The 72,089-nt window shown below is 42.0% G+C and overlaps 1 protein-coding gene and 1 long non-coding RNA gene across 3 annotated transcripts; both read left to right on the top strand.

The window, feature by feature from the left end:
• The first annotated feature begins 15,539 nt into the window (after nt 1-15,539).
• LOC138739761 (uncharacterized) lies at nt 15,540-28,917 on the top strand. 2 transcript variants are annotated; one of them, XR_011342398.1, is made up of 2 exons: nt 15,540-15,712; nt 19,025-19,302. XR_011342398.1 is itself a non-coding variant. In XM_069892341.1 (2 exons), exon 2 carries the CDS (start codon nt 28,215-28,217, stop codon nt 28,890-28,892), a length of 678 nt encoding a protein of 225 aa, XP_069748442.1. In that variant the 5' UTR covers nt 15,540-15,712; nt 27,840-28,214; the 3' UTR covers nt 28,893-28,917. The 2 variants fall into 2 exon arrangements, 1 of the variants encoding a protein (XP_069748442.1); XM_069892341.1 differs by lacking the exon at nt 19,025-19,302 and adding an exon at nt 27,840-28,917.
• Nucleotides 28,918-35,487: 6,570 nt separating this feature from the next.
• LOC138739760 (uncharacterized) lies at nt 35,488-59,124 on the top strand. Its single transcript, XR_011342397.1, has 4 exons — nt 35,488-35,793; nt 47,776-47,907; nt 58,106-58,335; nt 59,052-59,124. It is a non-coding gene; the product is annotated as an uncharacterized lncRNA (long non-coding RNA).
• Nucleotides 59,125-72,089: the final 12,965 nt, after the last annotated feature.

The raw sequence follows: 72,089 nt of genomic DNA, 5'->3' as shown, positions 1-72,089 counted from the left end.
GTGGATTCAATACCGTTAGCGATTTTTTTTTAAAAGGAAATGATGGCCTTTAAATTCAATTGTACCTCAAAGAACATTCATCAAGGTATCAAGAGTAAAAGCATGTCCAGTTACTGATGCATTCATGACATTATTTTAATTTATTTCACCGCAATAATAATAGTGATTCATAGTTTGATTCTGATTCTCTTTCCAGACTAAAGCAAAACCATTAAGAATTAAATTGCCTTTTACATTCATCAGAGAGGTTTGTTGAGCAGGTAGCTGAAAACTTCAAAACCCTAATTACGTCCTTGGCTTTATCCAAGAGCACCAAGTTAATGCATGGTACTAATTGATCAATGGCAAGACCGATTCCAGAAAAGTTTCAGGCTGTGATGTTGAAATCCAATGTTTAACCAATCCCTTTCCTTTAGTGTCACCTCAGAGACATCCCTGTGGGAACTCAGTCCAAAGAGAAAATTTCTCAGAACAATTAGTCAACATACACGGAGGTAGGTTTGCCAGTTGCCTCACCACCTGGGATTTATAGGAGACTTTAGTTCGTCAGGGTCACCTCAGGAATGACTGGCATCTGAAACATGGTGTTTTCAACGTGATGAGTTCAAGTGATATGAATTCCAGAAATTTTCAAGGGACACCAACTCCCTGGTCACACTATGTGTGCTGGATTTCTGGGGAGAAAAGTGAAAGAATTCTTTGCCAAGAATTTTATTTGAACAAGTAGCCAGACAGACCACTTCATTACATTGATATTAAGTGATATCAAATGAAACACTTTTCCATTCAATTTTTCCCCCAAAGTTTCCTCAAAGTTCATGAGGGAAGTTTTCTGGCTTGCTTAATTTAATAAATCATCCCTTGATTTATTCGTTTGCTAATTAGTTTCAACATATCTATTTTTTTAAACACAGTATCATATTTACCATCCATGGTAGGCAAAGAACTTTACATTGCGAAAGATGCAATAACTGGGAAAAATCTAGTTTTTTTCCAAAAAAAATACAAAAGACATTTAGTGCATATTGGATCAAGCTTTGGTGGTTATTTCCAAGCTGATTAGTGAACTGTAAGAGATTGACTTGGACACAATTCACCCTATCACAACCTATGCATCTCCAGGTTTGTCACATCATTCTCTGCAGATTTATGAGAGGCATCAAGAGGCTGGACAATCACGATCTTTTCTCCAGGGTAAAAATGTAATGTAGCAGAGAATTAGCACTGAAGCTGAGAGGAAGGAATGTGGGGCAAATCTATCTGTCTCTCTTTACCTATCTATTCATTTTTTAACACACACACACACACACACACACACACACACACACACACACACACACACACACACACACACACACACACACACACACACACACACACACACACACACACACACACACACACACACACACACACACACACACACACACACACACACACACACACACACACTGATCGGACTGGAACAGGTTGCCAAGAGTCTAGATGCAACAGTAGCATTCAAGGTGTTTCTAGTTAGACATATGAATATGAAGATGACGGAGGTAAGGCCACTGGAATCACAGTGGAGACCATGAAATAACCACACAAGGCAGATTTACTGTTCAGAACACGCGCAACGTTTTAAAAGCCCAGATCACACACCCGACACATGTTGATGTCATCACACACTGGCTGACGTCACACCGCCAGTTCGATGCCTTCTGGGAGTTGTAGTGCCGCCACAGCCCTGCTACAGAGGGATATTTATCAAGTGCACGCAGCAGAGTTTTTGTTTGGTTTGAACATCATATTTGGCATAGACATATGAGCCAAAAAGCATGTTCCTGCTCTATTTTCTAAGCATTTAGAAGCGTTCCGCAAAATCTTTGCAGGACTGACCTCAGCAATAACTTGATGATGGTGAATTCTGTAAACAGCTTCTGAAAGGTTAGTTTTAACGCGTTTAAACATTTTTCATTTCTTTTTAAAATATATTAAGTTGAACATATAAACATAAATACAAAATTGACAATTACATAGTTCATTTGTATACAAGTAGCACACACAAAAAAAAAAGCCAATGTTAAAAAAATAGATAAAAACTACATCAATAATTGCTTGTAATACCTCAATGTCATTGCAGACATTTCCAGTCTGTCCCTGGCCAAGGCTGTTGTTCCAACAAGCTTTAAAACTGCTACCACCGTGCCTGTGCCGAAGCGCTCTCTGGCCATGAGTCTAAATGACCACCGTCCAGTTGCACTTATTCCCATCATTACAAAGTGTTTTAAGAGGTTGGTTCTATCTCACTTGAAATCTTGTTTACCTGCCACTACGGGTCAACGTCAATTCACCTATCGTACTAACAGGCCGATAGAGGATGCCATTTCAACACTCCACTTTGACTCAGTTTGATAGCCTTAACTCTTATGTTAGAATGCTTTCGACGCTGTTGGGCCATCAAAGCTGATAACCAAACTTCGTCTGTACAGTTCCAGCCCATCCCTTTGTAACTGGATTCTGGATTTCCTTACTAACAGACCTCAATCTGTTAGGCTGGGCAATATTTTTTTCCTCCAGTGTCACCTTGAATGCCCCAGGGTTGCGTGCTGAGCTCCCTTTTGTATTCCATCTTTACTTCCAACTGTGTTCTTATTTATAGGAATGTAAACTTAATTATTACATTCGCAGATGACACCACGGTGGTCGACCTAATTACAGGGGACGATGAAACGGCCTATAAGAGGTTCAGCACCTAGCCTTGTGGTGTGCCAAGAACAACCTGTTACTCAATACCCAAAAGACCAAGGAGATCATTGCGGATTTTAGACCTGCGGGAAGCTACACTGACGTCCCGATTTACATCAATGGAGCGGTGGTGGAGCACTTACAGAGCTTTAAATTCCTGGGGGTCCATATCTCTGCTGATCTCACTTGATCCTTGAATTCATCAACTACGATCAAAAAGGCACAACAGCGTCTTTATTTTCTGAGATGTACAAGGAAGTTACACCTCATCTCCAGAGCGCTGTTGGATTTCTATAGATGTACTATTGAGAGCGTGCTGACCTGCAGTATTTCAGCGCGGTACGGGAATTGTACTGTACAAGACTGTAAGGCATTCCAGCGGGGAGTGAAAACTGCCCGACGGATTGTTAGAGTGCAATTGCTTACCATCGAATCTATCTATAGGGGACAATATTTGGACAGGGTGAGGAATATTATCAAAGATGCAACACACCCTGACCATTAACTATTTACTCTCCTATTTACTCTTCGCTCGTGCACCACTAGGCTTAAAAAGAGCTTTTGTTATGAAGCCGTGACAATATTAAACACCAATTCCTGGCGCTGAGAGGTGCTGCACTTGGATTTTATAATCAGTAATTTTTAACAATTCATTTTGGAATAGTGTGGTTTAACTGCATATGTTTTATTGTATGTTTTTATTGTAATGTGTAACTATTTTAACTTCCGTCGATGCTGATTGTATTTCATTGGGGTCGACCAACCAATAATAATAAACTGTACCATCATCAAAAACATATAATTGAATTGATCTATGAAACTATGTTAAATCCTTTTATTGAAATAGTGTATAAAATAAAGGAATAAAAACTAAAACTAACTCTAATCTAATCCCTCCTTCTAATCAACGGACCTTTTGAATTAATAAAAGAGAAATTAATAATGTGGAACCACTGGCGACTCCCTGAGAACAGGCGATGAACCACTGGAACATACAATAATTGTTAATTCTTCCAGTTATAAAAATATGCTAAGAATGGGCCATATGTTTTCATAAATTGTAATTTTCTATCTTTAATATTACATCTAATTTTCTCTAAATTTAAATTGGACATTACATCATATAACCACAGTGTATGAGTAGGGGATGAATCATCTTTCCATTTCAATAAAATTGCTCATCTGGCTATCAATGTGGTAAAAGCTAAATCTATTTCCTGAGATGCTGATATTAGATTATCTGAATCATGAGAAATTAATCATTTTTGACTAATTTTGCAAAGTTATTCATGAGCTACAGGTGGCCAGTAGTGTTTAGTTCAATAAGAAAGGATGAACTCCATTTAGAAAAAAAATGTAGACATGCAGCACGGTAGCAAGCCCTTTCGGCCCATGAGTGCATGCCACTCAATTACACCCAATCAACCTATGTTCCACGTATGCTTTGAAGGGTGGGAGGAAAGCAGGGCATCTGGGGAGAACCCCCACAGACACAGGGAGAAGGTACAAGCTTCTTCCAGACAGGGCAGGATTCGAACCCTGGTCCTGGTCGCTGGTGCTGTAACAGCATTGCGCTAGCCTCTACACTAACTGTGCCACCCCTAAACTTCTAGACATGGATACTCCAGTATTGGGGAGGAAACCCTCATCAAACCACAGATGCTTCTCCACACCATTTGCCATTCTCTAGTCTAATCAGGCAGATAGAAATGAAGGTCCCTGCCTGTAAATGCTTCCTGCCAGGCAACACCTCTTCCACTTTTACAGGTAATAAAACTCAGAGCAGGGGATACAAAGTCCCCCTTTCTAATCCTTTCTAAACTGGTGCTTCTGTTTTCAGTTTTAAAAAAATGCCTACCATTCTCCTCTCCTCTTTTCTCTTTCATTCCTTCCTTCGCCATTCCAGTGTGTCTTTCCCTTTCTATTTGTAATCTCCCTTTATCTCTTTCCTCCCCTCCCTTCTTTTTGCCTCCCATTTTTCCTTCTTTTCTCCCTTTTCCCTTCCCTCTACATCTCTCACACTCTTTTCCCCTCCATCCTCATTAGTGAAATGGCACCCATTTACAGGTGGACAAATATAACACCTCCCGGAGCTGCCTGCCCCTTCATTGCCTCATCCTATAGCTTCCCGTCATAAGTGCGAGACTAACACTTAAATCTGTTTACCCGTTCCCCCTCCCTCCTCGTGCGTTTGCACAGCTTCCTGGAAGAAAGCCATCAGCCATTCTTGAATGAGTTCTGACAAAGTGTCTTCAACTTGAAACACTGGAGTCAGGATCAGTGCAGAAACAGGCCATTCAGCCCATTAAATCCATCCCATGTTTTCCTCTCTCCCTATTAATGTGGCCGACCTACTGCATGTTTTGTTTTTCTTTCCAATATCTGCAGTTTTTTTTTCCCCCTGTTAAATAAGATGTTGCTGAAGTACTCAAACTGGGTTAATAACCATTCTCAATGACTTAACACAATATTTCTATGCATCATTCCTCTTTTCCCATTTGTCACATTTTCCATCCACCACTTTTAACCCAAACATAATCCCATAGCACTGCGTAAAATATCATTCACGCCAAACACACTTCACCTGTGCTTTTGGAAAGATTAAGTGAAGATGAGACAGCACAGGTGTGCAAGGCCATGAGTGGAACAAGAACACCTCCGTGCGCGAGGACGTCAAAATATTCGCAAACTCTTAATCCCTGAGTACCCAAGCGTTAAAAAAAATGCAGTTGCCTTGTGCATGCAGTAGGACATAAAGTAACAGCAGAAATTATTTTAAAAAAAATTAATGACAACAGCTATTATTTTGAAATGCATGCAATTCATCAAGCAGTGAGGTGCCAGGGATATTACACAGTTTATGTCAAAAGTAAGGTTTTCTTTGCTTTGCACTGAAGCAACCTGTAATTCAGGTGTGGCGATCCGAATCACGAGGCTACCTCAACAGTAGCTCTTCCACAGACTTTTGTTTTTTTTTTGTGAGCACTAAGTGTTTTAATGTATTAATTGATGTTTGGCTGCCAGCAAGGTAGTAGTCGTACAATAGAATTGTCTTCCCGGAGTCAGGGATGTGCCTTAAAGCTGCACTCCTCTCAGTAGATGAGGGCCTGAAGCCAACAACTTCATTATAGCATCTGCCTTAGAAGCTATAATGTAGGCTCAAAATGGGTGATGCAATTTGTAGTGGTTGTAACACCAAATCTGGCTTTGATGCAGGGAAATAAAGCCGTCTTTAATATGGACGTTATAATTCAACAAGAACATTTCAAAATGTATTAGTTATTAGGAACAATTCATATCAGAAGTATACAAATTTTATTTTGAATTTGTGTTCCTTTTCAATTTGCTTTCTGCTCCGTTTACAATGTGTCTAGTCCAGCTGGAGTCAGCACAGATTAGATGCATGTCTGCTCCTTCTCTCTGCTGTGGTAAGTGAAGAGGCTTGGGTTTCAGACAAGAAGCAGAAGCTTAACCCAGCTTGGCAACATTTATAGTAAGTGGCTTGGTCCGGTCCCTGGACTGTTTTTCTAGTTCAGTTTAGTGATTATGAGGGGACCCTGCATAGCGAATTATTGAACCCCTGATGGTGTCCCTGTGAAGAAGGCTCCAAATCTGTGCCACTTCCCTAAAAGGAAAGGGGGCTGGAAGGGAAGTGGGTGTGGGAAAGCACATGGCATTAGTACAGCTGCGTCAGCTCCTGAATGACTGATGTGATGTGCCAATTAAAACAAAGGAAATTCAACATCGCAAAATGGAAATATTTTGGATAAAACCTTTTGTTAGAATTCAACAGAAATACAACTGAGTAAACAACAGAGAAAAATTAAGATAAATAGCACCAAGGGGAAAGGAAATAATTATCTATGAATTTGAATGGGGAGAAAGATATAGAGGGAAACATAACACAGGAGAGTAATCAGGGACATGCATTGGGAGGTGGGGTTGAGCGATGGTTGTGAAAGCTGGGACATCATCCTCAAACACATTGATCATTGCATCAGACACATTTAAACCAATGTGCATGACATGTACATTTACCATGTCCCTCTAAAAGCAGTCAAATTCAAATTGCTGCACTCGTCCCTGAGAGGAATAGCACTTTTATACCCCCTGGGTCTTAATTCTGAAAAAGAGAAACCACGATAAATCAAACAGAAAAAAAAAGCTAGATCAGAAAAGTGCACTGACTGTTCTTTATTTCCCCACATTTAGTCTTTCAAGGTCATTTGCATAAATGTTCCTTTCAGTTTTCCCCAATTGACATAATCAACAAAATTAACTTAGTGCCCTTTTTAAAAAAAAAGGCCTTGCTATCCATGTTTTCAACCCATGAAGTATACTTCCTTTTAATGTTTCTACAACATTAACATTTTAAAAACTGGATTCTTTTGGAGTCCTGAATCTGAGGAGAAGCAGACTGATTTTAAGCACGTACAGAACATGGCTCAAAACCTAGAGTTTGAGCAGAATGCAGTGTTGTGTTGGGGAATAGAACCCACGTTTTTGCCGAGGCTGAAGTATTTATAAGTGAAAACCATTTGAAACTGTGGGGAGAGCAAGAGAGAACAGGGCGAGGTGAAATACTTTATTTGAGTGACTGTTAACTGCTCTGGTTTAACTCAAACACAAATGCAGAGGTCACAGTTTTGTTGTACGAATGGAAGAGGAAAAATTTGATTCCTGTTGTACAGTGTGGAAACATGTCCTTCAGCTTAAATAGACCATGCCCTCTAAGATGCCTACCCCCTCTAAACCAGTGGTTCTCAAAGTTTTTCTTTCCACTCACTTACCACTTTAAGTAATCTCTATGCCATCAGTGATTAGTAAGGGATTGCTGAAGGTGGGATGTGAGTGGGAAGGAAAGGTTGAGAATCATTGCTCTAGACTCAATTGTTATTGAAATATTTTGCTTGAAAAAGATTGTCATTGGACCATTTCCTTTAAAGTTATGAAACCATGCACATAACGAGTCAATGAAGTACGATTAAATCAGTAATTTTCAAACCTTTTTCTTTCCACTCACATACCACCTTCAGTAATGCCTTACTAATCACAGAGACCGATGGCATAGGGATTATTAAAGGTGGTATGTGAGTGGAAAGAAACATTTGAAAACCACTAATGTAGATGATGAATGAAAATGGGGCTAGCACCAACTCCTGTAGCACATTACTTGTCACGTCTCCTATCTAAAAATAAACTCTATTTGACTCCCATCATTAAGTCAAGTATCCCACATGGTTCTCATAGGATCTAACCTTCCAGATGACCATGCAGAACCTTGTAAAAGCCTCACTAAAGTTCTCATGGACAGTATCTACTGCCTTTTCCTGTCAATCTTCTCGGTCGCCTCTCCAAACAAAATTCAAGAGACATGTTTTCCTATGATCAAAGACATAATCCCCAATAATCCAATCCTTGTAGTGTTGCATTGAGATCAAAATTCCTCGATTAGAGTAAAAAATGAATATGTTCACAGTCATTCCTGCACAGCTACTGTAATAAGTTCTTGCAAGATCATGTGCACTTTTTCATTTTCCAAAGAAGAATTTTGCATTTGCTTGTATTTTTTTCATTTTGATAAAATATGAATTACCTTCGCTTAATTTTCAGTGCAAAATCAAATTGGTTTAAAAATTAGTGTGGTTGGTATGAGGCTCGAAGGAGAAATTTCTTCACTCAGCAATTGCAAATTTTTTGGAATTTTCGGTTTCCAAGGTGTTTGTGCAGCATGGATACAACACTATTACAACACCAGTGACCTGGATTTGAATCCATTACTGCCTGTATATTTAAAAAAATAAGCATGCCTTCTCTGTGACCTGCTTGAGTTTTCTCCGGGTTCTCCGGTTTCCTTCCATCTTCCAAAACATACTGGGTTGATGGGTTATTTGGGTATAATTGGGCTGCATGGTTTTCCTGGGCCAGAATGGCCTTCTACCATGCTGTATCATAAAATTTAATTAAAATCCCTGCTTTTCCAAATCCCGCTAGATCCAGTCTCTTTGAATCCCTTCCAATAGATTTACCACCACTCACGTTAGACTCACCTGTCTGTAGTTCCCTGGCTTGTCTTTGCAACCTTTCCTAAATAAAAGATAACAGGGATGCAAATATCTTTGCCAACCCCCTAAAAGTTCATCCCTCACTTCCTACAGCATTCCAGGATGCATTGGTCAGGTCGCTGGGATACACTTGACAACTCCCAGGACTTCCTCTTTTGTAATAAGGGAACATTTCAAATGAAATTGAAATTTGAATTGAAAAGAAAAAAAACACTCTTGAATCATTTATGTTAAAATGAGATTTAAGCGTTAAAGCTTAAATTGTGAGGACAGTGCATTGAATGTAGCAATCTCGCTGCACTTTTTCTCAGCTCTTGACAATGATTGACGAGCCAGTGACAAGAGTTCTGGCCAATTTGGAAATTCGGTTGTGAGTATGGTTTAATGCTAATGGCCCTCATTCATCTGACCAGGAATCAGCTTTGTTGAAAGCTGCCACTGTTAATAAAGAGATCAGATTTTATAAAGAGAAATAGCAAACTATCGATGTAGCAGAATAAAAACCCAGGCTACTGAGCAAAATTGAAAGAATAAAGGCAGCTGTGGAATTTTACATTCTTTTAAATGCACAGCCCTTCAGGTTACTACATTGCCTGTCTCAGTTACTCCACTACTTTCATTCCAAATTCATGAATTCAAGATCCACAAGTGAAGTCTGTTATAATTGTGACGGTGTCTTAATCGCACACTAAGTTTACCAGAGCTAAGGTTGGTGATAAGAATAGGCCAGGCATACAATAAGCAACATCACGGTTATATCAGAGGATGACAGACGTGTGTGTACTGACCTAATTTCACGCAGAAAACCTGCTAATTAACATTCACTTCAACTTCATTTTTCCAACATAACTGAGTATAGGATTGACCTTGGACCAAGAGCAATTTTTGCCACTCTCATTTCAGGTGCGCAGTAGCTCGGCTAACATGGCAGTTTATTTGATTAAAGACATTTCCCGATGTTAATGCAGTTATCCTTTGTTTGGCCACAGTCTTTGGCGGATTGATGAAAAATAGAAGGGAGGTGAGTGAAATCAAGTGGGTAAGGTGAAGTATTAAAGACATCCTGACCCAGATCGGTTATATCTAATTGGCAAAATGATCAGCAATGTCCATTGAAAAGGATTTAGTTTCCAACCTAGATTTTCTTCTTACTTCTATCAGATATAATTAAACCATTGACACCATTCAATTCATTTCATATGATTTTAAATTGCAATATTATTGCCTATTTATTCAGACTGTAAGAATTCTGCTAAAACAGCTGACTTTCTGAAATTGCTTATCATTTCTCTCAAATTCCTTGCTTTAATGATGGGATGAAATTGGCAGAATTAGTATTAAGATAACCGACTATTATGATTCTTTGATGAAGGGCTCAAACCCAAAATTTATCTTTACCTTTGCTACATAAAGGGACATGGTTTGACCTGCTGAGTTTCTCCAGCATTTGGGCGTTCTTACGGCAAATGAAAACTAGCGTGAGAAAGTTTCTTCATTCAGGTTGGTGAATTACTCCACAACCATTTCTCTCAATCAGCTGAGCTGAGAACAAAATGTATCACTATATGGCGCAGGTAGAATTGGACAGTTTCAGAATTCATTGATTATATTATATATACTCATACTGGAGACATACATCGACTAGAGTTGCACCATGAACCGATCCTGCACAGAATAATTACCAATCTGCAAACTGAACAGATTAAAGCAAATTGCAAATCATATCGGTACGGTAAATGCATTCTGAAGGGGTTAAACTAGTCCCATGAATAACATAACAAGTTATTTTTCATGCATACTCCTGCCTGTTTTATAACATTACTTTTACATTCTTAAGCCATTCCATCCCTTTCTGGAGAGGGAGAGAGAGAGAGAGAGAGAGAGAGAGAGAGAGAGAGAGAGAGAGAGAGAGAGAGAGGATCTCAAAGGTATCTCAGTTAATTCATCATTAAGTTGATAGTATGTTTAGTGTTTGATTCACTGGCAGAAAGGGGCTTGACTTGTCATACATTAATGTCCATGTTATTCATCATCTGTTTGGATTTAGATTGGGGCAATATAATTTGAGCCATCTGAAATCCGAGGAAGTTTGCCATCAGGTTTGAATGAGCTCTTTGCCTTAGAAGATATCCTTGGTGTAGACTTTATTCCATTCATCATGTCTGTTGAGGTTATCAAGGCAAGAGTAGTTTGATGTGACCATAGAGGTCAATGGTTCTCAACATTTTTCTTTCCACTTACATACCACTTTAAGTAATCCCTATGCCAGAGGTGCTCTGTGATTAGTAAGCGATTGCTTAAGGTGGTATGTGGATGGAAAAAAAAGGTTTGAAAACCACTATTTTAATTGTACCTCTTTGACTCGTTATGTGCACGATTTCATAACTCCAAAGGAAATTTTCTCAAGCAAAATATTTCAGGAACAATTGGGTCTAGAGCAGTGGTTCTCAACCTTCCCTTCCCACTCACATCCCACCTTAAGCAATCCCTGACTAATCGCAGAACACCGATGGCATAGGGATTACCTAAAGTGAGATGTGAGTGGAAAGAAAAAGGTTGAGAACCACTGACATAGGTGGTCTGGTTTCCTACCACATTGGAATCAGTATCAGAATCAGAATTTATTGTCACAAACGTATCACGACATCTGTTGTTTTCCGGCAGCATCACAGTGCAAGCCACCTGACAAAATTTTTTTAAAGTACAAGAGAAAGTCAAAGTGAGGCAGTGTCTGTGGTTCAATGATCATTCAGGAATCTGATGGGAGAGGGGAAGAAGCTGTCCTTGGACCTTTAAGTGCTCATTTTCAGGCTCTTCTACCTTTTTCCCCAGTGAAGAGGGCATGATCCAGGGGGGTGAGGGTCCTTGATGATAGAAGTTGCTTTCTTAAGACAATAATTCTTGTAGATGCCCTCGATGGACCGCAAATGGTGGCCATGATATTGCAGGCTGAGTTCACAACCCTCGAGTTTTTTCTTATCCCGAACTTTGGCACCTCTGGACCAGACAGTGACCCAACCAGCCAGAATACTCTTCACAGTACACCTGCAGAAGTTTTTAAGAGTCTTTGGTGACATACCAACTCTCAGAAAAGACATCTCCAAGACATGCTATTTAAAATTATTGGATGATTCTTTGCATGGACATTGAAATGAAAATGGCTGCACTGCCACTGGTGTGGACCTGCAGGGAATGAGGACTGGGGATACAGCGTTCCTGCGGAGTCCAACCACCCAGTCAATTGCTGTCATCTCCGTAAAGCTTTGAACAGCCCATTAAAGGAGCCGACGGGTAGTTTTAATTTAAATCCCACAACTGTGCGGGTCTGCGCTCAAGATGGTGGCAGTCACGAGGGGTTGAAGACTCAGGGGAGTGGAGAACTGGCGCAGGGCACCAGAAAATGGGGAGACCAACCCCCCGCCCCCCCCCCCCCCCCACCGCCTTAAAAGGAGAAGCAGAGGAGAAGACCCATGGGACAGTGACCATGGTGGCAGACCAGTGAGGGGGCTCTGTGGCTGAAAGACCCATGCATGTGGTGAGCCGCTGGTGACTCGAGGTGAGGAACCCACAGAGGCTGTGGACTGCTGGACACTGCTGTCAGGGTGGGGGAGAGGCTCATGCCGGGCTGCAGACTGCTGGAGACTGGCTCAAAACTGACTGAAGTGGCACCAGGTATTGGAACCGGGATACGAGTGGGCGCTGAAGGCCCTGACCATGTCAGAGGTTCCCATCTGGAGCTCGTGCTGCTGATGGTTTGGACTGGACTCTGTGTATGGCTGCAGGGGCTGCGGAAGCGCTGGAGGAAAATCCATGGACTTTTGGTGACTCTGGGGGAACTCTTTTTTCTTCACTTTCTCTGACGGCAAGAGGCGCTTCAGCCAAAATCTGCCGATGATGAATCTGTCTGCCTTACAGCAGGCAAAAGCAATTTTGTGTAATATGAAGCTGCTTTATTACAATGACAATAAATTGAATCTTGAGTCTTGAATGAAAAATTGAAGGCATGTAAATGGGAACCATTTAAGCGAGCAGTGAACAAAAGAAATCAAAACTAAGAAAGAACTGAGAGGAGAGGAGTGAATGAAGAGAGGGGAAAGTGGTGAAGAAATTCCTGCACTAAAATTGCCGAAGATCTCTTATGCAATACCCTGTTGCACAGTGACAAATTAGAGGTAAATTTCAAAGGACAGAGGGCTGCAGGAAATGTTTTCAATCTTAAAAGTAATCATGCAAAAATTCCAGAATATTAATCCGCTCTTGTAACTCTTACCAGATGCATTCCATAAATGGAATTGAGAGCACGGCAATAATCATATTTCAATGAATCCCTCCTCATTCCATACTAATCCTTATTTTTGTAAGTTATAATCTTTTTTTCAAACAATGATAATTGAAGGAGCTAATGTTTCCTGCCCAAATAAACAAGCATAATTCAGAGAAATGAGAGGCAAGTCGATGCTCAGTTCCTCCATCTCCTCAAATGGCGTATACGCAGATATAAACCCAGTCAAAAATGACTGCACCCTCATCAATATAGAGAGTCCCGCGCACCACGTATCTCCATTCCCAACAGATTTCTCCCACGAGGTCGCTCGTCCCAATACATATTCTCCTCAAAGCACCAGGAAGTTCAATTTATCCCCCCCACCTGGTCAAGTCCAAACCCTTCACGTCTGCATTAATGCAGGTGTCAACGTTGCCTTGTGGAGCCAACGGGAGCCACAAAGTAGCTGAAGTAGGCTGAGCGGTGAGCACTGGTGTGCACTCATCCCATTTTGCTCTATTTCCCCAACAATCTTGCTGCATTTGAAAACCCGTCAACCACCCACAGGACGCAAGCTAATTAACCCAGCCCACACCTCAGAGGTGAAGCACCAAGAGGAGAATATGCAAACTCCACAAAATCTGAAGGTGCCAAGTCTCGAGAAAAGCTGCATGAAGTAATAATGCCATGGTACACAACACATATTCCCGAGGTCAGGACTGAACCTGTATCACTGAGGCAGCATCTCCGGGAGCTGTGCAACCCTACTAATCAAAGCTGGATAAAATAGTATGTATGATTGCTTTCACAAGTTCAATGCATTTCATATCATAGCAGCCTTTAAAATAATTATGGCAATCTAGCTTCCATATAATTTCATCAGGGCATCCCGAATCTCTATAAAGCCAATGGATGGAGATGTGTAGTGGCTATAACCATGGTGGAGGATTAACTACCATGCCAACCAAAATAAACCAGAAATGCATCAACAAAATAGCCTTTGTGGGGGAAAAACACAAAGAGCTATTGCAGAAAAGTTCTGATAAATGTTTGAATAGATAATGTGATGGGAAACTTAACTACAAGTCAACAGCTGCACCATAGGAGCAGAATGTTTTAACAATCAATAAGAAACACATGTCATCATGAAGAAACTATTAGTTCTTTTCCGATTCCTTTGCCATAAAATATAGATGGGTTAAAAGCTGCTTTTATTACAGTAACAAATCAGCATCGTCCCTTCTACACGTACGCTTAGCAGGGACGTCTGACTGTGTGGAGGTGAAATTTATCCTGTTGCAAGCTACCACTTGTTCTCTATCACACTGAGGAACAATGCAGCTCTATGTCCCAGGTGTGTACCTCGCGCTGAAGACTGCAGAAGAAAGAAGCTCAGGATTAAACAATAAAGTCTGCAGGTGCATGTTTGTGCATTACATGGGACATAACATATGCCGCAAGTTCTGATAAACCCATGGGACCATCCCCCACCCAACCACTGACCAGCGAACTACACATATTTCCTTCTCCCATACCTGTATTGATGACTCAGCCCTCCACATCACAAAAGGACCATTTCCTTCCACTCTACCAGGCTGAACCAAGACTGTCTTTGTCAACAACCAAACTTTCAAATATGATTAAAAAAACTTTCTATATTGTTTTAAAAATTAAAGGAATTAATTAAAAAGTAAATATACATCTAAACCAACGTAATAGTTAAAAATTAAATGCATTGAATTCAATGTATTTAGAAAATGCCGATGACTTGAAACGACGTTGTATTGCAAACCTGCAACTCGGGGAGTGAGGTTACCCACGCTGCCTCCAGGTTCCATAAGGAATCCGGCTTGGGAGTGCAGAGGCAGTAGCCCTCAGTACATGCCCCTTTAATCTGCGTGGTCCTTGTTGATATTTCTGATAGTCTTCCTAGCCCTTGGCACTGACGTATTTGCACACTGAGCAAACAAAGAGGAGCTGGAGGGACTTGGTAGCATCTGTGAGGAGAAACGTTTCAGATTGGGAACCGACTTGGAGCTGCCAAACTGGCTGAGCCAATCCAGCTCCTCTTTGATCAAGATTCCAACATCTTCGGCTCTTGTGATTTTCCATTGCCCATGTGCTGTCGGCAAAAATTGTTACCAAATAAGGAAAACAACAGACATGGTTCTCCAGCTAACTTTAATTAGCTTCATTCCAGAAATTGCCTTGTTTTAATGATGTTTCTCTGAAACATGGGGCTTCTGTCATCCTGTCAGGTATCTTTTTACGAATGTATTCAAAAATGTAAATACTTTTTATGAGAGATTCTGTTGAAGATTGAACAGAGCTTGAGTAACACTTTGTAACTGCTAATTTAAATTATACATCCAACAAAATTATTTTAATATTATTCATGCAGCATTGACAATTATGAAGTATTTTCTGGCATCATAATGTTCATGAAAGTGCTGTTGTCACCAGAGTGGGAGCAATGCCAGCCTCACAGACCCTTCTGGGCATCACATCATTGCATCAAAATCATAGGGGTCAAGGCAATAATCTCAATGAAATTTAAACCATCTATCCACAAGTATAGCTTGCAAAACTACTTGTCTAACTTCAGCACATTAACCACGAGACACCATCATCCATCGGGAAAAAACAACTACAGGTACTGGTCTCAAATAATAACAGAAAATGCTGGAAATACTCAGCAGGTCAAGCCTCATCGGAGTGAATTAGGTTCAGGATCCCTCATCGGAATTGGGAAGAATTTGTTTTTAAAGAGAAGTTTATTAAGCTTCAGGGAAGGTGAAGGCAGATGATTTCTGATAGGTTCTTCTTCGAACAGGAAACCCCTGGTTGAAGCCAAATGTGGGCTCTCCTATTTGCTGAAGGGAAACATAAGTTCCTGCGTCAAGAAGGCTTTAAGGCCCAAAAGCCTTACTCCTACCCCCCTCCCCCCCACCGCATTTACAAAATCTGTAAAAACATTGTTGTTAACTATAAATTTCATTACATATAAATCTACGTTTCTAATCCGGTCAGATAATACTACATTATAAACTAGAATTCTTCTTCTTCTTTCTTCTTCTTTGGCTTGGCTTCGTGGATGAAGATTTATGGAGGGGTAATGCCCACGTCAGCCGCAGGCTCATTTGTGGCTGACAAATCCGATGCGGGACAGGCAGACACGGTTGCAGCGGTTGCAAGGGAAAATTGGTGGGTTGGGGTTGAGTGTTGGGTTTTTCCTCCTTTGTCTTTTGACAGTGAGGTGGGCTCTGCGGTCTTCTTCAAAGGAGGTTGCTGCCCACCGAACTGTGAGGCACCAAGATGCACGGTTTGAGGCGATATCAGCCAACTGGCGATGGTCAATGTGGCAGGCACAGTCAATATTCACCTGATTTCGGTTGGTATAAGCTGGGCTTGGGTAAGTGCTATGGCCTGGGTACATGCTGCGGCTTGGGTGTGCCAGGGAGAACGATTGGCATCTGTGGGCCATCCTGAGTTATGGAAGCTTTCAGTTCATCATCAGATAGTTTCTGTCATTCCTTCAATCCTACTCTGTGCTGCTAATTGGTGATGCGGTGGCTGAGTTACAGTAGACCAGACCAGAGAACCATCATAGATTTCATCTATTGAAGGATTTAGACCAATAGGTGGGCTTGCTTTTACAATCAAATAGATTTGCAACTTGCATCATTGAGGCTATTTTTTAAAATTCCAGATTATTTAAATTAATGTTTGCTTTAATGCGATTCGAGCACATAAGCCTGCAACACATACCCAAGCCCTGGCCTATACCCACCCAAAATCCACGCAGCTGCCAGTCATTACCAGCAGCTGGTGTCAGGCATAAAAATGGGGGCTGCAGTCATGATTAAAAACAAGGTGAAACATTATATATGATTAAAAATCTCATTGCATAAAAATCAAGGAGAGAGCATGCAAATTAAATTGGAGAGCATCTCTGACAGAGAAAATATGCTGCTTAAGTTGATGTGTCTTTATCAATACCCGATGGGGTTAACATTTAGGAGTTTGAAAGGTAGATGCTTAATTTGTTCAGAAATTAGAATCAGATTCAGAATTTATTGTCATGAACAAGCCATGAAGTTTGTGGAAGCGCCGTAGCGCAAACATTCATATTATAACCACCTTACGACGTTATTATTAAAAAGTAAAAATAATGGTGGACGAAAAGTAAGGCAGCATCTTACTTTTGTGAGATTAAGAGCACAAACGCAGTTTTGTAATAAATAGTTAAGAGGAGCAGTAATCCCTCTTTAAAAAAATCCCAATACTCACACAGTTTGGGAATTTCCAGCATTCCTATGGTTGAAGATGAATTAAAAAGGACAGTGGTTTTAGAAATATTCAGCCATACAAATTGATTACTTTTAATAAGATTCCTTCGGAGTGCAGCAGCCCAGCTCAGCTAACCCTAAGGGAAGGTTTATTCTGTTTGAGACTTAAGGCAACACAAGGAATATTAAAAATAGAGCAAATTCCAGCAGATGTTTCAGTGACAACGTCAAAGGAGAAGGACCGATATAATTCTGTGGAGTGATTTTTGCAGCTGGATAGTATAATTAAAAACAAGAAATGCTATTCACTGCTGGGTAAAACCTGGTTCAAATCGGACTTGCTATGTCGTTTTTAAAAAAGCCCAGTTTGAAATAAACTTGTATTTTGCTATTGGAAGAATAAAAAGGAAAACACTTTCCAGGAACAGCATCATTTTTAGCCACATTTTTTTAAAACTGGTTGATTGGGGTGCTTCAGTGAAATGGGTAGATGTAATGTAAGAAATAATTAGCTGCAATAGTCATGCCTTTCGTTTGTTTAAGAATTTGTAGTTACGGTTTTACAGTTTGGTATAAAACACCGGATCAGGTTTGGGACAAAGTAACAGTTAAAATGAGGTGTAAGTGAAAATGACTCAGACATTTAAAGGGAAGCCACGTGAGGAAATTGAGAAGTCAAGGGCCAAATGTCTCATAACCTTTGAAGAAGGGGAGAGAAGATCAGCACATCCCCTTAACTTTCTCTTACCAATGTCACAAGGGCTGAAGAAGAGAGGCTTACAACAGAGAACTAACGGTTTAGGATGGGGAGGCGAGGGTGAGGCATGACACATGGAGGGAGCAGGGGATGCCCAGGTCGCATCGGGGATCTGGCTCTGAGAACTCCAATTACTCCATGTCAGAAACGCCTGTCTTCTACAGTTAGTCGTTTTGAATAACGCTGCATACATCTGCTATAATTCTTTCATTTCATCAAATAATCACCCAAGCACAACCCATAATTAAACTAATAGAATGCATATTCTTTCCAGTCATAAATGAATATCTTTTCTTAAAATATTTTTATTGATTTTAATAAAGGACTTATACAAACAAAAAGGGCACAATTCAATAAGACAGTACGGACAGTTGCATGAACTAAATTAGATATTCTGTACATCACTAACATATATAAATTGTAAGTTATATCCATAATTCATATTCTAAATTGTATGTACCTTTATTTTGGAAAAAATTAATAATATGAGAAGAAAATAGTAGAGGAGAAAAACTCAAACCCTGTACCTAACCACTTTGCCAGATACTATATATTAAAAGAAAAATGAAGGTAAACAAAAATAATAATGTGAGGAATGTGGAAAAGATACAAGTCAAACAATTTAATTACACTGGAGTAAAATCATAAAGTAAAACCCTTCTCACACTTGCCAGTGAGCCAAGGAATCGAACGCCAATCGGCCTTTAAAGGGGCAAGTGTGAAAGCGTTCAGTGTCCCGGTTAGGAGTGGTCTAGTTTGAAAGGCCAAATGCCCATTCCCATCCCAAGACTCTGAACGGCCAGTTTACTGGGATGCAAGTGTGAAAGGGGCTGAAGACAGTGAGACATAAGTGACTCCCCCATAACTTCAGGAATCTTATATCTGAATTGAATAACAAATCTTTTCCCTGTTCAAACAGGTCATGATGTCACGCAACCTCTGATCATGAGTGGGGGGAGGGGGGTGCAGCATCCTTCCAGTTCAGTGAAATCGCAAGCCTCGCCAATAAAGAGACAAAAGAAATCGGGCGACTGAACCAGAAATGAAGAAGAATCATTCCCTCCTGTTGTACCAGAGAGGGCCACCAAAGGATTCGGGGTTAAACCTCTCTCCAGTATTTTTCTAGACTAGGACAAGTCCAGAACATATGAAGCTTCTCCGTTCTTACAATAAAACATGTTATATTATTAATAGTAACTTGAAAAGTTGGTTCTGCAATTTAAAAATCTATGGGAACATTTGCCCAAAATTGCATTTTCATAAGTCAGGTATTCATAACCTGAGGATCACCAATATTGAATCTCATGGAACAAATGTTTCATACTTTTACATTAACTCCATACTTCTGCTTTCCTTAGAGAGGCGGAGAGCTCAAACAATAGCAGCACAATCTGTTAAAGATCACACAGCACTTTCAACAATAATCTCTCTTTGAATGAGGGAAAAACGTTGCAAATATATAAGCTTAAGATAGTTTTATTCAAAAGCAGGTAGTTGTTTATTGAAAATAATCTGTGAAACATTAATTTACTATCTTTTGTATATTTTCCTTTATTCATATGTCATTTTAATGTTGCAAGGTTTCCCTTCAGGGCTTCCAAACAAAGCATTACTTTCTTGAACTAACTCTGCCTGCACTTGGAAGTCCAATGTATATATAAAAAAAGCAACAGTGATGGGAGAGGGGCTACAGTGGGTTAGCAAACCAGGCCTTCATCTTTGGGAGTTCTGGAACCAGCTCAGCTCGAAGGGATGTGTCTCCTCTCTAACAGATCTCAGGTTCATAAGTGAAATGAGTTTGGCAATACCTCTGACAGGTCCCAGAGTGGCGCAAACCCACAGCACAAAACTGTCCGTGGTCTGGCATCAATTGATTTGGTAATTCTCACACAGAAAGATCTGCAGAGATCGTCTGTTGTGGCAAGTGGGAAAATTGTTGGTGCATTAAGGGCATTCTTTGGTGGCTGGGGATGTTAAGGAAGACGGTTAGGAGCAAGGATGCTTAGTCTCATTCTAACCCTGACCTTGGGGTGTCTGATACCTCCACCTGCTTACAAAATGCAGAACCAATTTTAACTTCACATTAAGGTATGTTCGACCTTGGATAAAAGATATTAAAATACATTTGCAGAATCATCTTTTTCTTTTCTTCATAAAAGCCTGGACGATCAATGATTATTCATTGTTCAGATTTGTCCTCGTCAGTAAAGATGACACCATTATGTAGATGGATGTCCTTTTTTTGGCTTTGTTCCTTAACAACTGAATATATAAGCTCTGAGAGGCATACACTGCCCTGATAAAACTGAAATGAAGTAAGTTTCAATGTTATTTGCTTTGAGCATTGATGAAATGGTTCCCTTAAATTCTCAGCAAGTGTGCATATAAGCAGCTGAGGTGCACAGATGAGGAACATCCCTGGCTTAATAGCAGAGGCTTATGCTGGTGAGGAACTTTAATGGTGAGAAGGCAACGATTGTCCTCTGTGCTCTTGGGGAAGGCAGGGAAAACTGGCCAGGGGATTTTGGTAATGATAATTCCCTGCAAATCCTCTGGTGTCCATTGAATACCTAATAGAGAGCATAATGTGGTTTGTCCTAGATTCTAGGCGAGAGTCTCCGGTCAGGGTGTCGGGATCAGGGATGGGCTGGGGCTAAGGCAACAATCTGTAGTTGGGGCGTCGGGAGGCCGGAGAGCAGGTTGCCTGCATCACACTAACATTTCGCTAATTTTACTGCACACAATACAGCCACACTGACGTGCAGTAAATAACTCGAGAGGCTGAGACTGAGTCTCTGGCTTTTATTCACTGGACAGGGACTTCATCCTGCGCCGTGACCCGGGCTTTCTGGGAGAAGGGTCAAGGTGTTCAAGGCTTTATACAAGGTCAAAGGAGGGAGGGGCCACAGGTGCGGTCACAGGACGGGCGCGGAGCCAAGCAATCAGGAATACAGCAGTTCACAGCACACCTGCGCCGCAAATACGCGATCGCAAACCAAGCCCACTAAAACTATTATAGTGAGCACCGGCTCGTACGATTCCTGCCTCAGCCAACATACTTCCGCAAGCCGAACGTTGTACGTCAAAGAGCCGCACGTGGTCAAGAAGTGCAGTTTGGCCACCTCTGCCCGAGAAAAAAATATCGGTCTACATAACGCACGCTCATTGTAAAAGATCATATATGGTGAAAGGCCAGTTTAGCTGGGCACTGAAGAATATGTTGTACCTATGGAGCTGTATTCCATAAAAGTTTGCATAAAGAGGACAGGAAATGGGAAGAGGAAAATTAAGGTCTCGTAAAAAAAGTTCTCCACTTCAGGGAATGACTTGAACATTCTTAGTATATAAAACAAAATAACTAGGTCAAGGCTGTGAGCTTGCCTCTGTACTTAACATTTTGTGCCTTTGTACTTGAACAAATATATAATATAACAGATAATGTGAGTAAAATCATCAAACATTATGGAATGAGGAATAGTTAATCAGCTCTTTAAGAATACGGTCCTCAACAATCATAACTTGCATTTTAGCTTAAATGAACAGACGCTTTCAGATTTCCGATTTATTGTCAGAGTACGTGCATGACACCCTGAGATTCTTTTTTTCCTACAGGCGCGGCAGAATTACCACTAGTGCAAAAATTAATAAACCAATGGTTCCCAACCTTTTCATTTCCACTCATACACCACTTTAAATAATCCCTAGGCCATCGGTGCTCTGTGATAAGTAAAGGATTGCTTAAGATGGTACGTGAGTGGGAAGGGAAGGTTGAGAACCACTGCTCTAGATCCAATTGTTACTGAAATATTTTGCTGGAGAAAAATTGTCTTTGGCCCATTTCCTTTGGAGGTATGAAACTGTGCACATAATGAGTCAATGAGGTACGATTTTCAAACCTTTTCTTTCTACCCACAAACCACCTTAAGCAATCCCTTACTAATCACAGAGCACCTATGCCATAAGGAATACTTAAAATGGTATGTGAGTGGAAAGAAAAAAGTTGAGAACCCCTGATGTAAACAATCAAAAGAAATGTAAACAGATAACAAATGCAAACAAGCCAACTGAGCAATACAGAGGGAACAAAAGAAAATCAATAAAGTACACAAATAAGGAAGTGTGTCCCTGATTGAGCTTGTCATTGAGATGGTAGAGGGATAGGAGGTGTTCCTGAACCTGGTGGTGCAGATCTTGTGGTGCCTAGACCTCTTCCCTGATGGCAGCAGTGCGGGTGCTGGGTGGTGTGAATCCTTGATGATTGCCTCTGCTCTCTGACAGCAATGTTCCCTGTACTTGATAGTGGGGAAAGTTTTGCCTGTAATGTCCTGGGCTGTGGTCCACTACCTTTTGGAGGGCTTGTACCTCATATATACTCCATAGAGATATTATCAAATCCAACTGGCACTAAGCCACAGAGGACATATCGACAAGGTCATTCAAAGTTTTTAACATCAAAAGGAAAAGGAGAATAAGAAATGTGGGTGGGCAAAATACTCCTGATGGAGGGTGTAACTGATTTGGCGTATATCGAGAAAAATCACTGTAGCTACAAGTTCCTAATTATTGTTACAATGTTTTGGAATAGTGCAGAGTCCTTTAATGCTATCCTAATAAACAACTTACCCGGGCTGTATAGGAGAAGGCCACTCCGATATAAAACCTACGACCCAAGGACCTCGCTGCCACGTCCCAGCTTGCTTGGCCACGGCACACGAACCATGGGTGTAAAGGGTGGGGCCAGTACTGCGCGCACTGCACTCCACCTAAAAGCTCCTTTGCGCAGGCCCGAGGACAGGTCCACGTCCTCCCCCTCCACGTCCTCCCCCTCCACGTCCTCCCCCTCCACGTCCTCCCCCTCCACGTCCTCCCCTCCACGTCCTCCCCCTCCACGTCCTCCCCCTCCACGTCCTCCCCCTCCACGTCCTCCCCCTCCACGTCCTCCCCCTCCACGTCCTCCCCCTCCACGTCCTCCCCCTCCACGTCCTCCCCCTCCACGTCCTCCCCCTCCACGTCCTCCCCCTCCACGTCCTCCCCCTCCACGTCCTCCCCCTCCACGTCCTCCCCCTCCACGTCCTCCCCCTCCACGTCCTCCCCCTCCACGTCCTCCCCCTCCACGTCCTCCCCCTCCACGTCCTCCCCCTCCACGTCCTCCCCCTCCACGTCCTCCCCCTCCACGTCCTCCCCCTCCACGTCCTCCCCCTCCACGTCCTCCCCCTCCACGTCCTCCCCCTCCACGTCCTCCCCCTCCACGTCCTCCCCCTCCACGTCCTCCCCCTCCACGTCCTCCCCCTCCACGTCCTCCCCCTCCACGTCCTCCCCCTCCACGTCCTCCCCCTCCACGTCCTCCCCCTCCACGTCCTCCCCCTCCACGTCCTCCCCCTCCACGTCCTCCCCCTCCACGTCCTCCCCCTCCACGTCCTCCCCCTCCACGTCCTCCCCCTCCACGTCCTCCCCCTCCACGTCCTCCCCCTCCACGTCCTCCCCCTCCACGTCCTCCCCCTCCACGTCCTCCCCCTCCACGTCCTCCCCCTCCACGTCCTCCCCCTCCACGTCCTCCCCCTCCACGTCCTCCCCCTCCACGTCCTCCCCCTCCACGTCCTCCCCCTCCACGTCCTCCCCCTCCACGTCCTCCCCCTCCACGTCCTCCCCCTCCACGTCCTCCCCCTCCACGTCCTCCCCCTCCACGTCCTCCCCCTCCACGTCCTCCCCCTCCACGTCCTCCCCCTCCACGTCCTCCCCCTCCACGTCCTCCCCCTCCACGTCCTCCCCCTCAAAAGATGCTCACAAACTCAAGCTAGCATGCTGGAACATCAGAACCATGCTAGACAAGGCTGACAGCCACCGACCTGAACATCGGTCTGCCCTCATTGCACATGAACTCCTCAGATTTGACATCGACATAGCCGCTCTCAGTGAAGTCCGCCTGGCAGATGTAGGCAGCCTCCAAGAACGCGGCGCGGGCTACACACTCTACTGGTCTGGCAAGCCTTCGGATGAACGACGCCTATCTGGTGTAGGCTTCATGGTCAAGAGCTTCATTGCCTCCAAACTCGAAAACCTTCCGACAGGCCTCTCGGACCGAATCATGTCCATGCGACTCCCACTTCAAAACAAGCGTCACATCACCCTCATCAGTGTCTATGCTCCAACCCTCCAGGCGGAACCAGCAGAAAAGAACAACTTCTACACCGACCTGCGCAACCTCATCCAACGTACCCCTACAGCCGACAAGGTTGTCATCCTGGGCGACTTCAACGCTCGTGTCGGCAAAGACTCAGAAACCTGGCCAGGAATCCTGGGCAAGCATGGCGTCGGCAAGTGCAACGACAATGGGCGCCTCCTGTTGGAGCTCTGCGCAGAACAGCGACTTGTCATTACAAACACCCTTTTTCAGCAGAGGGACAGCCTTAAGACCACCTGGATGCATCCCCGATCCAAACACTGGCACCTCCTGGACTACATCCTGGTGCGAGAAAGTGACAAACAAGATGTGCTCCACACCAGGGTCATGCCTAGCGCGGAATGCCACACTGACCACCGGCTGGTTCGCTGCAAGCTCAACCTTCACTTCAAGCCAAAGCCCAGGAACAATAAAGCGCCCAGAAAGAGGTTCAATGTTGGAAACCTGCAGTCAGACGAAGCTAGAGGAAACTTCCAGGCAAACCTCAAAGCAAAGCTCGACGTTGCAACCCGCCTCACGGACCCGTCCCCTGAAACCCTCTGGGATCAGTTGAAGACTACCATACTGCAATCCACTGAAGAGGTACTGGGCTTCTCCTCCAGGAAAAACAAGGACTGGTTTGATGAAAACAGCCAGGAAATCCAGGAGCTGCTGGCAAAGAAGCGAGCTGCCCACCAGGCTCACCTTACAAAGCCGTCCTGTCCAGAGAAGAAACAAGCCTTCCGTCGCGCATGCAGCCATCTTCAGCGCAAACTCCGGGAGATCCAAAATGAGTGGTGGACTAGCCTCGCCAAACGAACACAGCTCAGCGCGGACATTGGCAACTTCAGGGGTTTCTACGAGGCTCTAAAGGCTGTGTATGGCCCCTCACCCCAAGTCCAAAGCCCGCTGCGCAGCTCAGACGGCAAAGTCCTCCTCAGCGACAAGATCTCCATCCTCAACCGATGGTCAGAACACTTCCAATCTCTTTTCAGTGCCAACTGCTCAGTCCAAGATTCCGCCCTGCTCCAGCTTGAGGTTCCCACCCTGGATGAGACATATAAGGCAATTGAACAACTGAAAAGTGGCAAAGCAGCAGGTATGGATGGAATCCCCCCAGAAGTCTGGAAGGCTGGCGGTAAAACTTTGCATGCCAAACTGCATGAGTTTTTCAAGCTTTGTTGGGACCAAGGTAAACTGCCTCAGGATCTTCGTGATGCCATCATCATCACCCTGTACAAAAACAAAGGCGAGAAATCAGACTGCTCAAACTACAGGGGAATCACGTTGCTCTCCATTGCAGGCAAAATCTTCGCTAGGATTCTACTAAATAGAATAATACCTAGTGTCGCCAAGAATATTCTCCCAGAATCACAGTGTGGCTTTCGCGCAAACAGAGGAACCACTGACATGGTCTTTGCCCTCAGACAGCTCCAAGAAAAGTGCAGAGAACAAAACAAAGGACTCTACATCACCTTTGTTGACCTCACCAAAGCCTTCGACACCGTGAGCAGGAAAGGGCTTTGGCAAATACTAGAGCGCCTCGGATGTCCCCCAAAGTTCCTCAACATGATTATCCAACTGCATGAAAACCAACAAGGTCGGGTCAGATACAGCAATGAGCTCTCTGAACCCTTCTCCATTAACAATGGCATGAAGCAAGGCTGTGTTCTCGCACCAACCCTCTTTTCAATCTTCTTCACCATGATGCTGAACCAAGCCATGAAAGACCCCAACAATGAAGACGCTGTTTACATCCGGTACCGCACGGATGGCAGTCTCTTTAATCTGAGGCGCCTGCAAGCTCACACCAAGACACAAGAGAAACTTGTCCGTGAACTACTCTTTGCAGATGATGCCGCTTTAGTTGCCCATTCAGAGCCAGCTCTTCAGCGCTTGACGTCCTGCTTTGCGGAAACTGCCAAAATGTTTGGCCTGGAAGTCAGCCTGAAGAAAACTGAGGTCCTCCATCAGCCAGCTCCCCACCATGACTACCAGCCCCCCGACATCTCCATCGGGCACACAAAACTCAAAACGGTCAACCAGTTTACCTATTTCGGCTGCACCATTTCATCAGATGCAAGGATCGACAATGAGATAGACAACAGACTCGCCAAGGCAAATAGCGCCTTTGGAAGACTACACAAAAGAGTCTGGAAAAACATCCAACTGAAAAACCTCACAAAGATAAGCGTATACAGAGCCGTTGTCATACCCACACTCCTGTTCGGCTCCGAATCATGGGTCCTCTACCGGCACCACCTACGGCTCCTAGAACGCTTCCACCAGCGTTGTCTCCGCTCCATCCTCAACATCCATTAGAGCGCTTACACCCCTAACGTCGAAGTACTCGAGATGGCAGAGGTCGACAGCATCGAGTCCACGCTGCTGAAGATCCAGCTGCGCTGGATGGGTCACGTCTCCAGAATGGAGGACCATCGCCTTCCCAAGATCGTGTTATATGGCGAGCTCTCCACTGGCCACCGTGACAGAGGTGCACCAAAGAAAAGGTACAAGGACTGCCTAAAGAAATCTCTTGGTGCCTGCCACATTGACCACCGCCAGTGGGCTGATAACGCCTCAAACCGTGCATCTTGGCGCCTCACAGTTTGGCGGGCAGCAACCTCCTTTGAAGAAGACCGCAGAGCCCACCTCACTGACAAAAGGCAAAGGAGGAAAAACCCAACACCCAACCCCAACCAACCAATTTTCCCTTGCAACCGCTGCAATCGTGTCTGCCTGTCCCGCATCGGACTTGTCAGCCACAAACGAGCCTGCAGCTGACGTGGACTTTTTACCCCCTCCATAAATCTTCGTCCGCGAAGCCAAGCCAAAAAAGAAGAATAAACAACTCCACATTTATTTAAGGAAGGTAAAGAAATGTGTAACACTGCACAGAAAAGGGAACTTATGTAATATTTGACCCTGTCACCAAGTTAACATGGTAAGGAGCTCTAAAAATTTGTTAAAGGACTTTTGCTCTTGAATTTCTAAGTGAGAAGTCACACTGAGATTTCAGTAGCATGGTATGGTTACCTTACTGATTAATAATCTACAGCAGCCACCAGGATCATTTTGCCTTCATGGAAAGAAATAGTCTGGATAATATTTTGTTCAAAGAAACAAGCCTTTAAATGTAACCGATAAACGTGCATTCTTCAGAATGTTAAGTACATTTGTTATGTAACTTGGGGATCCTGATTCCACTGTGAGTTCTGGGATTATTCTATCAAATTTCTTCCCCGTGCAGGTATCTTATCAGAATGGTAAACTCTGCAGTTCCCAGTAGGTTGAAGGGAAAAGTTGCATGAAACCGTGGAGAGAAGAGGAATCATGGATGATCCCATGTTCGTTGCGGAGGCTGGAAAGGTGGAGGTGGGGTGGGGGGGGGGGGGGAGGGGGAGGTAAGGGAAGTTAATCATCAAAAATATCTTTTTGTAAAGAATAAAGGAATCCAAAGATAGTCGTCATCAGAGAAAAAGCAACTGTAGCATGTTACAATCTAATTGAGGAAGGATTTTACCTTTCAACAGAAATAATACTATAATATTAATATTACGTATTCTCTCTTCAGCTTGATGCTCCAAGGGGCCACAGAAGTCCTTGATGATGAGGACGGTGTCTATATGGCAGCCTGTCCAAACTGAGGTCCCACACCGAGACAATGGAGCAACTCATTCGAAAGCTACTCTTTGCCGACAATGCTGACTTAAACAGAGGCGTATAGCATCCTGCTTTGCGAAGACTGCCAAGGTCTTTGGACTGGAATTCAGCTTGAAGAAGACAGAAGTTCTCCATCAGCTCGCGTCTTGGGAAGAGTTCCACCCTCCCCACATTAACATCGGCAAGACTGAGCTGAACCCAGTCTGCCAGTTCAGCTACCTGGGGTGCATCATCTCCATCAGAAGACAAGACCAATGAAGAAGTTAACAGTAGACAAAGGCAAACAATGCATTCGTCAAGCTGTACAAAAGAGCTGTACAATAAGCATCTGAAGAAAGGCACAAAGATCAGTGTGTACAGAGCTGTTGTACTGACCACTCCCCTCTACGGTTCCGAGTCGTGGGTCACCTACTATCAATACCTACAACTCCTTGAGCGCTTCCACCAGTGCTGCCTCCACACCATCCTCAACATCCACTGGAGTGATGTCATCACCAACATTGGAGTCTTCGAACAGGTGGAGGTTACCAGCATTGGGACCACGCTGTTGAAGACACAACTATGCTGGACAGGGCACATCTCTAGAATGGAGGATCGTTGCCTGCCCAAGATTGTGCTGAATGTAGAACTCTCCACTGGCCACCATGACAGAGGGGCTTTGAAAAAGAGGTACAAGAACTTTCTGAAGAAATCCCTTGGTGTCTATCACATTGGCCGTCACCAATGGTCTGCTCTAGCCTCCGATTGCGTGGCGCAGCGACACGCCATTCACCAGTCTGTCTCCACCTTCGAGAACGCACGCAGGGCTGATCTTGAGGTCAAAAGGAGATGGAGAAAGAACCATGATACAGCAGCACCAAACCAGGAGCAGAATTTCCCTTGCTGCAGCCAGGCATGTTTGTCCTGCACTGGCCTTGACAGCTATCAGCAAGCCTGCAGCAGATATGGACAGCCCCCTTCCTAAATCTTCATACACGACCCCAACCCATGCTGATGATGTACTAGATAATTTAAATTATAATCAAAGAGCTGACACTTGGTCTTTTTTAATTGTATTTGTTATTTACTTTCATTTGGGTCTTGAGTAAATATCTTTTATATCCCCCAGCCTAACGTGCTCCTGCCAGAAGCCACTTGACTGGTGATGCTGACATCATGAAATTTTCATTGTTTCCCTGAATTTCATTTTCAAAATCTTTGTTATTGGCAGATTCCACATTTGCGTGCTTTAATTATACTGGTTGTCACGCACTGTAAGATGGCATAGTCTTCCAGACGAAACGAAAGTTAACCCTTACGCCAGCTCAAGCCTCCACATTACAGAAAGGATGAGATTGCTCTCACCCGGTACTTCCTCTAGCCCATGCTTTAACAAAATATCAAACATACAAAACGTTCAATTGCCTTCATTTGAAATGAATCTGAAATATTTCTTATCTCAACATGTATTTTGTCAAATCTATATTTGCAAAGACTTCTGCTTGCTGGGTGTAAAACAAATCACAAATGTATTCGTCAACAATAGATTTATGTTTTCACTTCATCCAACACTTGCAAAAGAAAAACCTTCCTTCATAAAAGCCTAAAAATTACTGTGAATATTAAAGCCTACAGTGTCAAATATTCCCTTTCATTTTCTTCAGCCAAAGTACAAGCCATTTGTTATTTAAAAATGAGTTAAGGTTTCCATTAAAATAATGGAGAGATAAATTTGCTAAAGATGTAACAAGCAGTAACATTACTTATGAATTCCCAGGCTAATATTTTCCCGTATAGCTGATTTTAAATCATTTGAAATACATTTATGATCAAGAATGTACCTACAATAAAGGAACGGATTTAAAATTGCTAAAATATAAAAGTAATTTATTTAGTGGAATATATAAACATGAATTTTCCTACACATATCCATCCTGAGTTGAAGTATTTAACGCTGAAAACAACTTCATGAAATGGAAAATGTTTCAATTCCCAATATCCTGCAGTTGGATCAGAAGAAATGCTTTACTTATTTAAATGTCACTTAAGATAGTTCCTATTCATCCATGTTTCTCACATTTTCATTCCTTGTATATGGATATTGCTGTCAAGGCCAATTTTTATTGATGATTTCCTACAAGATGTCCTGTAGCAACTCCATGGCTGCCCAGTGGATCACCTATGAGATGTCCTGCAGCAACTCCCTGGCTGCCCAATGGATCACCTACGAGATGTCCTGCAGCAACTCCCTGCCTGCCCAAGATGTCCTGCAGCAACTCTATGACTGCACAGTGGATCACCTACAGGATGGGGGGGGGCGGAAACCTTTTACCATGCGTGGGCCAGGTGGTGAGTCAGTGATTCAATGGTGGACCAGGTGAGGGAGGCACGGGGTGGTGGGGGTGGGGGGGGGGGGGTGGCAGAGCTGTATGGATAAATTTAGATCTCAGGCCAGATCTGGAGGCCTGTGGGCTGGATAAGTTTGGATTGTGGGCCATAGGTTGCCCACCCCTGTTGTAGATGATCCACTGGGCAGCCATAGTGCAATGGTAGTAGAACAAGAGATAGTTTAAGGTGATGGATAAGAGTTAATAAGGCAGAGTGTTTTAGATATTGATTCTTATTAGAACTGCGCTCTTCCAAGTAAACCATAGGGCATTTCATCACATTCTTGACATGCCTTACAGATGGAAATAGGACTAAAAGGAGCCAGTGGGTGAATTATTCCTTGCTGACCATACTGACAATTATCTTAGCCACTATACTTAAGTGGCTGTACCATCTCAGTCAGTGGTGACCAACAGAATGCAGATGACAATTAATACTGTTGAGTGAAAAACGGAGACTTACACACACTTCTGTGAGATTGTCCTTGCCTGCTGTAACGTGGTATGGGTATTAGGTCTCCCTTTATAGCCCCTACGCTGCTGTTGAATTTGCCAGGAGAGGGTTATAAATGCACAATGCTCATGGCTAAACATCGCCGGTTATCTCAAACCAAACAACAACCAGTTCTCATAGGCATAGTCTTGACAACCAAGAACCACACATTATGACACACTATTTCTTGATACCTTTCTAAATTTGTGGCACAAGCCTAAAGCAAAAGATAAATCGCAAAAGTGTAGAGGCTTTTTTACAAAAACCCTTTGATGTACCAGGATATTGTTTCAATAGTCCTTATATTTTCTCAACCATCATCTTTTGTTTCCAAATTAATTTCAAATAATTAATCATGATGTTATGATTTATGTTTGATAATCATATAATTGAAAGAAATAAAAAGCAATCATAACCTTTCAATAATATAAAATATTGGGATACCCACAGCAGATCTGTCAGGAACAGAGCAAAGAAAGTTGTCTTCAGAGCATTGCCCCTGTTATTGGGCCTTTCATTTGTTTTAAAATAAGTACTATACATAAAACAATAATGAATCTTTCTTTATGGATATCATTCATTTGCCACATTTTGTTTCCAGATTCATAGCATGTTTGAAATAAAAAAGCCATTTTCTCCTGCGCTATCTGTAAAGAGTTCATACGTTCTCCCCATGTCTGCGTCAGTTTTCCCCGGGGGCTCTGGTTTCCTCCCACCATCCAAAAAACATAGCAGGGGTGTTGGTCAATTGGGTGTAATCGGGCGGCATGGGCTTGTGGCCCAAAAGAGCCTACTGTAGGCCTAAATTTTAAAATAAAACTGCATATATTAAAGCAGATCTTGATAAGTTCTTAATGAATAAGGGCATCAAAGATTATGGGGAGAAGACAGGAGAATGGAGTTGAATGGAAAAATACATCACCCATAATTTGAATGGTGGAGCAGACTCGATGGGCTGAATGGCCTAATTCTGCTTCTAAGTCTTATGGTCTTACACTAAGTGAATGAAAAAAGTAGGTTGTCCACAAGCTTCTATGTTATGGTGAAAAGGAGCAAAATATTATCTTCCTCTTTGGTTAACTTCATTATTATAAACCATGCAACCCTCATTCTATATTATAACCCCAGAAATAATCATTTTAACAGCAGTTGTCTTCGTAAGATTTTGTATTACTTGGTAAGCTTATTTAAAACTGCTTTACACAAAATTAAAGTATTATTAATTTTAACAAATGGAATGCAGAAAGATGTTTCCTCTCAGCAAGGATTAGTGTATATTTTGTCATTTCAATTGTCAAATTGGTAGTTTAATGATAGATTTTAATTGGGGCTCGGATGATATTTGAATCATATTTTAACAACAAAACTGTTAACAATATCCATGTCCTATATTTTAACTCCTCGTGAATTCCGAGGCATGATTTTGGAGCAGATATGTGCACGAACAGTATGAACATTTTCAGAGATAAATCTATACTTCTGAATGAAGGATTTGCTATATTTTAAAATAAAATTAATGTCTAAATGTTAAGAGAAAGCTGAATATATCTGAGCTCCAATAAGCTGCAGAAAATACTATGGGGGAAAAAAAATTGAATAATGGGGAGGCTAATTTTGTTTGGGAATGTGGTAAATGTTTGCCATGGTTTCACATTTAAAGTACATCTGAAAGGGATAAATGCTAAATCAGAATCAGAAACCTATGGCTTTCACATTTCTACAGCTTCACTGTCGAATGTGTGTGTGTGTGGTGAGTGGGCTACATCCAACAGTAATTGTATTCTGGTTGCCCAGTCTTGTTTAATGACTAAAGCGTCCTTGTTGTCCATGAATTTGTCCATAACAATGTGGTAGTGAAGGAAAAATTATGCAAGTGGAAAAGAAGCATCTTCTTTTTGAGGTTGTGAAATATCCCATTTAAGATCAAGCCCAATGAACAGTGTTTTCTCATCTATTTTATTTCCAAGTCAAAGTTCACATTTATTGTCAGAGAACATGCTTGACATCACATACAACCCTGAGATTCTTTTTCCTGAGAGCCAGGGAGAATTTCTAACTACCGGTAACTGCAAATTGTACTCAAGAAGTTAGAAATGTAAACAAAAGAAATAAACAGGTGGCACAGTTAGTGCCACACTGTTACGTCTAAATTTTATTTTAAAAGTTTTTTAAAAGTTCAAATTGAAATGCAAACAAACTTGCGCAAAAAAAAAGCAGAACTATAAATATTTGGTAATAAATGATCAAAGTACGTATCCTCAGATGCGTCTTTGAATGAATCAACATTCATTGAATCACCAAAAGGAAGCTTCGAGAGAGAACTCACACTTCTGACAGTTGTAAATAAATATTCTAACTAATTCTAATCATTAAGCCATAAATATGGAAATTAAAATTAACGGTCTGATGTAAACTAACTGTTATTAACAAACTGGCCGCACTGTGATGGCTACAATGGAAAGTGGAAGAAGTTGAAAGTTTGTTTCTGCGAACTTTATTTTTAACCTAATGGGAGATAATAGAGAAGGAATTAATTGGAGAATATCCAACCGAATTAATGGAGCCAATGCAAACATTGCAGGAGGAATCACGTTTTATGTGTTTGGTTATATTCTGCAATCTGTTATTTGAACTATGTGTAATAAGCTGGAAGCCGTGGCCAAGCAAGCTGGGACGTGGCAGCGAGGTCCTTGGGTCGTAGGTTTTATATCGGAGTGGCCTTCTCCTATGCAGGTTTCTTACCCGGGCTGGGTAAGCTGCGCTGGATGGGTCACGTCTCCAGAATGGAGGACCATCGCCTTCCCAAGATCGTGTTATATGGCGAGCTCTCCACTGGCCACCGTGACAGAGGTGCACCAAAGAAAAGGTACAAGGACTGCCTAAAGAAATCTCTTGGTGCCTGCCACATTGACCACCGCCAGTGGGCTGATAACGCCTCAAACCGTGCATCTTGGCGCCTCACAGTTTGGCGGGCAGCAACCTCCTTTGAAGAAGACCGCAGAGCCCACCTCACTGACAAAAGGCAAAGGAGGAAAAACCCAACACCCAACCCCAACCAACCAATTTTCCCTTGCAACCGCTGCAATCGTGTCTGCCTGTCCCGCATTGGACTTGTCAGCCACAAACGAGCCTGCAGCTGACGTGGACTGTTTACCCCCTCCATAAATCTTCGTCCGCGAAGCCAAGCCAAAGAAGAGAAAGAAAGAATAAGCTGGAAGCACTTGAAGAGAGCTTAGATTGGAGAGCACTTAGTAAGCATGCCCAGACCTCCTTAAACTGTGCAGAGAACCATGACTAATTTGCTCATATGAACAGTAGTACAATCAAAACTATGAAGCAGGGAGAAGAATGGGTTTATATAACTCAGGAAGCACTGCAGACGATCTTACCTTACACTCATTCCTCACAGTAGCAGTTTGGACCTGTTTGTCGATGAATGCAAATTTCAAGGAGACTCTTAAAAGTGCTTTAAAAAACTTTATTTAAAAAAAAATATAATAAATGCCTGCCTTTTGCACATATTGAATTCTGCAGTGTGCCATAAGTGAGGTGGGGGGGGGGGGGGGGGGGGGTGGTGGGGGGAGGTTAATGACGACAGATTCTGGTCCATGCAGGAACAAGTGAAAAGAGCTGCCTCAAACCCTGACTATTATCAAAGTGCGGATGCATTTAAAAAAAAAGGACGGTTGAATATATCAAAAATATCCTTCAGAAAGAGATCGAGAGAAAACCTAATTTGTTTTCTGCCCATCGACACTCGTAAATTAAGTTGTTGTCTGGTAAAGGTTGCAAAATATTTGTTTGATATGAAGGTCATTGAATAATTTATGCATTACTTAATAATGTAGTAAATAAACCATGGAGGTTTCAGTGAAGACAAGCACACTACATTCTCATTTGATTCATATTTCCAAATAAACATAATATCTAATGCGAATTAAATAGGTAAGAAATGATCAACTGAAGACTTTCACAAATTTAAGTCCTTTCTCCTTTTTATTTGCAGTGAAGGGAGGGATCAGACAAGATAAGGAATAAGGCCAAAGTCTGATAGAGCAGTCTTTCCTGACAGGTCACCATTCAAATATTTATGGAGTTATGAGCAGATGCGATTTTCCGTCTGTGATCTACAATGGTTTTTTCTCTTCACTGGTTCATGTGGCATGACATCAATATTCCCGCAGTCTCAAGTTAGCTGGGCGGAACGCTGCTTGAGAGTCTGGTTGCAGCCACTTTGACTTGGGTTCAGGGGAGAGGAGAGGAGGGGGGTGGGGGGTGGTGGCAGCATTGCATTCGGCGTGTAACTAATTTGACAGGACAGGTCCTGCTTATTATAGAACCACTGCTGATAATAAAATCTGAATCAAACTATGGACTGAAAGCCACTTGAGATCTTTGCCTCTTTAATTTTTAAAGTTATGGAAGCACTTGACACGAAGGTGGATCCTATATCACTGGTTTGCGTGCAAGTACTTACTTAAGCAAAACAGCAGCCAAATCTGGGCAGTACTGTGGACATTTCAGGTGAGTGCCTGTGTAAAAGCAACTAATTATGATGTTCCATTACTCTCCTCTTACTGTCACAATTGGTCCTAAGTGGTCATGAGTGATTTATTCAATTAGTTTTCACAAGACTAAGTTATGACAAATTTATGTTTTGGCTGCAGTAAACTGGCACCAATCACGAAACCACCAAAACATCAAAACAGAAGGGAGTTGCTCCTGTTAAACAATGCAGTCAGTTCAAATCCCAGCTCTGAGAATAGGTCTCATGAACACGCAACGGCTGCTGTGCAAGGCTGAGGCCAGGCAGAGCGGTGCCTGCAGGCCATTTCTGCTCACACTGGCTCCCTGACTTATGATCGCAGGTCTGGTGCCGCTGCGATCCAGTCCGACTCGACCAACAGGACTTAATCAGCCCCCATTATTCCACCGTTTTTATTCAAATCTGTGTCCCCACCGAAGGGGGGAGAAGTTCCGAGATTATAACGGCCTCGTTAAATCAGGTGAATAGGTTGGATGAATAATCCTTTCCAAATTAACTATTATTCACCAATGTTGTTCATTTTAGGTTCAGATGTTGATTTAATGAAATGCCCCCACACAAGCATTAATCAGTGGGAAGTCTTTCAGTGTTTTTCTTCTCCCTTAGAATAGGCTGCCAATACTGTAAATTTAAATTTAGACATACAGCAAGGTAACAGGTCTTTCCACCTCACGAACCCGTGCCGCCCAATTAACTTACATCCTCAGTACATTTTTAATGGTGGGAGGAAACCAGAGTACCTGGAGGAAACCAACGCAGACACAGGGAGATCTTACAAACTCCTTCCAGACAGCGCCAGATTCCAACCCCAGTTACTGGCACTAACCACTAGGCTAACTGTGCAGTAAGTTACAAGTCATGTCCCAACTAAACGTGTATGAATCAAATTGAAATTTAGTGCAAAGTTCTAAAAAATGAGATTTCACAGTTTGGGAATAAAGACATCTAATTGCCATTGTTTCGTTCACCCTTTATGACACCATTTTTTCCCCAGTCTCCCTCCCTTCTTTAAGCACCCAGTAAATTAAAGGGTCACCAGACTGAGAAGTACTGGCCAGTGCTCTACCTTTAGGGTGAGGAAGATGTGACCAGAGAAAGGCATAATGCAAAGGAGCATACATAGCAACTGATAAAGTATGAGATTTACTGGTGGTGCAGGGACAACTATAGAACATTGCTGGCCCACAACATGGCATCTGTATGTACCAGCCTGACATCAGAGATGCATTTGGTCATACTATCTGAAGGTAGACCTGGATTACTGAACCAAAGACAAGAATATAATTGCCACCACATCAATTACTCAGTTAATGTAATGTGCTGACCATAATACAGTAAAACTACTAGTTTCCAGCACCTATGGGGATTGGTAGGTGCCGGATAAGTGAATTTTTACGGTTGCTTGAGAATACATGTGTGATTGGCGAACTAACAGAGAGGTGACCAATTTTAAACCTGTATTTTTTACCTATTTATTTTCCGCAATTTTTTTTGATAGTTCCTTGAGGTGGCCGGTTTCTTGAATTCTGAATAAAGGTTGTTTTACTATATGCCTGTTTTATAATATAAAATATAACTGATTGATGACCCATGGAGTCTATGTTTAACTATTGTTTTACTGAGGTTCAATGTCCTGCACCTGGATCATACTCTACATAACTCTCCGAATTTTTTTTAAATGACAAAATCGGCCCCACATTCAGCTGGCAGCTCAGTCCACACTCTCACAGCTCTCTGTGTGGAGAAGTCCTCCCCAATGTTCCCTTTGAACATTTCCCTCTTTCACCTTTAATTCGTGCCCTCTAGTTCTTGGCTCAACTAACCTTAGTGAAAAAAAGACTGCTTGGATTTACACTATCTATACCACTCAAAAATTTCCATATCAATGAATGGTTCTAATGTAAGGTTAATAGGAACTCAACATCTTCAATTGTTTTATTAAATTTAGACATACAGCAGGGCAACTGGCTCTTTCAGCCCACAAGTCCATGCCACTCAATTAGATCCAATTGACCTACAAACCCTGGTATGATTTGGAGGAAACCAGAGCACCTGGAGGAAATCCACGCAGCCACAGGGAGAATGTACAAACTCCTTACAGTTAGCGCTGGATTCGAACCCTGGTTCCAATTGCTGGCGCTGCAAAAGTGTTAAGTCAACCACTACCCAAACTGTGCCACCCAGCTTTTCTTTCTCCATGGACACTGGGCATTCCCAGAATTCCCCTTTTGGTCTGATGTTTCAGCAACATCTTTGACCTACATTTAGCTATTTCCTTTGTTTAGTTTTTTCTACCTCTAACTGTTCATGATGAAGCGTCTAGGAGCTGAAATATTACTCTGTTCCTTTTCCAATAGATGCTCTGGGTTCTCATATTTTCTGTTTTATTGAAGATTTCTGGTATCTGCCATTGTTTGATTTTCAATCTGTTCTTCCTACCTGGGTGAATCATCTAGATGTTAGACAAAATTGAGTTAGAACCCTAGATCCATAGAATATTACAACAGAGAAACAGTCCCTTTGGCCCATCGAGTCTGTACCAAACTATTAGGGTGCCAAGTCACACTATGCCCCCAGTCCATAGCCCTCCATTCCCCTCCCATCCATGTACCTGCCCATATATTTCTTAAAGGTTAAAATTGAGCCCACATTCACCATTTCAGCTGGCAGTTTGTTCAACACTCCCACCACTCTCTGTGTGAAGACATTCCCCATAACGTTTCCCTTAAACCTTTCCCCTTTCACCCTTAACCCACATCCTCTGTGTTATCTCTCACCTACCCTCTGTGGAAAAAGCCTACTTGCATTTACTCCATCTGTGCCCTTATAATTTTGTACACCTCTTTCAAATCTCCCCTCATGCTTTGACATTTCAGGGTATAAAGTCCAGCCTGTTTAACCCAGTTCCTTAAGTCTCAGCAACATCCTAGCAAATCTTGTCTGCACTATTTCAATCTTTCCTGTGGTTAGGTGGCCATAATTGCACACAATACTCCAAATTTGGCCTCACTAATGTCTTATACAACTTTAACACAACATCCCAACTTCTATACTCAATACTTTGATTTATGAATGCCATTGTACCAAGAGCTCTTTACAACCCTATCCACCTGTGATGCCACTTTCAAGGAATTATGTATCTGTATTCCCAGATCCCTCTGTTCTACCACACTCCTCAGTGCCCTAGCATTTATTATGTATGTCCTTTCTTGGTTTGTCCTTCCAAAATACACCTCACACTTGTTTGACTTAAATTTTATCTGCCATTTTGCAGCCCATTTTTCCAGCTGCACTAGATCCCTCTGCAATGTCTTAAAGCCTTCCTCGCTCTCTACTACACCTCCAATCTTTGTGTCATCTGAGAAGAAGCATACCTAGGTATAAGAGCAGTTTGGAAATTGGGTGGAATTGACCATGTTTTTTTAAATTTCAAAACCGATATGGAATTATTTATCATTCTCAGCAAGGCTATGGTTCCACGTCTCATGGAGAAGATTTGGAGAAATTAGGTCATAGCTATCACAAATCATCATTACCAGGCTGGCACAGAAGTGAGGCAAATACCAATAACATGAGGATCTGTTTAAAGGGTTATTACAGCAAGTAACTTGACCCAAGATGATCTTGACCCACCTGGAAAATGACGCCTCATACGCTAGGCTGCTGTTCATTGACTTCAGCCCAGTGTTTAATACGATCATTTCCCCAGAGGCTGGTGGAGAAGCTGTCCTCACTGGGACTCAACACCCCTCTCTGGCACTCAATTCTAGACTTTGTGACAGAAAGACCATGGTCTGTCCAGGTCAGTAGCAGAACATTGATCACCATCACACTAAGCACTAGGCACAACTCAGGGCGATGTGTTCATCCCGCTCATATTCATACAATGAACCACGACTCCATCACCAGATCCAGCTTCAACAGTGTCATCAAGGGTGCAAATGACACGTCAGTAGTCGGCCTCATCAGCAACAACAATGAGTCACATGACAGAGAAGAGATGAAAAATCTCATGATTATGGTGTGAGAATAACAGCCTGAGTCTCAACATGGAGAAGTCGAAGGAGATGATCGTGGACTTCAGGAGAATGTCCACTCTCCACGACACATCACTAACTCTGTTCTGAAGACAATAGAGAGCACCAAGTTCCTTAGAGTCCATTTAACTAATGACCTATCAGGCACACACAACATCTCCTCACTTGTCAGGAAGGCGCAACTGCGACCGCACTTCTTGAGAAGACTGAAGCAGACACTGCTTCCAGCCACTATCGTGTCAACCTTCTACAAGAACTCTACTGAGTGTGTCCTGGCCAGCTGCATCACAGTGTGATATGGTTGTTGCAGAGAAATGGATCTGAGATTAATCCACACGACCATAAGTTTGACACAGAGAATCGCTGAGTCTCCCTCCCAACCCCCCCCCCCCCCCCACCACGAAATGATCTACCAGGATCATTGTCTGAGCAAATCCATTGTGGATCGTTTCTACCCTGAATACAGCATCTTTCAACTGCTCCCATCGAGAAAGATACAGGAGTATCAAAGCCGGCACCACCAGGCTAAGGAACAGCTTTTTTCCACGGGCAGCGAGAACGCAGAACCACCAAAGGAACTGCTCACATGAACCATCCAAGACTCTCATATTCACGAGACAATCTTTACTTATTTATCTTCATGTATGAATACTTGTCCTGCACATGTATTTTCTGTCTTTATGTGTGTTATGTCTGGTTGTATGTCTGCATGTTTTGCACCGAGGACCAGAGAACTTGGTGCAAAATATGCAGACATACAACAGCCTTGTTGAGTTGTACTTGTGTTATCAGATAATAATAAACTTGACTTGAACTTGGATGCTACTTGGCCCAAACAAAGCACATTAGTCATATAAAAAAAACTAGCCCTTCGTGTATTTCATGTTTTCCAGACATCCCAAAGGACTCAAACCTAAGGAGGCACTTTTGAAATACAGTTCACATTATAATGTTGGAAGCACAATTACTAAATAACATATTTCCATAAATAAGAGTTTGATAGCATTCCATCTATCTGTTGTTCACACATATTAAGCACATGATACTTGCTATGATTTTAGGCAAGGTTGTTGTGATTTATCCTGCAAGGAGCTGATGACAACTGGACAGGGGAGAGCATTTTCACTGGGATGTCAGAATACATTGAAACCTCTCAGCATAAGGCTTTCATATAAACATAAGGGCTATTTTAGCAACTCATGATATTCCTGAAGAGAAAATATCATTGCCTCTGATATAGGAACGATGGCTTTTCAACACGAGAAGAGGCATACATGGCTGCCTCTTTGCAGAAGAAAGACGTCCTTGTTTTTAAATGAGAAAATCTACAAAGGCTGGGTTCAAATGAACTACATAAATGTCCTGGAGAATCTCAGCGGGTCTCAGGCCCGAGATATTGGCTGCCTTTCACTTCCTCTGGATGCTTCGTGACCTGCTGAGTTTCTCCAGCACATCTGTGCATTTCAAAGTGACATCCTTATTGTACCCGTTGATTTGGCCAATTAATGCCAAGCAGCAAAAGGCTGCCTCGGTCCATCTGAGCAAGGTTCATTACCATCCTCTTAACCTTAAAAAAAAGTGTGTAATTTAGCATTGTCACAATGTTTGTATGTGTGCAAAACTGCAGAGGCTATAATGTAGGGATCTCAGTGATGGTGGAGATCCAAATATGATGGCTAATAGATTTCACAAGAAATATATTAAGAAACAAAAATCTCTTCTTATGTATTTTCTAATATTAACACATTTGGAACCAGGGAGAAAGGGTTGGATGATCATGTTACTTCTGTGAACTAGTTCCCGTCAGTGCTAGCCACGGTACTTCTACTGGAAAAGTGATTTGGAGGTCCCAGTAGTACTACTTTCTGCAATGATATTTGCCTTCAGGTCTAAAATATCAGATGCATCAGATCTATCAATGCCGGGCATTTGTTTCCAATGAGCAATTATCAATTATCATCGTGTTTTCCTGTCATCAATTACAACTTCTCCTTTCGTGAAATAACAGCTCTTCCAAAGCCAGCGCTTTGATATGTTTTGTGCTCTCCAGTGAAGTGTTTTAGGCCAGTTACTCTGCCACAAATTCATTTGAAGTTAAGCAAGAATACTTGCAGTTGCAAATTGGAGGAACAACACCTTACATTCCACTGTGGCCGTCACCAACCAGGGGGCATCAATTTTGATTTCTTCAGTTTCGGTTCACTTCCTGCCCAGATCTGAATCTGAAATCTGAGCTCTCTCTCTCTTTCCCTACCACTCTGTCTCCTTTCCTTCAGCTCCCCACCCCTTCCCTTCATTCTCGTGTGAGAGAGTGTGCTACCAATCAACCACGTTAATAGGCTTTCATCAGCTTTAGATGACAGCACATCTTACATGTTGCTGGCCCGGTTCCAAACAAGGTACTGAGGGAGGGGTTTGGGTGTTACAGCCTTTATGGGACTATCCAGGAGGGAGGAGTCACAGGTTCAGGGGTGGGCCAGCCCATAAGCACATACATACAATAGACATAGTAGTAGCACCACAGAGAGTTACCCTTCTTCGCCCTCTGCCCTTATCACCTCTCAGCTTCTCTCTTCTATCCTCCCACCTTTTACCTGTTAGAGTGTGCTCCTCCCCCTTCCCCTTCCTCCCTTCTCTCCTCTTCTCCCACCATTTTATCCAGTCCATATTCTTGAAGGGTCCAGGCCCAAAATGTTCACTGCTTTTTACTTACTACATGTGACCTACAGAGTTTCTCCAGCACTTTAGTCTATTTCTCAGTTCATTTATATCAGCTGCATAGAATCAAGGTTTTACATTGCCCTCCCTTTAGAAAAAAGGTGCCTTTCACTCTAACTAATACATCCTAATATGCAACTGCAATCATTGCTTAACAGATTCAATTTATCTTTACCATATGAGATTCAGTTTGATGTAGCTTACCATTTGCTTCTTTAGCAAAACGTCCAATTTTTCATTATAATTTTAGATGAAGAATGCAAGGTAAACAAATTCAATCATTATAAACCATTCCATGTCTAGAATCTGGTTTAAATTCAACCGAATGAAGGTTATTGGAATTTCACTCGGAAAGTTGAGGCCTATCATTAAGGCTGCTCACCTTCGACATAGTCTTTATTTCTTTTCAATGCCCAGCTATCAATTTGAATAACTTCCATTTTAGCTTTGGTGCAATGCACAGTTTGCAATATTTTTGACAAAGTAAATGTGATGAAATGCGGTGGAGCTTTTTATTGATGGCTGGGATGAAACTAACTTTAAAAAAAATCAATGAAATGATAAGCTTCCAAAAAGTCTGCATCCCAGCCCAGAATTTGGCACACATGGTTGCAATTCTACTTCCCTTGGTGGTATACTTGGTAGTTTGTTGGCAAGTATTGAAGTTTAGAGGGGATTTGAGCAAGAATTATTATTCACCTAGAGAGTAGTTGGACTCCAGAATGCATTAAGAAGGTGGTAGAAGCAGGTACGTACAACATTTAAGATTGAGACAAGCATTAGAATCACCAGCTCGTAGAAAGCTTTGGACCAAGTGCTGGCAATTGGGATGACGATGGATGGGTCTAAGCCAAGGAACTCAGTAGTTCGAGTAGTATTAGAGGGAGCAAAAGAATGAAGGAACCCTTCATCAAGACTTATTACTGCATAAAAACTGGGCAAATAAAGCAACACTACAATCTCAAATTCCACTTGGAATTATTGAATGGATTCTTTATTTTTTCATTTTTTAAGATAATGCTAGACTGGAGATGGGACAGCCATTATAAATATTCTCCAGTCTGGAGTATCATACCTCAATGCAGTGGAAAGCCATTTTTATTGATCCAAAGTCCTACCCCAATTGCCTTGGAAAATTAACCCCTCCTAAAATATTTATTGCACTCCCCTATTTCCCACATCATATTTTCTAGAAACTATCTGAATCAGGGTGTGAATTTAATACTACTGTGGAGTACCGATGACAGCTTTATGCTATGGCTCCAAGCCCAGTCAAAACTGAATCTGCACAAATTTACTTCATATTGAACCAAGAAACATCAGCAGCTGAATCAGACACCAGATGGGAAAGGGCGATGTTTAACCATGAACATCGTGGAATCCTTCAAATGAATATTGAAAATCAACATGAAGAAGATCTTTACTTAAAATTGATTCTAACCTGGATTGTTAGCAATATTGATTTAAAAGAAATATCGCTACTTCATTGTCTGTAATTAAGTGATTCTCACAGATAAAACTGAACATTACAGCTTCCAACTATTTGAAAGCATAGATTCAATGAAGTCATTAGGCAGAGCACCGATGGTGGATTCTAGGACATTGTATCAATTTTACCACAGTAATTATCACTGCTTTGGTGGAGGCTGGATTTCAGCTGAACAGAGCAAAACCCGCCTGCTTCATGCTAGGATTTTTAGATTGAATTTATATTCACAAAGGGTACTTTTAAAAAAAAATCACAACGAAATATTATTGAGATTTTTTTTAAAGTATTAAATATTTATTTTACACAGGGTTTCAAGGCTGATAAGGTGGATCTTTGGACATTTGTTTCAGCTTTGTAATTTAGCAGGCTGGATCTTAAAAGAATAAATTAGAAAGGAGCAACAAGGAGTTGTTGGATTCTGAATAATTACTGTTCACAAAATCTATGGCTCTGGTCATGATATGTGGAATGTTTGATTATGCATAATCCATTTATTAGTTATTTGTAACAAAATGTACGCTGATTAATTTGATTAGTACACTGCCTTTTTCAATAACTGTGCCTGGTGCACAATCAAACTAGAGGCAATCAAAGAAGTCTCTTCTTATTTATGTTACACAATCTGGATTTAAGACTCTGTAATGCAAAATCTACTCATCTGAGCTGCAACTGTAATTGAACACAAATCCAAATGATAATCTTCGCCATATGAGCCCATCATGAAATTATTATTAGACCTGTGGTTAGACGTTGCAATGAAAAAGAAACCTTTACATAAGCCAGTGTGTATTGGTTTCAACATGATACGTTGCTAATCATTACAGTCTATCTTGATTAGACCGGCTTTGATGCACCAATGAACATAAATGCCATCTAATGTTGTACAAAGGCAAGTAAATCTGTTGGTAAGGGGTTCTTGAATATAATTTTGAGTCTGTGCAGAGTCAATGTAACTGAAAGAAGCATTGCTAATCTCAGTAACTGATCCCAGCCAAACTGGCTCCCATTGAAGGTGTCCGAAGATGCAGCTTTCAAGAATAATGCAAACTCATGGATATCACCAAGTCCAAGGCAAAACACATGAAAACATATTAGAAGTAATTAGGCCTATTGCACATTAGTCATTTAATTAAATGCTCAATCATATTTCCTTGTTTGAGAGTGTTTTAATGAGTGTTTTAACTTCTCTGTCTATTTTTAGTTATAACTTCACTGTCATTTGCATCCATATTTACTGTTTAGTACGGGAGACCACTACTGCATAAATAAAGAGCTTAATCAGCTTCAATGTATTCTTACTGCACACTAACTCCAATATATCCCAATACTTCTGAAACCCAGTAGTTTTTGTACAATGTGTATCCATATATTGTGATCATATGCAAAGAATTTGACTGTACTCTTGTACAAGTACAACTCTTATTCGACTGTAACTGCACCTACAGTGCAGTAACTGTATTCTTACTGTAGTTGATATATTGGGGGGTTTTGCTCTGTTCAGCTGAAATCCAGCCTCCACCAAAGCAGCGATAATTACTGCGGTAAAATTGATACAATGTCCTAGAATCTACCATTCAATATTCATTTGAAGGAGTCCATGATGTTCATGGTTAAACATCGCCCTTGCCCATCTGGTGTCTGATTCAGCTGCTGTTGTTTCCTGGTTATAAATGTACTGCACTTTTGCAATGTTGGCCAAGGGCTCTCTGGAAGTGGCTTTTAACTGTGCAAGAATGTGAACCTTTTAAGCTGAGAGTTCTGGTCTATGGTGCTTCGTGTGTGACTAACCAATAATCCATTAAATTGGCTGTTGGTTAATTGAGAATCTACTGAAAATATAGTGGTTCATTACTTCTTCATTAACATCAATACTTCCTATGTCGTGCAAGTTATTCTCATGACAGATACTGTATGCTTCTTTGTAGCATGTTTGCTTCTGAAGGAAACTTTAATACTATTTTGGTGGCATCTGTTCTTATTTGTACTTTCTTTTGTCTAAAGTATTGGAGAAATAATAGTACATCAAAGGAGTGAGAAGAATTGGATTAGATGCCTACTGGGTTAAAAGCGAATGGTTGAAATAGCAGAGTGAGTTCAGAAATGTAGGCCTTCCTACAAAGGCTTTTATCAGATCTACCATCATCAGCCTCACAGCTCCTGGGACCTGGGTTCAGTTCTGGTCCTGCCTGTGGGGAATTGGCACATTCTCTTGAGGACATCAAACAGTATAACCCAAGAGCAGGCCTTCTGGCCTACAATTTCCATGCCAACCATGATGCCAATCTCATCGGCCTGCACCTGGTTCCATATGTGTACATACCCTACCTGTATTTTCCACTTCGTAAATGTTGCTGCAGTATCTGCTTCCACCATCTCCCCCGGCGGTATATTCCAGCCACCCATCACACTCTCTGTAAAATAAACCTTGCCTTGTAAATCTCCTCAAAGTTTTTCCCTCATTGAAGTGATTGATAGAAATTGCAAACTGCTGGACTCAATCAACACATAATCTGTTTTCTGTCCATTAATCAATCCTTCATCTACATCATTATGCTTTCCCCTAACAGCACCCCCCCCCCCCTTCCCCTTTTATGGCACCTTATCACTTATCTTTCTGAACACTTGCCCTCCCCCACCTTCTATTCATTACAATTACAAAAACCTACAAGATTTTGACGATGTCCAAACCTATTTCTTTAATTATAGATTCTAGCATTTTCACCAGTAAAATCACAAGAACAGGTATGAGGTTTCCCTATTTTCTCTCTTCGTCCCCTCTCTCTGGGCTGTCGCTTCATTACTATTTTCCAGCCCATGGGAACTGATCGAGACTCTCTGGAATTTTGGAAGATTTGGAAGTCACCTCCGAGCTGAAACAGTAACTGTTTCCCTTTCCTCTGAAGCTACCTGACTCGTTGAGTTTCTAGCAGTATCTGTTTAATTACATGCGACCTCATTTTCTATTGGCATTTTACCCAACTGTAGTCACACGTCAGTATTCTAGCTCCTGATTAAATTCTTTAGTTCTGAAGGTGGAGCAATTTGTTTTCTGGTTCAGTGCATTTTACAAAAAAATAAACTTGAATCTGAGATAAATTTAGAAGCCATATGGGAAGATCTTGAGGACTTCACAAGTACATTTAGAAAACAGATGCCAAGCCAAGAAAGTACTGATTGCAGGTACTTGAACAGCATAGATCATGTTAATTTTGTACATCAATTATGAACTTCATTTGCCTCCTCCAAATGTCAAAACAACACTAAAGTTTCTCCTGTAAAATCCTCAATACAAAATCAGGATTTGAAGCCTTGTTAATTTTTCTGGGATTAAAATGAGAACTGGAACCAATTTTTCTGCCATAGCACTGCCGAGACATTGTTTCTGGTAGCTTGACAATATCCCCAAAACAAAGTGAATTAAAAATAATTTTCGGCACTCATTCACAGCCTTCAAAGAGGAACTTGCACAGGATATTTCAGGAAGAGATTCAAGTGAACCATTTTGAATCCCTCAGATGCTTCTGTAAGATCTTTCTCAGAAAGTTATAGCTATACAATCTCTCCGATACTCCAGGGTATCAACAGACAATAGGTGCCGAAGTAGGTCATTCAACCCATCAAGCCAGCACTGCCATTCACTTAGATCATGGCTGATCTTCCACTATCAGTACCCTGTCCCTGCCTTCTCCCCATAACCCTTAATTTCCCTGTCCACAAAACCTTATCTAACTCCCTTTTGAACTTATTCGGAGAACCCGCCTCTACCGCCCTCTGCGCTGGTATTATCTCCAATGTGCCTCGTCAGATGAGTTGAAAGAGGAAAGGAAAGAGGTGTAGGTGCCACAAGACTCAGGCCACCAGGTTCAGCCACAGTTCCACCAACAGAGTCAAACAACAAACTCAATTAGGCTCTTACATTTGCACTTTACTGATTTTTTTCTCTGTATTGAACAGTCAATTTGTTTACATTTCTTTATTTGTTGACATGTGTACATTGTGTACAGTTCTTTTTTTGCACGAAGTAATTCTGCCTTGCCCACAGAAAAAAGAATCAGAGTTGTATGTAATGTCATGTAGGTATTCTGACCATAATTCTGAAATTGTTTCTCAATAACTGAAATTGGAATCTCCTCCTTTTGTAGCATCGATTGTGATGGTTCCTTTGAGCCAAATGCTTTTCTTCCATCTTCCTTTCCAGATTCACCCGAGTCAGATTCCAGCACACCCTGAGTTTTCCGTACTGTACATCTGGAGGAACGCATCCTGTCGTGTTGATCTGTAGCTCAGGAGAAAATCTCTGCCTCATGACTTGCTTAGTGCCTCTTTCACTGTACGTATCGATCTCCTAACTTTACTGTTTGAGGTTGGATGATTAAGGAGATGTGGAAGGTACGCTCGATCCCATTTCACATCGCAAACTCTTTCAACTGGAATGACTGAGCTTATCAAATGCAACTGGCTCAGGGAGACTCTATGTCTCCAAAGTGGGCCTGATTTCTGGTGGTGCATGGTCCCATGTGCTTGATCTCAATTCATTGTTGCCCACCATCACCAGCAAGTTGCCCACATCTTTTTAATTGTAAGTATTATGACCACATTTGAATGGATGAGGGCCACTTCCATCTGGAGCGCTCACCAAGTGTGATCTGCACATTTCGGGTTAGTACCCCAGATTCTTCAGTGCATCAGACTCATGTTTATGTTAACAATACACAAATGCTCCAACTGATTCTGTTTTATTGTTACTGTTATAGACCCATTTGACCTAGCCTCGATTTGAAGGCTACTTTGTAGAACTTTTGAGGGAAAGGGCTTTATGTTCTTATCCAAGCGTGAGCTCAAATCAAACTAGCCGTATACGTTTGTACACCCAATATATTCTCCCAAGCCTCCGATATATTGCTTCAAATATATCGCTTTGGTTCCATGGGCAATATGGAACCCTAACGTCTTGTCCATGGTGGTCTGAAATAGTTCAGATGCTAAATTTTCATCATAAGGTCACTTTGTATGGAGAAAGCCCATGCAGATGTTGATTGTTAGGCATGTCTTCTTTATCCATTTTAATTGGGCACATATATGCTGGATAAATCCAACACATTAATGATCTTTATTCCTGGCAACTCCGCATGCGGATCCTGTTAAATTAGATGAATTTTTTTCTTTTTTGCCAATCTTTGTTGAGGGTTACCTTATTGTCTCTGCAATCCTGGGAAATGGTGCTGGCTTGGGACACCATATCAATGGGTAACGTAATGCTCAAAGCAGCTTTGGCCAATGCATCGTCCCATTTGAGTTTGTTCCTTTACCTGAGTTTTCAGTGCAGTTGGTAGTTATAAAAAAAACTAGCAGATAGAAACCAATAAGAAGTGAAGATGGTGTATACCATGTTGGTCCACATTGCAAAAGGTTGGAGGCATTGTTGTAATTGTGCAGAATGTGGTTGAGGCCTCGCCTGCAACAATGTGTAGAGACTTGGTCCCCTTATCTAAAAAAATGTCTAGTGACATTGTATCATGATGATCCACCAGACAATTTCCTAGGATGAGATGGTTGTCGAAGAGTGAGGGGTGACCTTATTCCAACATCCTAAGGAGGGTGACGCTGAGATGCTTTTATTACTGGGAGAATCACAAACAAGGGTCCATAACTACAAGATTATTTAAATATGGAACATTTGTCTTGCCGAGGGGTGGTGAGTCTCTGAATTCCCGTCCCTGGTGGGTGCTGGAGGCGTGATCATTGGAGGTATTGAAAGTGGAGGTGGTAAATATTTGGTAGCTCAAAGAATGGAGAAGTGGCACAGAAGAGAAGCTGCAGCCGGCATAGATCAGCCATAATTATATTACATCGTGAGGCAGGCCGGAAGGCCCACTCCTGCTCCTGTGAGGTAAAATGCTTGGCATTTGACTTAATGGTTCAATGAGGTTTGTTAAACAATAAAGTCTGCTCATGCTGGGGTCGAGTATAAATCACCAATGTTCTGAAGAAACTGGGGTTTGTGCTTCTTCATGTTCTAAATGAATCTTAGAAGACATCACCTTATTATTCAACATATGGTGGAAGACACTCAAGCTTTCTGCATTCATCTCACCCAGTTTTAATTCTCTGACCTAATCTTTTCCTTACACAATTGGTCTGTTTGAGTCGTCAGCATGTGGATTGTGACCATCAGGAGAATCAGCACCTCACATCTGTCCCACTGATGAAGACTTCACATCCAATGTGCTTTATCGCTAATGATGCTTTGCTGAATCTCTTAATTGCCTTTCCCCAAAACTGAACAGTCCGTAACTGTCTGCATCGGGGTTTATTCTGATATTACTGATCGTTAAGAGGAGGAAAGATTAAAACAAGAGGACATGAGTTAAGAATTAAGGGGCAGAGGTTTAGCTCCCCACCATGACTACCAGCCCCCCCACATCTCCATCGGGCACACAAAACTCAAAACGGTCAACCAGTTTACCTATCTCGGCTGCACCATTTCATCAGATGCAAGGATCGACAATGAGATAGACAACAGACTCGCCAAGGCAAATAGCGCCTTTGGAAGACTACACAAAAGAGTCTGGAAAAACAACCAACTGAAAAACCTCACAAAGATAAGCGTATACAGAGCCGTTGTCATACCCACACTCCTGTTCGGCTCCGAATCATGGGTCCTCTACCGGCACCACCTACGGCTCCTAGAACGCTTCCACCAGCGTTGTCTCCGCTCCATCCTCAACATCCATTGGAGCGCTCACACCCCTAACGTCGAGGTACTCGAGATGGCAGAGGTCGACAGCATCGAGTCCACGCTGCTGAAGATCCAGCTGCGCTGGATGGGTCACGTCTCCAGAATGGAGGACCATCGCCTTCCCAAGATCGTATTATACGGCGAGCTCTCCACTGGCCACCGTGACAGAGGTGCACCAAAGAAAAGGTACAAGGACTGCCTAAAGAAATCTCTTGGTGCCTGCCACATTGACCACCGCCAGTGGGCTGATAACGCCTCAAACCGTGCATCTTGGCGCCTCACAGTTTGGCGGGCAGCAGCCTCCTTTGAAGAAGACCGCAGAGCCTACCTCACTGACAAAAGGCAAAGGAGGAAAAACCCAACACCCAACCCCAACCAACCAATTTTCCCTTGCAACCGCTGCAATCGTGTCTGCCTGTCCCGCATCGGACTGGTCAGCCACAAACGAGCCTGCAGCTGACGTGGACTTTTTACCCCCTCCATAAATCTTCGTCCGCGAAGCCAAGCCAAAGAAAGAGAAGAGAGGGGGAACTTCTTTACTCAGAGAGTGGTAGCCGTGTGGAATGAGCTTCCGGGAGAAATAGTGGCGGCGGAGTCAATTGTATTATTTAAGAAAAGGTTGGACAGGTCTATGGATGAGAAGAAGATGGAGGGTTATGGGCATTGTGCAGGGAGGTGGGACTAGAAAGGGGTGTATGGTTCGGTGCGGACTAGAGGGGCCTAATGGCCTGTTTCCGTGCTGTAATTGTTATGTTATATATGTTATATCATTAACTTTGCTGCATGCTCCAATGTTGACAGTATTGGCATTTGTACTAATTAAGCACTATTCTTTATGGAGCTCATCAGCTTCCATATTCTACAAGCCTGTCTATTCTACACAATAGTTTGCACTGTATCACAAGAATGACAATTGGTGAGCATGTTTCTGGCCTGCCTTCTTACAATATTTACCAGGCTTATACATTTCATTTAAGTTTCTTATGTTAGTGCATAAGGACGACACCTATACCCATTTAATTATGCAGGGGTGTCGCAATTGCAGCGCACGCTGCAGGCACCGATGAGTGACATGATGAAGGTATGCTGGTGAACCGCAGAAACTTGAGAGCGAACTTTAATGACAACATATACTGATATTCTAAGATTGCTTTGCCAGAAGCTATGATGATAAATGTATGATGTCTCTGTTTGTTTGCTATAATGGTCATGGCCTGTGGAGAAACATGGTGATTGTTGAGTGATTTGGACCATTGTTGTGCAGAGTTGCAGATGGGGCAGAGTCCACTTGGGTTGGCAATATTTTCTGGGTGTAAAGAAATGTCAAGCAGTAGGAAAGATCAGACTTGACTGGAACTCTGCCAGATGAGCTTTGCAGTGCATTACCTTGTTCTCTCGGTCACTGTGTGGTCCAGGAAGCACAAAAGACATGTGGGCAAAATAACATAAATCACATAAATTGATCTGATGGTCCCAATCCTTGAAATTACATCTCACTGCTTCATGTCATAGCAAATCTAAGCAGAAGAAGTGCAGAGGTTAATGGTCATTTAAACTGAAGTTACCACACCTAGTTAAAAAATGAAAGCCATTCACAGTCTTAGTGATAAAGTTACATCTCTCTCCCAGAACTGGCACTGAATGGAGTTCAAGATAATAGCATTTGACATTTGTTAACATTCACTCCCTTTGAATTCCTGTCACTATTGTAGTCAACATTCAGAGGTTTGGTAATTTTAGAGAAATATATACATGTTCTTGATAATAACTTGATATACAGAAAATTGGAACAATGTGCTTTTGATCAGCACTTAATCTTTTCCAATAGCCAAGTGCCCCAGAGTAAACTTTTAACCTTTTACTTACTGGCTCCTTTTGCATTTTCATTTTCTGACATAATGCTTTACTTTAAGCAGATTCCTATTGCCTGTGTGGTGAGATATTTGAATATGAACATTTTGATTGCTGAGGTAATATACAACCCAATCTGAAAATTGTATCTGTGGTTACCCAAGTTATACATGAGATGCACCTTGCACAAGGAGTCCTGAGCCAAGGTACCTGAATGTGCATGGGTTGGGAGGGGGGGCGGGGAATACCCTGCCCAGGAGCAAGAGCATCTCCTTGCAAGAGGTGGTTTATCAATATACCACAACGAGAATTTTATCTCTTTCAATCTTTTTATTGAGTTTTATAGAACAAGAACACATTGTATAGAGAACACAAGATTATAAGTACATTTCCAAAAATAAAACAACAGCTAAATACCCTTTCCCACTACAATGTTGTCAGAATGACAGAAAATTTAAAAAAAACCAAGAACTCTAATCCCCTACCAATAAAAATCTGGATGTTTTGACATAAAATTGGCAGTTAGGTAGTTCTGCTGAATCTATAAAACATGACTAACTAAAGGAAAAACCATGTACATAAATAAACACATTCAATGATCAAAACAAACAGATATAATGAGAATGAAAATAGTCCATAAAAGGAGTCCAAATTTTATGAAAATTAGTGTTAGGATAGAACGTGGGACACCTGATCTTTTATATATTAAGGCAAGACAAGACATGACATAGCCACTGAGTACTAGTGGATGGAACAGGATCTTTCCATCTAAGTAGGATTGCTCTTTGTGCCATAAGAGTTGTAAATAGTATGACTTTATCGCCTTCCCAAGATCATGTTATATGGCGAGCTCTCCACTGGCCACCGTAACAGAGGTGCACCAAAGAAAAGGTACAAGGACTGCCTAAAGAAATCTCTTGGTGCCTGCCACATTGATCACCGCCAGTGGGCTGATATCGCCTCTCACCGTGCATCTTGGCGCCTCACAGTTTGGCGGGCAGCAACCTCCTTTGAAGAAGACCGCAGAGCCCACCTCACTGACAAAAGGCAAAGGAGGAAAAACCCAACACCCAACCCCAACCAACCAATTTTCCCCTGCAGCCGCTGCAACCGTGTCTGCCTGTCCCGCATCAGACTTGTCAGCCACAAACGAGCCTGCAGCTGACGTGGACTTTTACCCCCTCCATAAATCTTCGTCCGTGAAGCCAAGCCAAAGAGAAGAGTATGACTTTATGACCAGGTGAAGAAAATAACTTATTAATATCATCTAAAACTCCAAACAAAGCCATTAAAGGATTGGGTTCAAGATTAAAACATATTATATGGTCAAAACATGAAAAATATCCCTTCAATAAGGTTCAAGAACTCGACAAGACCAGAACATATGTATCAAGGTTACTTTCTGTTGTTACAGCTGTCACTTTGGGAATTTGGATCAGGAAATATATGGGATAATTTGTCTTTAAACACAAATGTCTGATGTACAATCTTGAACTGAATAAGAGAATGTCGAGCACATAATGAGGAAGTGTTAACTAATTTAAGAATTAAATCCCATATTATGTCTGAGATAGAAAACTGTAGATCATGCTCCCATGCTCTTTTAAACTTATTGAGGGAAACCTGATGTGATTTTGAAAGCATGTGATATATAAATGTTATTAAACCCTTCTGGGAGGGTTGCAATTTGAAAATGACATCCAGAATGTTAGATTCACATGCCACATGAAAATTTGATAATTGAAACTGTAAAAAAAAAATTCTATTCTGCAAGTATCTAAAAAAAAATGAATTTGGTAAATTAAACTTCGCTAATAACGGTTCAAAAGACATGACTGTCAACAAACAAGTCTCGAAAACACATCATACCAATTGACAAATGTCAAAATATATAAAGGGGGAGGAAATATATAATTAGATGATTTAAAACTTGATAAGGAATAACCTTTTAAATAAAAAAACAGATACACAAGGAATGTTTTACTACAGGGCTGTAGATCATTCTGTTAACTTTAGCTAAAGAGAATAGAAGTGCTACTCTAAAAAGGATAAAATGGAAAACCTCTCAGCCCACCTCAATTCCAAAGAGACCCAAACTGGGAGGTCCAATCTATTAAAATATTGAATCCAAAACAAGATAAAACGTACATTGATTGTCCAGTAATAGTATCTAAAATTTGGCAATGCCAAGCCTTCATTCCTTTCAGATCTCTGCAAATGAAGCTTATCCAGCCTAAGTCACTTGTTTTGCCAAATATAGGAAGATATAATAGAGTCAAGGGAATCAAAACAAAAGACTTGAGGATGAAGATTGGAATTGCATCAAAAAGGTACAAAAGTTTGAGTAAAATAATAATTTTAATAGAGCTAATATGACCAACTAATGAAATAGAGAAAGGGGACCATCTGGACAATGGCTGCTTAAATTGTTTTAATAAATTAAGAAACTTTTTCTTAAATAAATGTTTGTGGCTTTTGGTGACTATAATTCCTAGGTTAAAAAAAAACACACCAAGGTTGGAGAAACTCAACAGGTCAAAAAGTGCCTTTATGATTGATCACAAACATTTCGGGCTTGAGCCCTTAATTCCTAGGTAAGTAAACTGATTCTTAACAACCTTAAAAAAGATATTGGCATAGATAGGCACCACAGTATTCAGGGGAAAATGTTCACTCTTGCTTAAGTTTAGTTTATACCCTGAAAAGTGACTGAATTGTGATAGCAATGACAACATAAAAGGAATAGATACTTCTGGATTTGAGACAAATAACAGAAGGTGTTCTGCATCTAAGGAGATCTTGTGAACTATACCCCCTCTAGAAATCCCAGAGATGTTCGTGGAATCACAAAAAGCAATAGCTAATGGTTCTAAAGCTAAATCAAACAAGAGTAGACTGAGAGAACCTCCTGCCTACACCCACAATGTACATTAAATAAAGTAAATTGTTGATTATTCGTAACAGATCTAGAAGGTGAATGATATAATACCAGTAGTTTAATCCATGAGATGAAACTAGGACCAAAATTGTATCATCTTAGGATTTCAAGAAGGTATTGCCATTCAACCCTATCAAAGGCCTTCTCCACTTCCAGAGAGATAACACACTCTGGAATTTTAGCAGAAAGTGAATATATTATATTTAATAATCTACAAATGTTAAAATGTGAGTTACGATTTTTAATGAAACTGGCCTGATCTTGTGAAACAATCAAAAGAAAAATATTCTCTAGTCTGTTTACTAACACCTTAGCAAGAATCTTTACATCTGCATTCAGTAATGAAGTAGATTATTGAAGCCTCAGAGAAAGGATTCAGGAAAGCAGTACTTAATTGGGAGAACAATGTGAGAAAATGATTTTAAGAACTCTCCAGGAAAGCCGTCCAGACCGGGAGCCTTCCCAGATTGGGTAAAATGGTATGAGAGATTTCCTTCTGAGAGAAGGGTTCCCCCAATCTTATATGATGCTCTAAGGATAATGCAGGAAAATTAAGTTGATAAAGAAAAATTATCATTGAACCATTATTATTTGGAAACTCTGAAATGTATAACCTGGAATAAAAATCTTTTAAAGCATTATTAATTTCTATATGATCAGATGTGAGGATCCCGTTCTTTTTATCTGTCTCCTGATGGAACCTACTTTTAAATGATTAGCCAGAACTTTTCCAGATTTATCACCATGTACATAAAATTGACTTTTAGTTCTTAAGAGTTGAGTTTCAATCGGGTAGGTTAAAAGAAGGTTATACCTTGTTGGTACTTCGACTATTCCCTCATATAAATCTGCACTAGGAATTGAGGCAATTTGTTTTAATCTATCTATTAATTCTTTGAGTTCTCTGTTAGTTTGCAGAGTAGGATATAATTCAACCTCTAAGGTAAGCTTTAAGCGTATCTCATAATGTCAAATTCGGAATCTCATCCAAAGCATTCATCTCAAAAAAGAATGTAAATGCTCCTCCATAAAATTCAAACATTCTTTATCTGAAAGCAATGTCGAGTTAAAAGGCCAGTGTTCATTACTATCAGGTATGTAGGGAGGATTAAATGACAAAGATCAAAGATAATGATTGTTTGATATTTACACAAATTGACAAAAGGGACAACAAGAATTTTCCCATTCGGGTTTTACTTTTGTTGAACGTTGACTGCATCTGGCGCAACCTTGCAATTGCTGTAGAATGACTTCCTACAGCTGGACTCGCACTTCTTCCTGGAGGAATTAGACTGATATAATCACTGAGCCATATTGCCATGCTCACTGTTGCATGTCAACTTTATGGATATCCTTGGACTTTCCAGTTATTAACTACTGGACCAGTTCAAAGATTTCACTGGACAACAATTCTTTTTTCAAAAGGTTTGCTTCCTTTTTAAAAAAATGTTATTTATTAATCAAAATAAGTCATACAATCAAAATCAAAATATAAAAAGATACATAATATTTTCCCCCTATAATCCCCCCCACCCCTCCAACCCTTCTCTAATCTACTCCAAAAGAGAAAAAGAAAGAATAGCAAATAGAAGAGGATATCAACTTCTATAACAATCACCAACTATTGCCACAGTTTGATGCAACCCCAACACCCATGGGAAAAAAGAACTATTACAAATTCAAACCCATATATCTCGATTACGGGCTCCAAACTTTAACAAAGAATGAATAATTATTATGTAAATTATTTGTTATCTTTTCCAGTGGGATACAAGACCTCATTTCCGAATGCCACCGTTGAATACTTAAATCAGTCTTATTTTTCCAAGTAATTGCCAATCTCAAAAAAGCAATTTGAGACAAAAGGTTTGCTTCCTTAAAAATAAATGATTCTGATAGGCTGAACAAAAGATCATTTCAGATTTGCTGTAAGAAGTTGGAGAAACATTAAATTAGTTTTTATTGAATATAGCACGATGACGCTCACATTGCGTTAGTTCAACTGACCTAAGAATGTTGCGCCGCAGATTTTCATTTGTATTCAGCCTCTCATGTTGGAGTCCAACAATAGTTGGCCAGCTTTGATGGATTTCAGTTACCCCGATACTGCTTTTCCATGGTCGCAATATCCCGGTGAAACCTTCCACCGTGTTCGTCACTGACTGCACCAAGATCAGCAGGGAAGAAGCCCGAGTGCGAATGAAGAAAATGAATTTTTAATGACAAGTTGCCCTTCATGGTTTTGTCTGCTTGAAGACCCTTAAAATATGACAGGAAATCACAAAAATAACTTATTTCTAAAAAAAAGGTACGTGATAGGAAAATATTCAGGCAATTTTCATGATCAGTAGCCCAAAATCCATAAAATACTACCAACTTTGTTCATGAACGAAAATAGTAATTGGCCTGTGTTATTGAAGGGAAAACTGACCTGTGGGATTGAAATCAGGCCTAGACTAGAGCACTGGAGATTGTGGGCACAACTCCGTGAAGATCCCAATCCCTTTCCAAATTGCTACTTTGAATGTGTTACAAATTTAAGGAATAGCTACTGCTAGGATATTTTCACATCTGTAAAAACAGAAAATATTGGGGATATTTGGAGGTGAGGCAACATCTGTGGAGAGAGAAGCAGAATTAATATTTCGGTCAACGGCCCATCTTCAGGACTGAACCATTAACTTGTTTTTTTTTCTCTCTCTCCACCTGTTAAAGGACCTCAACCTTTGTCTGCTTTTATTTTAGATTTCCAGCACGTGCAGTGTGTTTTTGCATGTTCTCCATTTTCTTTCTCAGAGCTAACTGGCCCATTGTACATTTCTGCTTTTACTACTGGCTACAGATTTGCAACTGAGTTGATAAAAGCACAGCAAATTAGTGGGCTGAACTGCACAAGTGACTAGCTGGTGCTTCTATACAGAAGTGCTGACCAGCTTCAGTGTATTATATGACAGTGCCACTCTTAATTCCATGCCCATAGTTATTCATCTTGAATTGCAGGAAGACTTTGGAGGGGGTTTTGACTCTACACAGCTTCACATCTCAACAATGGGGCCACGAACAGTTCCTGATCGTACGGAGCGGATGGAGCAGATGCACCTCACATCTGGCTCCTCGGTTGCTGGAAGACACGCATCGCCCTGCCCATTTCGGATTCAGATTCAGATTTATTGCTTGAGTGCATAAATGATATCATGTACAACCCTGTGATTCTTTTTCCTACGGACCAGGTAAGATTGCCACTTACTGGCAGCACAAAATAAAAACTAACTCAACATACGCATGTAAACAAACAAACAAATATAACTGTGCAATACAGAGAGAGAGAGAGAGAGAGAGAGAGAGAGAGAGAGAGAGAGAGAGAGAGAGAGAGAGAAGTAAACTAAGTGCAAAAGTAAGAGTTCATGAATGAGTCCCTGATTGGGTTTGTTGTTGAGGAGTCTGATGGTGGAGGGGGAGCAGCTGTTCCTGAACCTGGAGGTGCAATGTCAATGACCTGCTCAAAAGTGGGAAGTGAATCGAAGTTGATTCTTTTTCATTTTTTCACAGTTAGAAATAATCTTTGCAGTTAAATTGCATGGGTTTAAAAAGAACTGAGGAAAATAAATTAAAAAAAATAAAATAAAATAATAGGTAGAAAATATGCAAGTTTCAAAGGTCAAATTAAATATTCTCTGAAGTAATGCATGCATATTTGGTGAAGATGGGAGCAAATATTCAGCCAGAGGAGTGACTTGGCTTTGTTTTGCTCCTAGCAGCTATTTGAATAAAGTTGTGTGAAACAGTAATGGTGTCGCCCAGGATGAAGACCAGGTTGATACCGCTCGCTGTTGGGGTGACTCTCTTAAAGTGCTTAGTAAGAGTCGCCCCTGTCAGAGGCTTTATTGTAAACTTGGAAGGGGGAAAGGGGGTTTAATTATCTATAATGTTATCGTTTGTCTTTCAGGCAGCTCTGTGGAGGGGGAGGAACCTGAAGATATAGCGACGGTTAAATGTTTTCCAAGACTGTGACTGAAAATAAAGTAAAATGTTTTAAGGTTTATATATTCATGCAAGTGAAGTTTTTTCTGTGTAAGTACAGTTTAGTATTTTTGTCTTTGAATCTGTTTATTCTTAATGCAGGTGTATTAGTGAGGCATTGTAAGAGTGAGTCTCAAGCAACTGGAAAATACACTTATCTGCTATCTGCCAATCACCATAGGTGCCAGATATCAAGGGTTTCACTATATTTATGAACTATTTCTGAATCTCTCTGAGTGGATAAGGGCTTTGATGGTACAGCCATTTAGATGACTATGGAGGTAGATGGTGGGAAGGGAGAGTGAAGCTATATTTTTCATTGCTCGTAAGCCTCACAGATCGTGGCCAGCAGGCCTTGTGATGTTAACATAAGAGACTATGGGCTAGATTACACTTGAACTAGGCTGTGTCTTATGTTAGTGGAATGCCCTATACCACATTTACCTATTATCTCCCAGATTATGCAAGATGCCTAATAATAATACCCAATGTGGTGATACCTGAGTCATGTTTATCCCTAAAGTTCCCACTGATCAAAAGCCCGCCTCTGTAAACCTTGATCGCTGCTCATAAGTGTGAAATGTAAAACTGAGATCCAGGCTTAATTGTGCACGTTCCCAAAGATCTCAAAGGGTTATGTAAGAAAATATTAATTTTCCAGGAGCTGTTAACTTTTGAACCATTTGAAGAAATCTGTGGTATTACTGAGTAAGTTGAAAAAAAAGCTAATAGTGTTGTCAAACATTTCAAGGAAGTGATACAGTAGGTTCTAGAGGGTCAGGATGAAAAGGCTGGTGTAATTGTATCTCACTAACAAGAAAGACAGTGCTTTCGCTTCTTCAGTCTGTCATATAATAGAGAACTTTAAAAGGAATTAAGATATGAAGCAGAATTATTGTTCTATTAATTGAGCAGGCATATTAAAAAGACCCTAGAAAGTGACCTCTTCCAATAAAATAAATGCTGGTGAAAAAAGATGTCTTAATCTTCGTTATGGTAGTTATATTAATGTCAAGAGCATCCATCACCCCAATTAACCACAGATAAAAAGCTGTCAGAATTTAATTCTTTCTTGACAGGGCGTTTAGGTGTAAACTGGCACGAGGAAAAACAGGCAGATGCTTAGGAATAGATGAGTGTCAAGGGTTTCCAAACACATTCTGCCTCTTCCACATGCAAACTGCTGATTAGGAACTGCAGTCAATCGCAGCTCGTGCATTGTGGGATTTCTGCCTAAGTCAATAGGCTCTTCCTCCTGATTTCAATTGTGTCCAACAGAGCTTTTTACAAATGAGGGTTTATCAGGAGACTGCATGGGGCACAGCGACTGTGGAACAGGTCTCGGAGGCGCCGTTTCTGCATGAAATAAGTCTCTTGTTCGCTCGGAATGGGCCTCCATTTCATAAAGAAAAGAAGAAGAGTTCAGCTGAACACAGAAATGAAATGAAACAAAACAAATGACAATGGTGAACTCGAAATGGAAGCAAAACAACATTGCAAACCTATCAAGGTTACATGAGCCACTCAGAGGTCTGGTTTAGATGGAGCTAAATTGATCCCAACTCAGTGAATCCCGATGACAAGCATTGAAATGCTGCCTTGATCACTTGCAGTTGGGAAAGCTTGGCTGTTCTTCATGATCTGCCACATGCTTTTCTGCCTCAGCTGCCTTACCAACCCCCCACACACCCACCAATTAGCCTTGAATGTAGACACTGTATTTTGGTCAATGTGACAATAAACAATTGAACTCAATAGACAGTTAACAGCATTATCATCAATGATAAGATCATTTGTGTTCGGATGGATGGCAGCTGACTATTCGACAGCTGAAGGCATCACAAGCCTGTTCCTGACTAAATTACAAAGGAACTATAAAACTCTAATATACCGGAGAACATTTTTTTTCCAAAAGGTTTGCTTCCTGCAAAGAAGATTGGAGATTATGATAGACAACTTCAAGCTGAACACAAAGATAATTTTAGATTTGCTGTATCCCGTAGGAAATTGGAGAAACATTAAATTAACTTTTGTTAAATTTAGCATGTTTAATTGCATGGTGACGCTGACACATTGCATTAGTTCAGCCGACCTAAAAATGTTTTGCTGCTGGTTTTCAATTGTACCCAGCGTCTGATGCTCTCCTGTCAGTGTCTAACAATAGCTGGCCAGCATTGATGGATTCCAGTTGCCCTGATACCAGTTTTCCATGGTCTCAATGTCCTCGTGAAACCTTTCACCTTGTTCATCACTGATCAGCAGGGAAGACGTCCAAGTGCGAATGCAGAAAATGAATTTTCAATGACATGTGGCACTTCATGGTTTTGTATGCCTGAAACATGTTGTCAGTCAGCTGGATGTAGTGTGGTGCTCCGTAGCTGCCAAGAAAATGATTCGTGATAGGAAAATGTTAAGGTGATGTTCGTGATCAGCAGCCCAAGATCCATAAAATAGATCCAAGAGTGTTCAGGAAGAAAATTTTTCATTGTCCAGTGTTATCCAGCATTTTGGTGGTCAGGGCAGTAGAGTTTCCAGACTATAAGATGTTTATTATCCCACTGTACTTTCAATTTGTCATGTTATATGTTATGTTGCCTCTGGTTTATGTACTGCTCCAAGTGAAATCCGTTGGCTGGGGGTAAACATGCCGTCATAAGTGGAATCTTCCTGGTCAACATAGTTCTGTGTTAAAATGCTGAGCATTCACTCACAAAGAAACAGGGGAGGAAGATTTGGACAAAGACTTTAAAAGTGGTGCGAAGAGGGAGGCATGCACCAACCACACACCTAATTGGCACGTCCAGTGAGGGTAAGCCAACCTCCACACATCCCAGTTCCTCCCGATCGCATGACAGGGAGTGGCTGATGCACTCAGACGCTGTGCACTAACCACAACTGGGGTGAGGAATTGATAGCTCATTCTGCTTGCTTTGACCTTCCTGTAGTGAATGCTAACACGGCAGGCTGACACTTGATCAGGTTTTAAAGAGAGAGCAATCAGCGCATTACATGGCAATAAACTGAATCTTGAATCTTGAGGCCTTGGGTAGGAGATAACCAGAAATGATGAGTTCAGAGAAGGTGGCTTGATGGTTTTTGGTGGGGTCCTGGTCAAGGGGTAAGTAAGGGGTGATGAGAACTGTAGAGGTCAGTGCGCCAGATCACAACCTTGTCTGCAGGTTTGATAGTGAGGTTGGGATGGGTGTGGAGATAGTGGAGGGCAGAGCATTCTGAGGGGGGTGAGATTAGAATAAGTGGGAGGAGTGGTGAAACTGAGATGATTAATATCTTGATGGAAGTAATGTAAATATCCAGAGTGGGCAGAAGGCCAGAAAAAGTCCAAGAGAAGGAAAAGACTTAAGGCAGGGGCATAGCCAGGGTTCGAATGTTAGGGGGAGCGAGCATATAAAAATGGCATCATGGCACATGCCAGATAGTGAGTCAGTGAGTCAGCGGTTGAATGGGAGGGTGGGGGTGGCATCAGAGTAGGAGGGGGTGGCAGCAGTGTCAGAGCGGGGGAAAGCCGCCACTTTTGAAAAATGTGCTCGGGGGAGCGGTCCCCTGCACCCCCTTTAGCTACACCACTGGTTTAATGTGGGAGGAGAGGTCTTCAGTAGGGGCTGGAAAGTTTTAGTGGAAGAAGCAGGCACTGAGCCAGAGACAAGAGTTGGACCTTGTGGCATGCTCAGAGCGTGTTAAGGTGTGGGCAGGGGGGTTGGGCGGGGGGGGGGAATGAAGGCGAAGCCTTTACTGAGGACCGAGCACTTCACATGAAGGTCAGAGTGGCTAATGAAGACCCAGCCGGAGTTAGAGTGGGGGTCTATGGGTTGGAGGGAGTGAAGGGGAGGTGGGTGATTGGAGGATGGGGGGGTGATGGTGGTGGGCAGAATTGGAGGGAAATAATGTTTCGCTGCTGCCACACATGCAGAGTTTCCTGCATTACGTGGTGCTGCAGAGCACAAGGTACAAAAAGGTTCAGGTTTCAGTCATCTTGAGCAAATCAAGACAGAAAAGACTCACGGAATTACTATAGAGAAAGGCTGTACGGCCATACTGGTTTCTTTCTATTGCTGTTCCATTCACTGAATCTACTGTTTTTTCCTGCAAACTTTTATTTTTCAAGTATACTTTCAACTTCCCTTTGAAAATTGTCAGTGAAGCTATCTCCTCTCACTTGTCAAATAAAAAAATATATCTGGGATTTTCTCCAAGAAATTGAATTTATTCCTGGCAAATGGACATTGGGAAAGCAAGAGTAGCATCTCAAGAGTAAATGGTCCGGCTGTTGAGAGTGGTGACCAACAGAAAGACCTTGCTCTAAAATGGTAGCACAAGCTGGTGAGGAAGCCCTTTGTGAAGCTTGTCTGTTCTGGTGCGTTATCTCTGCAAGTCCGCGATACCAGAACTTTTTTACATATTTAAGTTATTGGACCATCAAGCAGTTCTACATTAAAATTTATTTTTAATCACTTGAATGGAATTATTGAAAAAAATGCTGGTCAAAAACCATATAACATCTGGCTGATTAGGTAAGATCAAATACAGGCGATAGCTCGCTGTATCTCCATCGCCTGTTAACTGTGCAGGTATCGCTTTGTTTATTTTGGCACTTTTGAGGGACATATTATGAAGGTGCTGGACAGGACTGCCTAATACTACCTCACGCTGTACATGTGTGCTATATGAGTGAAAATGGTATTAAAGCAAATTATAAATTAGGAACAAACTTATCTCTATTAGAGAAGATAAAATAAGAAAACTTCACATTGCTTTTATCAGAATCAGAATCGGGAAAAGTCATGAAATTTCGTGTATTGGGCACAGAATCATAGGGCAAAATTTCATATTATAACCATTTTACTACATGACTATAAAAATAAAATAATAACAAAAACAGTGGATGAAAAGTAAAGCAGCGTCTTTGGTTCATGGATTATTCAGGAATCTGATGGTAGTGGGTGAAATGACTTCTTGCTGCAGTGAAACACAACATAGAAATAAACCGTTCAACTTCATCTTTATCTTCTCACTGTACATATACAACCTGATAAAGCAGTGTTTCCTTGGACCACAGTGTACAAACATATGCCCACAATACACATCCCATGATAATCACATCAAGTATAAACATAAAGATATAATTTCCAAAAATGATATAGATTATATATAAATATTTTGAGATGATTTACTTGGTTACTTGGCAGCCTCCAAGAACGCGGCACGGGCTACACACTCTACTGGTCTGGCAAGCCTTCGGATGAACGACGCCTATCTGGTGTAGGCTTCATGGTCAAGAACTTCATTGCCTCCAAACTCGAAAACCTTCCGACAGGCCACTCAGACCGAATCATGTCCATGCAACTCCCACTTCAAAACAAGCGTCACATCACCCTCATCAGTGTCTATGCTCCAACCCTCCAGGCGGAACCAGCAGAAAAGGACAAGTTCTACACTGACCTGCGCAACCTCATCCAACGCACCCCTACAGCCGACAAGGTTGTCATCCTTGGCGACTTCAACGCTCGCATCGGCAAAGACTCAGAAACCTGGCCAGGAATCCTGGGCAAGCATGGCGTCGGCAAGTGCAACGACAATGGGCGCCTCCTGTTGGAGCTCTGCGCAGAACAGTGGCTTGTCATTACAAACACCCTTTTTCAGAAGAGGGACAGCCTTAAGACTACCTGGATGCATCCCCGATCCAAACACTGGCACCTCCTGGACTACATCCTGGTGCGAGAAAGTGACAAACGAGATGTGCTCCACACCAGGGTCATGCCCAGCGCGGAATGCCACACTGACCACCGGCTGGTTTCTGCAAGCTCAACCTTCACTTCAAGCCAAAGCCCAGGAACAGTAAAGCCCCCAGAAAGAGGTTCAATGTTGGAAACCTGCAGTCAGACGAAGCGAGAGGAAACTTCCAGGAGAAACCTCAAAGCAAAGCTCGACGATGCAACCCGCCTCACGGACCCGTCCCCTGAAACCATACTGCAATCCACTGAAGAGGTACTGGGCTTCTCCTCCAGGAAAAACAAGGTCTGGTTCGACGAAAACAGCCAGGAAATCCAGAAGCTGCTGGCAAAGAAGCGAGCTGCCCACCAGGCTCACCTTACAAAGCCGTCCTGTCCAGAGAAGAAACAAGCCTTCCGTCGCGCATGCAGCCATCTTCAGTGCAAACTCCGGGAGATCCAAAATGAGTGGTGGACTAACCTCGCCAAGCGAACCCAGCTCAGCGCGGACATTGGCGACTTCAGGGGCTTCTACGAGGCTCTAAAGGCTGTGTACGGCCCCTCACCCCAAGTCCAAAGACCGCTGCGCAGCTCAGACGGCAAAGTCCTCCTCAGCGACAAGATCTCCATCCTCAACCGATGGTCAGAACACTTCCAATCTTTTTTCAGTGCCAACCGCTCAGTCCAAGATTCCGCCCTGCTCCAGCTCCCTCAACAGCCCCTAAGGCTAGAGCTGGATGAGGTCCTCACCCAGGATGAGACATATAAGGCAATCGAACAACTGAAAAGTGGCAAAGCAGCAGGTATGGATGGAATCCCCCCAGAGGTCTGGAAGGCTGGTGGCAAAACTCTGCATGCCAAACTGCATGAGTTTTTCAAGCTTTGTTGGAACCAAGGTAAACTGCCTCAGGACCTTCATGATGCCACCATCATCACCCTGTACAAAAACAAAGGCGAGAAATCAGACTGCTCAAACTACAGGGGAATCACGCTGCTCTCCATTGCAGGCAAAATCTTCGCTAGGATGCTCCTAAATAGAATAATACCTAGTGTCGCCGAGAATATTCTCCCAGAATCACAGTGCGGCTTTCGCGCAAACAGAGGAATTACTGACATGGTCTTTGCCCTCAGACAGCTCCAAGAAAAGTGCAGAGAACAAAACAAAGGACTCTACATCACCTTTGTTGACCTCACCAAAGCCTTCGACACCGTGAGCAGGAAAGGGCTTTGTCAAATACTAGAGCGCATCGGATGCCTCCCAAAGTTCCTCAACATGATTATCCAACTGCACGAAAACCAACAAGGTCGGGTCAGATACAGCAATGAGCTCTCTGAACCCTTCTCCATTAACAATGGCGTGAAGCAAGGGTGTGTTCTCGCACCAACCCTCTTTTCAATCTTCTTCAGCATGATGCTGAACCAAGCCATGAAAGACCTCAACAATGAAGACGCTGTTTACATCCGGTACTGCACGGATGGCAGTCTCTTCAATCTGAGGCACCTGCAAGCTCACACCAAGACACAAGAGAAACTTGTCCGTGAACTACTCTTTGCAGACGATGCCGCTCTAGTTGCCCATTCAGAGCCAGCTCTTCAGTGCTTGACATCCTGTTTTGCGGAAACTGCCAAAATGTTTGGCCTGGAAGTCAGCCTGAAGAAAACTGAGGTCCTCCATCAGCCAGCTCCCCACCATGACTACCAGCCCCCCCACATCTCCATCGGGCACACAAAACTCAAAACGGTCAACCAGTTTACCTATCTCGGCTGCACCATTTCATCAGATGCAAGGATCGACAACGAGATAGACAACAGACTCGCCAAGGCAAATAGCGCCTTTGGAAGACTACACAAAAGAGTCTGGAAAAACAACCAACTGAAAAACCTCACAAAGATAAGCGTATACAGAGCCGTTGTCACACCCACACTCCTGTTCGGCTCCGAATCATGGGTCCTCTACCAGCATCACCTACGGCTCCTAGAACGCGTCCACCAGCGTTGTCTCCGCTCCATCCTCAACATTCATTGGAGCGCTTTCATCCCTAACATCGAAGTACTCGAGATGGCAGAGGTCGACAGCATCGAGTCCACGCTGCTGAAGATCCAGCTGCGCTGGGTGGGTCACGTCTCCAGAATGGAGGACCATCGCCTTCCCAAGATCGTGTTATATGGTGAGCTCTCCACTGGCCACCGTGACAGAGGTGCACCAAAGAAAAGGTACAAGGACTGCCTAAAGAAATCTCTTGGTGCCTGCCCCATTGACCACTGCCAGTGGGCTGATCTCGCCTCAAACCGTGCATCTTGGCGCCTCACAGTTTGGTGGGCAGCAACCTCCTTTGAAGAAGACCGCAGAGCCCACCTCACTGACAAAAGGCAAAGGAGGGAAAACCCAACACCCAACCCCAACCCACCAATTTTCCCCTGCAACCGCTCCAACCGTGTCTGCCTGTCCCGCATCGGACTTGTCAGCCACAAACGAGCCTGCAGCTGACGTGGACTTTTACCCCCTCCATAAATCTTCGTCCGCGAAGCCAAGCCAAAGAAAGATACAGTTTATCCATCACACAGCCTGTTGGAAGAAGCTATTTCCCAGCCTGGCAGCCCTAATTCTGATGCTCCAGTACCTCCTTTCTGATGGTCATGGGTCAAAGATGCTGTATGCTGGATAGAAAGGGTCCTCTATAATTTTTGAGTACTCTTTAAGCAATGCTCCTGGTAGATATGATCATTAGAGGAAAGGGAGATCCCAGTGATCTTTTCAACCATTTTGTTGATCCTCTGTATTGACTTTTGATCCAATGCATACCACACAATGATACTACCAGACAAGACCCTCTCATTGTGTTCCTGTAAAAACTTGTCAAGATGGGAACTGGTAGACTTGCCTCCCCCTCTTTAGAAAGTGCTGGCATTGCTGCACTTTCCTGAAATAATGAGGAGGTGTTGTGGGTCCAGGATAGGGTCTTTGTTAAATGCTCACCAAAGGACAATGGACTCTCCACTGTCTCCACAACGGAACCATTGCGGTGTAATAGAGAGTGGTCGACCTTCATCCTCCTGAAGTGCATAATCATCTCCTTTGTCTTATCCACATTGAGCATTGAGACGGTTTGTTTTTCTCACACCATTTTACGAGCCTTTCAACCTCCTGTCATTAACTCTTTGGACTCTGGCCACTTTTAATCTTTCATGATATATGCTCTTGTCTGGGTTCAGTATGAACACCAGCATAAACCAGCTGGTGGTTGGGTATAGAACCAGTCCAGCAAAACCAGGACATGCGCTTGTTGGTAGTCCCAGAAAACTGGGATACGGAACCCAAAAGTTAAGCCAGCTCATCATTGACGAGGCCAACTTCTGTTATAGCATCCATTAATGATTATTCTGGTAGGACTGAGTCAGACTGTGCACACCATCTAATTGAGTCCACAGCCTTCAGTGGGCACTTAATATATTAATCCCATCTGCCATTACTTGGTCCATAGCCTTCAAGCTCTAGCTGCTTCAAGTACTCATCCAGATCCCTCTAAAATGCGATTAGAGTATTCCAGGTACATTCAACTCTCTGGGTGAAAATGTGCCCACTCAGATCCCCTCTAAATCTCTTTCCCCTCACCCTAATTCCATGTCTTCTAGTGTAGATTTCAGATTTATTGTTAGAGTACACACTTAACATCACATACAACCCTGAGATTCTTATTTCTGCAGGCATTGCAGAATTACCACTTATTGGTAATGCAATAATGCAATAAATTACCACTTATTGGTAATGCAAAAAAAAATTGTACACAGCGTACACATGTAAACAAATAAAGAACTGTAAACAGAAAACAAATGTAAACAAACTGACTGTGCAATACAGAGAGAACAAAAAAATCTATTGAAGTGCACAAGTAACTTGTAAATTGTAAGAGTCTTGATTGACTTTGTCATTGAGGAGTCTGATGGTGGAGGGGCAGCAGTTGTTTCTAAATCTGGTGGTGTGAATCCTGTGGCACCGATATCTCTTTCCTGATGGCAGCAGCGAGAACAGAGTGTGTGCCGGGTGATGTGGATCTTTTGGTGTGGTGTGAATTCCACTCTGATACAGGAAAAGAGTCCGGTGATCTAACCTTCACTCTCCTTCATAATTATATGCACCTCAGTCACGTACATAAGATCATAGACCATAAGATGTAGAAGCCGTATTAGGTTTCCATGTTAGAACATGGAACAATTTCAAAATGTACAGACGATAGGAGACTGGACAGCATAATGATCAAAGGGGACAAAATTAATAGATGCCATGGCGATGTAAGACAGGTTGGATAAATGGGCGAAAAATGACAGATGAAATTTAGAGCTGAGATATGCAATGTGTTACCTTTTGGCATGAAGCACGAGTAGAGGGAATGTACATTAGAAATTAAATTAAAGATTGCTGAGTAATATCAATTCGAAGGCACAATTCCAAGAACTGAGGGCATAGGGCAGAGTTTGTTGTAAGTGGCCTGACAGGTTGAAAAAGTGTTTAGAAAATTAGACAAGATATTGGGCTTTTTGAATTGAGTTCTTCTTTTTGCCAGGCAATCCCACAGGATAACGTGTTTCCATTCCATTTTTGAGCTATTTTGATCAATATGAGAATGAAAGACTCTTGCACAACTGGGTCGAGGTGGATGATGATGTGTTGTGAGATGACCCAATCCCTTCATCTTCTGTGTGGCCTCCACATTCTCAATATCAAATGTCACTTTGAATGTTAAAAGCCAAATGTTTTTTACATAGCTGCTGCGTTCCAGGAAATTATTCCCAATTTCCTGGAGCACAGTTTGTGTAAAAAGATCGGAAGGGCAAAAAGGACTCATTCCCGTTCTGACATTTTACCTCCTCGACCCCTAGTAAATCTCCCCGATTCCCTGTAGTCTAAATGAACAGGTCTTCTGGCTAATCTTGCGATGTGATACGGATATTTGGAGTTTTGGTCGTTCCTGTGTGAAGGGCCACTTCCGGAAAAAACAGAAAAAAATCACGCAAGTCCTATGCAAAAAACATAAAAGATTCCCCATAATGTCTCTTAGTCATTCACACTGCACCTCTCTGAATTTTGGTCCTGAGTGGGAGGGGGAGAAAGAGAAAGAGAAAGAGAGAAACAGAGAGAGAAAGAGACAAACAGCAAGAGTGAGTGAAACAGAGAAAGGAAAGAGAGAGAGTGAGAGAAAGAAAAGACAATCTGGAGAGTGAGTATGTCAGCATTGACATACCTCACATGTTTTTGGCCAGAACTGTTGAGAGCATCTTTGAGAAGGTTATAAAGACACAAGTACTTGCCTACATACAGGTGTGCATGTGTGGGAGGAGCTAGGGCACGAATGTAAACAACAATAATAAATGAACACAAATCAAATGCAAGTATGCATGGAACACTTTCAAATGAAGAATTATTTTTGTCGTTCTTTCATTTTGCCCTGCACACTAACATTAGATGAAGGCATTTGTGAGGCATTTTTGGTTTCTATCACTCGCTGTCTCCAATAGCTCAGTGGTTAGAGCACTGGCCTTGTCAACCAGGGGTCACGAGTTTGTTCCTGACTGGGGCCTCATTTTCATGAGGGACGCTGGACAAAATGGTGACTCTCTGCCTTCCTTACGGTAGACAAAGGTAAAGAATTTCATGTATGCTACATTCTAAATGTAGTATCGATGTAGTATCATGTGACAATAATGGAGGAATCATCGTAAGTATGGCTGTTAAATGCAGGTAGATGGATAGCAGACAACACCAGACTTTTGAGTGGACAACCACTCACAATGAAGCCTCAACCTTCACATTATCAAAAACAGAGGCCCATTATCCCCATAAATACAAATGTCACCCAACCCAAAACCGCAATCAACTTGACGGCAAATGATACCCTGATGATATATAAACAACAGATTAAAGGATATAATGAGGGGAAACTGCAGAAATGGGAATGAAAGAAGAAGCAGCTTTTGAAGGTCTTGATGTGGTTTAATAAATATAGATCTCCATGTCTGCATAACCCCTTATTCAAATTACATTCACAAATTGAAAACCAAACCATCTAAATTATAATCAGAATTATTTCCATGCTCTTCCAACAAGTATTGCCATCTTGGATTAGCTGATTGATGTTATCCTACCGTAGAAATATCTATTGATTGCAATGTTTGCCTTCTCAGCGAAAGCTTCCTAAACGTTGACTACGTATAAAATACAAAATTGGAACTAGAAATAGAGAGTGATGCAGATAATTCAGCCCCTTGTTTGCTTTGAATGCCACAGATATAAATATTCAAATCAATTTTGTTTCTGTGGAACAACTGTAAATACAAAATAAACTCAGGTAATGCTGCAAACGTGGACTGGATTTTCTTTCACTGTCCATACATTTTTACTATTATGTAAATTATGTTAAGGGGGCAAGGTTAGTGTAGTGAGAGTGTCAGGGTTAGCGCAGTGGCTATTACAGCGCCAGCGACCAGGGTTCGAAACCGGCGCTGTCTATAAGAAGTTTGTAGGTTCTCCCCGTATGTGCGTGGGTTTCCTCAAGGTGATCCGGTTTCCTCCCACCCTTCAAAATATATGGGCTGTAGACTATTTGGGGTGTGTTTTGGACAGCATGGACTTTTAGATCAGAAGGGGCTGCTACTGTGCTGTACGTCTAAATTTAAAGTTAAATTTTCAATTTACAAACACAGCAACCTGGATTCGAACTCAGCACCATCTGCAAGGAGTTTGTACACTCTCCTTGTGCCTGCGGGGGTTTCCTCCCAGCCTTCAAAATGTACGGGGTTAGTTGGGTGTTTGGGCGGCACGGGCTCATGTGCCAAAATTTAAATTTTTTTCGACATTTGGAAATGCACAAAACTTCGCCGAGATGCAAAATTCATCCTTCACTACCTTTGATTTTTTTTTGTAGAGGCCAGAGGCTACAAGCTGCTCTTCACCTGACTTGTAAAAACAACTCCCATCAGAGCCAATGAAGGAAGAAAACCTGTGACACAAAAAGATAAAACTTTTCCTCAAGCATTTAATTTTTCTCATTTTCAAAATTTTAATAGATTAGTTCAAATTAATTACAGGACGATTGATTTGTAAAAATCATGTTCAGCACCAAGATAAATCCCACAAATTTTTATTTCACTCAATTTGCTGATAATGGTGAAATTTTTCAGCGTACAGAGTTTGTATGTTCCTGTCAGGATTAAACATAAGGTTAGAAGGCAAAGGGAACCTT

This window comes from Narcine bancroftii, chromosome 7 (genome assembly GCF_036971445.1).
Source record: "Narcine bancroftii isolate sNarBan1 chromosome 7, sNarBan1.hap1, whole genome shotgun sequence".
Classification (NCBI taxonomy): domain Eukaryota; kingdom Metazoa; phylum Chordata; class Chondrichthyes; order Torpediniformes; family Narcinidae; genus Narcine; species Narcine bancroftii.
The sequence above is the reverse complement of the archived record's forward strand: the minus strand, read 5'-3'. Positions and strand labels throughout refer to the sequence as shown.

Bases quoted from the DNA above. Each gene is read 5' to 3' on its own strand.
- LOC138739761 (XM_069892341.1), top strand. From the start codon at position 28,215: ATGCATTCGTCAAGCTGTACAAAAGAGCTGTACAATAAGCATCTGAAG.